Here is a 69,314-nt window from a genome sequence, read left to right on the forward strand (position 1 = left end):
TACAGATACAGATTATTGCTCCCTTCAGTCAGTTGTACCTTTTCTTCATCCCTTTATACAGTGTTTATAGAGTTTGTGGTAAGATAGCGCTAGCGGAAATAATTGGCGGATCGACCCACGTTTTCCGCGGCACTCCTAGCTCCCATCGTGAGGTCATACCGCATACTTTACTACAGCCGTAATGCAGTAATTACACCCAACAATCGTTCGGAAACAATGCCTCATCGTTCAACCCTAGCCCGCAGCCAGGAAACTTCAGGTGAAAGGGCTTTGTCGTGTCGTGGTACCTGTAAATTCTTCTGCGGGGAACGTTTGTGTGGGCTTCAAATAGCACCTACGACATATGCAGGTTACGTCTGGAGCGGTAGACCACATTCGTCGTATGTGTAGATCGTGGTACGCAGAATATCAGACTCTAACAGAACCAACAAGGGCCTAAGGCAGACTTTTTTCGTAACAAGGCAGCCGGATGTTGCATGCAGGTCACATGCTACTTTCCAAGCAGAGGTTTGGGTTTTGGGGGTATTTTTAGCGTGTTTTTAGGCTTTTTTATCGGGGTTTCTCTTTTGCACTGAATTTTTTTCCCCACCAAACCCAACGGTTTGGTGGGGAAAAATTTCAAAAATTCAAAAATTCAGTGCAAAAGAGAAACCCCGATAAAAAAGCCTAAAAACACGCTAAAAATACCCCCAAAACCCAAAACCTCTGCTTGGAGAGTAGTCACATGCATGGCTATCCCACGAACGTGTACTTTAGTTTGCAATCTTGCGACCATCGTACTGGGCCTTTATTCAGGTACAATTGTGGGTAAAATTACAGATGTTTCTGGTGTCTACCTGTCCTGCACTGGCCCAGGATAAAACCATCCTGTAACCGTAATTACTAATTATCAATTTTTGGTCCGTAGCGAACCAAAGTTACTCTGGGTTCTACAGAAAAGCAGCCGGTTATAGAGCAGATTACCAAAAAAAAAATACTACGAGAAACATATTCAGAACAGTGTTTAAAGAAATGAATGGGAAATAAAATGACTGGTGGGCGAAGAAATCGTTTGGTAAAAGCTATCTAATTTTATCCAGTGAAAGTACTCTATGCAGAAAAAAATCTATTTCGAGCCCTGGGCTGTCAAAGAGAGAAAACAGTGAAACATTTGTGTTGAGACAGCGGGATAACAAACAACAGAGTACGTCGTAACTCGCTCTCTGCACAACTTCGATGGCTGGTGCTGATAACACATTCTCTGTGTGACAGGGACAGGCGTCTGTGTTACGTTATGATTAAAGTGTATGCATAATCATACTGGCGATATTAAAACGCGCGTTTCGCTGTTATGTGAAATATAAAACATTAAGCCACAGGTACTACTTTTGCGCTATTTCACAATGGAATCATAATGCGTGTGTTTGCGTTATGCTTTGTTCTATTGTGTCTTTTTTACGACTATTTACACAGCGTTGTCAATGTTATCAAACCATATATCAGGATACACACGATGGTATTTAGATAGGCGATAAGATGTGTAGGACGAATGTAGTGGCTGTGGAAGAGAAAAACGCAAATGAAAAGCCTCACAAACACGCGGGTAAAACTGTAAGTCAAACCCTACATTTGCTTGGACATTACTAAGTAGTATATATAATAATTAGAGCTACTTTGTTCCATTACATTCGAAAGGGTGGAAATATGCGCATATACTATTTCATATTTACAATTCTTCTAAAAATGAAAATAGGGAGAGTCTAACTGTCGTACTTTCATCGAGTTTCTAATTCCATTCATCTGTCTACGAGGCAGCCATTTTCAATGTTCCTTTTGGACAACGTTTTCACAGATCTTTATCAGACAGTTCTAGTTTTGAACCACCTGGTTATATTGAAGATGCATCTGATAAGAACAGTGATACTTCCGTACCGATGACAATAAACAGGTGACAATAAACAGACCACACTATTCAACGAAACAAAAGATCTATTATTCGGTTCTAATTCAACGCACTGCCTATAGTTTTAATATCTTTTAATGTTACCATAAAACAAAAGCGGTGTTGTAAAAATCACATAACAACCAGTCATAATATCCTCATTTGAATAAACGTGAAGTTTTTATTATTTGTTTTTATCATTTTATTTAACTTTATTTACAGCATACACATCAAGTAACGACATGCTTGCAAATCTGCATTGGCTTGTGGGCCTACATACAAATATATACAAGAAAGGGCGCGTATAAGAATGTGTAGATCTTAATAGTTTTAACATCTAACAACGTCAATGCCATTACCGAGAATGTTAATACACTTAGTCATTCAAGAGGACCTAGGTAGGCGTGATGTTAATTAATTAGATTAACTGGCGTTAAATGCTACAACATACGCCTACACCACAGCGACTTTTCACCAAGTTCTTCAAAATGGCGGCTACACCAATTATGCAATTCAGGGCAAAGAAAAGAGTACAACATTCCGATGGAAAAATTACGCCAGTCGCTGGAACACGAAATACTTTTGTGTTCGTCAATTTCTATACGTCATATATTTGCTTTTGACTAACTTTGAAAGAATTCACAGCTACAGAGTTGAATGGTTTAACGAATTTTAACACACCGTTTCTGGCCACAACAAAAGCGTTAAAACTGCGTTTCGCTCGGCTGAATAATTGGTTTAACAAGCACAAACCTTATTGGATTTCTCTTGTCGAAAACCGGAACAAAAACCTTGTTAAGGTAAAACCCTAAAAGCAGATAGGACAATTGACGCAAATTCAATTTCGATCGTTCTACACGCCCAGTGTATGAGTACGTGCGGTTTAGCGGTCTTGATATTTTAACGGTTTTACCGAAATTTGAAGCGCAGCAGTTGTAACCAAGATTGATCAATTGGCCATAAATGATACAAATAATCTAAATCAGACATGCTGATCATATGATCATACTTTTAAATCAAAGTCCATGTATAAATCATAAAGGTGAAGGTCATACAAATTCAATTTTTGGTCCCTCAACGGTACCCTTCCAGTGTAAAGGGAGGCAACTAAAATGTAAACTGTGTTAACTTGTTGATCTTTACTGCGATTAGCACGATTTCTGGGTTCTTGTGTCCATTATACTTCACAGGTGTACCTGTCAATATTCATCCTGGAGAGATTAGCACAAATGAACCTAATTTCCTAACCTTCCCAAGGCCAACTTCAGAGCACATACTAGTAGCAAAAAACGTTAATGTTGTAAATACGGTCCCATAGGCGACGTCTGCATCATTGAATATACTACAATGACAAAGGCATATTGCGTCTTTGTAAATTAACGCTAATGCAGAAGATAACTTGTAGTGACTGTTTATCGACTTTTCATAAAGACACCAACAAATCTAATTTTCCATAAAAATGCCACCAAAATATAACTTCTTTTCGCTGTGAAATTAGTGGTGCGAAAATTAGTTTTTGAGAATATTTGTTGCTTATGGCTTTTCAAGTTCACGATATTTGTAATATTCAAGCAGATGTTAAGATCCGGATCAGTCTTAGTAGTTGATACGTGTTTTAACGGCAGTTTTAGCAGTGTTACTGTTGGAGTAGTAAGGCGCAGATTGATAAGAAAAGGTTCACCACTTTGGACGTACTAAAAGCAAAAGGCTGTTTTAGCTGTTTCTTTAGTGCCGATGGCTGTTTCTGTCTTGTACCGCATCAAAATTGTAGAACGGTCAACGACAAATGTGACCACGCCAGAAACGTGGAACTCTCTCTCTCTCTCTCTCTCCCTCTCTCTCATTCTCTCTCTCTCTTTTCTCTCTATCTATCTATCTCTTCTCTCTATCTCTTCTCTATCTCTTCTCTCTCTCTCTTCTCTCTCTCTCTCTCTTTGTCTGTCTGTCTCTATCTGTCTCTCTATGTCTCAGTCTCTCTCTCTCCCTCTCTCTGTCTCTGTCTGTCTCTCTGTCTGTCTGTCTGTCTCTTTGTCTCTCTCTCTCATCGTGACACACACACACGCGCGCGCGCGCACGCACGCACGCACACACACACACACACACACACACACACTCACACACACACACACACACACACACACACACACACACACACACACACACACTCGCAACATCTTCATGCATAAACCAACAAGCCCACCGTCCCTCTAAACCCACAACCATTCTGTTATTTCATTACAGGGATAAATACGGCCAACAATGACTAATTCTCCTGGATTTTCCTTCGCATTGACGAAGTTAGCCCGGCCTTCCTCTATTGTTTACCTGGATATTGCGCTTTTCTAAACAATCTCCCAACGGTTACCAACACAAACGGGAGGTGTTTTTAGTCTTTCCTTCTAAACTAGCGGGCTAAAAGTCAATCCTTTCTAAAATCCTGGATATGTCATCTCCTGGTCACTTTTTAACGTCCTAAAAGTCTTATCTATAAATATGATTAATCCAATATCAGTAAATGAAGAGTATTTTCGTGACATACCATCACGTTGTAGCGGTTTGTAATAGCGTGACTGGTACACCTGCGTTGTTTATCTGTACCGGTTCCCACCCACTCTATAAGATACACACCATTGAGGTACGATACAAAGGTAACTCGGGCGGTGTGAATGGAGAGATTACCGCCATCCCGACGTCAGGAACAAGGAAAATAAACAGTGTTCGTGCCGGTGTAGGGACAGGTGGGTGTGGTGGAACAGTAGCTAATATGAACCGTGTGAAAATATACACCATACCGACGGACTGTATGGAGAAGTTGTGAGGGGAGGGGGGCTGGATCAACACTAATGATGGTGGAAGTTGAAATTTAATGCAAAACAGGAAAAACCTCCGTCATGTATGCTTTCAAGCAAGGGGGTCTAATGATATTAGTTATAATATGGATCCTTGTTTAACCGAACGGGCAACTATTATAGTATCTAGAATGGTATACAGACAAAAACGATTATCTAAGTTATACAATAACACAATATTAACGTTACATCTACGTATACATAATGCGATATTTGTTATACAACTCAAACAACAAGAGGTTCTAAAAAAACAAAGACACAAGACATCTGAGGTAAAAGCAATATGAAGAACTGAAGACAAGACTGACGTGGCCTTGGTAACTACTCTCCAAGTAGAGGTTTGGGTTGGTGTAAAAAAGATATCAGTGCAAAACACAAAGCCCGATAAAAAGCTTCAAAACACGCCAAAATAGCCAAAACCTTGGTAACAGCCACACCTCATTTTAGCACTATTGTATTGTGTTGTTTATGTTTCAGCAGATATTCTTAGAACATGTGAGGAAGGGTCGTGGATTCATCCATTTTCTTCCTGTTTTTCGAGCGGTGTGTGAAAAAAACGAGACAACATATTTTCTTCCCAATATCTAATTTAGAAGTATCCAAAGCGAAAATGTAGAGACTAGAACTTTAGAAGAGCGATTGGAAGACCTAACAATTTTCGCGCCTTCTTGTGAAATAAAAAAGTGAAGTAACGTAAAAGTTACAAACGTGCGACATAATATAACACAAGCGCCTTTCACATAAAATGCTTTAGTTGCATAATTGATGAACAGACGTGAATCAATGAAAAGTATGGTAGAATTGTAGCAATAATAGATATTTCAGTCAACAATATTTCAATCCGTTACGCAAAGGCGCCAAGCAAAACTAGCCACCCAAATCCCGACATCCAAAGACCGTATTGAAGAAATGGGTTAATATGTCTGGTTTTTAGCTTCAGCATAAGGTTTTCCTGGTATCGGCTACTCTTTGACAAAATAAAAAGGAAATCGGCCTTTCATCTTTGTACACAGCTAATTCATACATGCAGACAGCACCGTATACTCAAAATACGGTCTTGCTGGCAGGTTTTCATGTGAAAATATATGGGCGGGACCAGCAAAGATCAAAGCCTCCAAACAGTGAGGGGTAGAAGAGAAATACCCCTGAGTTACTGTTGTTCTTTGTTTCAACGTATCACAACTACTGAGGTAGATACACAAAACAAGCAAGAAAATAAAACATACATAGTTTTGAAAAACAAAATGTATTCATTAAACTATATGCGGAAAACGTAATCTCTTGGAAGATATTAGGATTGTGGCAGTTTTCTGTTGTTTTTCAGGAGCATAAGTAGCCTGGTAGAGACTTACTAGGACCAAGGAGTAGAAACTCCTTGCTAGGACCATGCTAGCCTTCTATTTCTCCTTCCGATCTAACGGTGCAAAATTAATAAACCTCAGGTTCTGTCAGTCCGAAACTGTACAGTCCGACGACACTAACGTTCTACATATATTACTAGTAGGCCACGTGTGACCTTGTAACAAGTTCGAGCATGTGTCGGCAGCCTGACTCTCTTAACATTTTTCTCAATAAGAAGACACAAATCCCTCGAATTAAATAGTTCAGTAGCAGCTGTCACGAAGAGAAATAGCAGCAAAATCTATGCTTTTACCTAAAATCTGTCTGGATTTGAAAATATCGATGAATTTGAGTAACGCGGTGCGACATCTGCTAACTATGAAGATCCCGTTATGTTGATGATCCCCCCTAGGCCTCCCAAAAAACATGGCGGCATGCCATTTGATGTTTTGTATCAAACAACAACAAACAACAACAAACTTGCTGTAAACTTTGATGTGTTAGTCAATTTAGTACCTACCTTGCTACTTTTTGCCTTTAGTAGTCCCACCAACGCCAGTAACGTCTCAGTTGGTTTCTGTGAAACGAATTTTGAACGGGAGACAGAAAACTGACTTGTGAGTCCGAGAGACCGCGTGGTGAACTGAAGAAAGGCCAGCAGCGATGTTTATTGGGGGTTATTTCCGACTGCACGGCACATGCAAGGTGTGAAAAAATGCAAAACAAACGCATTCCTTTCTTTCAGAGTTCAACACTCTTATGTTGTTATGTTTTCCTTCTCTCTTCCAAGGAATCCACGATAATACATGTAGATCGACTATAGGAAAAACGTCTTCCAGGACAAATTCAGATTGACTCGATTCTTGTTATGACGACAGCGCGAAATGTCACCAATATAATACTGCATTTATCATCATCTACCGACCGTCAGACTTTTTCATCGAGCCCCTCATTCGGTTGACGTTGGTTTGTACCTCCCTTTGTCTGCATTGTCGACAGTTGTCATATACAATGTACTTTTATACTTCAAGTACAACTTTCAATACCAAGTACAACTTTCAATGACCCTTGCGTAAATCTACCAGTTAGTATAGTGTACGAGATTAATTTCAACACATACAAATAAAAACGAGGAAGCGTTAGTGCACTTATTGGGAAAACGGATGGCAATAAATACTCGTATAAAAACTCGTCACTTTTTTTTTAATTTGTCGACCAACTCTAGTCTTTGGGAGACTAGAAGTGACTTCACACTGCAACTTCCCCGTATCCTAGCTACAGCAAGGTCACATTAAAAGTGCACGGTCCGTCCGACTGCTTCTATGCCTCTTCCGACCCAAGCCCTGTGATGATCTCTGTCTCAAAAAGACATTTTTCTTCTCTCTGGGATAAAACTGAATACGGAGAAAAAAGTAAAGGATAACCGGGTAGTCCGAAACACGTGCCCGAAGGCTCTATATCCTGAAATCGATGGCGGCCATTCCACTACACGTTACCTTCTTTCTGTGACTTTGCGGGATCAAAGCAGGGTTTGAGGGCCTTGATCCGACAATGGCAGTACACGGAGTTCGGAACGACAAAAAGGTCACAGAACCACTTTTGCGTGTCCTTGGCCGGGAGCTAGCTTTCCGCCGGCCGGTTTATGGACTTACGCCGGGAGAGGGGCGAAGGGAACACGATCTATGATGAGAAGACACTGACCGGAGTCACTCGGACGGACTCAAGGTTATCAAAGTTGTGGTTTACGTTAAAAGTTGGTAAAGTTAGGAAACGCTTTCTTGTTGGAACAACAGAACAGGCCCGGGGGCAATGTCAATTGCAATGATTTATGACAGACAAGAGGAAAAATATATTTTTTTGTTGTGTGCAGAACTCCTCATATGGATAAGTCCGTTGTGAGAACTCTTACAAACTGTAAATACATCGTTTCAAATATAAAACTTTCAGTTGGCAAACCTTAAGTTGAGTACAGTTTACAGTATACGTAGCAAAAAGCATGTCAGTCTCTAGCATGATGCATACGTTGCATGGAAGCAAGAACACTGACCTGTGGAAGTTGCGATCTTTTGAAAGACTATCACATATGGGTATGTTGAGGGAAAGCGACCTCTAGTGGCCCTGGAGGAAAAGTGCACCTGTACCAGGATTACTGACAACGTCCAGGACTTACCCTTGCCTAACTGATCATCGGGTCTGATAGGGTAAAGAACAGTAAATGCCTAACCCGTGTGCCTAACCCATACCACCTTCTGTCAGTGCATACAACACATCTCTGTATGATCTGCTTCTACTGTACTGTGTGAAAAATACACACCGGGAACAAGCAAACTTACTGAGTCAATGATACTCGTAAGATATTCATTCATTGGAATAGTAGTAGCTAAATGTCTGTCGACTAAATACGAAACTAGGAATTACACATTGTCTTCAATATGTATATATGAAGAAATTGCACTTATTAGGAAACGTTAACAACCGCTTAACCACCGCACCAGATAGGTTGAATCGGCATTCCCTTGGTGTTCCTGATGTTATCTACATTTAGACTAGACTTGAGGTGGTGGTCAAAACAGGTCAGTCAGTCAGTCGGTCTCACGAGGACCTCTGGCGACTGAAAAGTGAGAAATGTGGGGATTTCTTGACTACATGTATATTCAATTCTTTGTTATTTTTGCCCTGATCATACATATACATGGCCTGTGTTCACAAACAATCAAACAAACAAACCAAAATCGTCACCTATGCTTAATTTTGATATGCATGGGCATCAATGACTTTTTAAAAGAAAGATTGTCAAAAACATCAGACGACTGCTTTCCATAACTTGGCCAAAACCTACCTAAGCGCAAAAAAGCACTACTCATATTTCTCATGCAAACAATCATACAATTTTCAGTTTCTTGGGGCTTTTATTATATCAGACCACCAAAGCTTATGTCACACTATGTCTCTTATACGTCAATAAACCCTCGCCTGAAATGTTGACTGGTGTTACTATGAGAGAAAGGGCTAACTTGGAGTCGAGTTTCCAATATTAGATATCCAATTATTGCATCCGTAAATATGATTCCATAGGGTTGGTGAATGATTGAGTATCGAAGTTCTTTATTCACAACCACTTGTTTACGAGAGCCATTTGTAAACAAGTGGTTGTACACTTAACAATTAGCACAGAATGGATACACATTGCCCTAAAAATTGCTTTAATGCGTGTCGAACTCAGAACAAACTAGCTGCTAGTATTTAACTAATCTCTAAGAGGATGTGGTGTTTTACGCCGGCTTTTGTGATACAACTTTTAGAGGTCCGTATTTTTCTCTTTCCCTCGCCTTACAGGGAAACAAAAGAAGACTATTATTGGAAAGAAGTCAAATTGGAAATTATTTTGACACCCTCTTTTATTTGTTTGTTTTTCTTTGTACAAATTTCACCCACCTGCTGTCCCATAATTCACCACGGTGGTCCCGAGCTAAAATGACGTCACGCACCGGCTTCAGCACATGCGCACTCCACGTCACTACTTAGGCCCCATTCAACCTTCTACCATCTAAATTCGGCCTTTTTTTCTGGTCTTCCTAGTGTGTGTATCAAAATATACAGCGATGCCAGAAAATATGATATCCTAGAGAATCGTCCCGTGTCTTTAAATCGTTCCAGTCTGGGATTTCCGGGCGGAAATTCGCGTTTAAAGATCCGATCGCCGGATTGAGTTAGCAAGTGGCGGCCATCTTGGATGGGGCACTAAGAGAGATCTTCCTCGGTTTTCGTCTTTGTGGACAGATATTCGAGGTAGTATATTCTTCTGAACACGGTTATGGCTTTGTGCGAATGTTTTGTTGCGTGTATGGCGTGTCTGGAGTGAGGATCACCGTCATATATTTGACAACGCGGTATTGTCGATGTGGCACTTGGGCCCAGCTAGCTACGTCATGTATGTGGTGGGATGGGGAGGGGGGCGGTGACCAACTGAAACATATCATATTATGTTTTCATACTGCTCTGACCATACAAACAATCTAATTTTATCTGATAAGTAATACCAAACGTATGGCTTTAGTACCTTATGAAGAAACGCATATTACGGTCCATATTTACCGAAATATGCATGAAATATTGATTGTCAACACTAGGTTATAAAAGTTGTTTATCAATCAAATCTAACATACATCGGATATCCATAAATTACAAACGATTTTGATGCCATGTGAGCCAATCTCTCTACTGAGCTATTCTGCTATTATATGATGTACTAAGTTTTCACTTGTGCATGCAGGAACAATGTAAATTATGATCCTCTATGGATTTTAGCTGGACTATGACCAGTTAAAGGGGCCAGCACAAAATATGTACAAAAAAACTGAGATTTCAGCTAGCCTTGTGCATTATACTGCATGTGTTACACTGGTGTGTTATTCCAAAGGGCAGTTACACTGGCTCGACAGATATGGTCATATGTATAGATCAGTCCTCTGCTTTACATGTGGTTTGAAGTTGCGGTTCCAGTACACTACAAATTCAAGAAACACTGTTCTTCATTCAAACATGATTTTACATGGACAGCCCTTGCTTCACTGTATTTGGTCACCAGCTGCTCAGAACTCACAACAGAATGGCCCTTTTTTGTCCAAACATAAACAGGACCTATGGTTGTTGTTAGGAACTGAATTGTTCAACTGTGGAAGGCTTTTATGTGTGTGAGAGCTGACACAGATGTGACATGTCTGTACAGTTCCTGCATCAAAGTGCCTGCATCAAATATGTAAATTACATAGAAAAATACTGCACAGAAGTGCATAACACCATGGAGGTAAAAGAGTCTACCTCCATGATAACACAAAGTTATGAATGGATCTTTGCAATTTTTGGTATGTCAGTATGTGCTTGCTATTATGTGAAGGGCAAGATTGCATATGTGCCCCCTAACAGCTTTCTATGGTACTGCTATAGAATATCTGGTTTTGATACCTCATGTTCTGGGCATGCTATAGTCATGTTGTAAGTGGAGTTGTCATCAAATGGTACAATTAGATGATGTTGTACAGTAGTGTCACCACTGTATGCTGTTCCAATTTGATTTTACCACTGTAATTTCATTACCTATTGTAGAACCCTAAGGGAGACCAATGAAGTGTTATTACTTACAAGATGAAATTGAATCTACTTGGTGATCTATACCAGCACACATATTAATGAGAAGTTACTTTTCAACAGGTATAATTATCCCTGACTTGCCAAGCTACATTCCAGTCTTTAGTTGAGCATCTTTACCCAGTGGATCTTTTCACAGAGCACATTGCATGCTGGGAGATTGTAGGCACTATGGGTAACTCTGCGAAAATAAAATCATGACAACATAGACAAGACACATTGTGCATGTTTCACATGTGTTGTCATGGTAATGAGTAAAAATGACAGGAGTGCTCTAAGCTACCCACAGTGCCTTGCATCTCCCAGCATGCAATGGGATATGCGAAATTCTCTGTCCTGTCAGGTTATAATGTTATCAATATAAGAGGGACAGGGTCATAGAGAATACATAAGTTCTGTAAAGCTGCTACATGTAATGACAAAGCTAATAGTATAATGATAATTATTATGTACTGTTCCTCTGTAGGTGTCTGACAACCATGCCAGTGCCAAGTAATGGTATTTACATCATCCAGGGGGAGATTTCAGTTCTTGTAACAGCCATCCGTAGGAACTCTAGATGGACTTCACATAGCCATCAGGTATGCTTTACCTCTCACAGTAACTTTTACATTAACCTTCTCACTGCTGGGAGAGCCTTTATTACTGAATTCGTATTGGTCACAGGGCAAGGCAGTAGGAAAAGGCTTAAACATCATCTCAACTGCACAATTCAATAACCTCTCACAGAAACTTTACATGTACTAAGTAACCTTCTCCCTGCAGAGGTAGCCTTATGCCAGTTATGGTACCAAGTTTTTATTAGTTACAGCACAAGGCAGCAGGGAAAAGGTTAAAAATAATGCCATTATTTGCATATCAGGCGTTTTGCTTGGAAGGTAGCATCTTCCAGAAGGACATCTTTTCATATATTAATGTATACAAAATAAATAAATAAACTTGTAACATATGCAGATCAATAGAACAAATTCAGAATCAAACCTCTACAAATGTTTTTTTTTTCTTCAGACAATTACTACAATGTATTTATCTAAACTTCTATTTAAGTCTTTGCTATTTGCAAATTGTAATTATGGTATAGTATTGTAGACCACAGACAGATTGACTGGTTTCAAATTTGTTACTGTCTCCTTCTATACTTTAAAGCTCATGGATTCATTTCAACAATCAAGCGTACACTTTAGAGTTCCTGACAGCTTGCAGGATGTAACATTGTCTCTGATTGGCCAATTTTGCCTAGTGACAGAAGACAATTGTGTATAGGTTGGAACCTTATACGAACAATATGACAGCTGAGAGTTGAACCGACGAACTGCCTCACAAAGAATGGCTTATTTACAGTAAACAGTTGTTCAAATATAGACTGGAACGTGAGCGTCTGTATTTTCACGGGTTCTTTGTTTTGCTTTTTGAGATGCAGTTAGCTCTTGAACTGCTAGGTGGTACAGTAAATTTACTTACAGTATCTGGTGCATCAATCCAAATAAAATTTGACAAGTTAGAATAGCAACAAAAGTAGAAGGATCTTATATGATAATCCAAAGACAAGAGTGTATATGTACAGGTCTGAAATATTTTTTTTCCTGCATACCTAATCTTATGCATGTAACATTGAGAACTACTTGACCAGACAAATTTTACCTGTGCCTCTCAAGATTTAGGACGTATTGATCATGTTATTCTTAAAAACTGCTAAAAAACCATTGCCATTATTTCTTCAAAATTTCCTAGGTGGTAACACTCAATGCAGCAAAGAAAAATCCATTTGTTTACAAACACAGTAGATGGACTGGTGCAGGTAGACATTAGAAATTTTAAGTGCACTAACCATATGCAGGTGGTATTTCAAGGCTGATGGATATATCAGTACATATTACATACCTTATGCAAATTAACCCTACATAACTGTTCTCAAATCAGCTTGTTGGCTAGTGTTCAATTTATAACCAAATCAATCAAAACATTAAAAGTTCTGTGACAGCTTTGTTGTTGTGTTGGTCCAGATAAGGATCTCAACTGCAAAATGACTAACTTGGCAGTCAGGAAAGACCATTAGATCCCAAATTATGTCCTGATTGAAAGATGGATGTGAAATTGATTGTGTTTATGTGCATAGCAAATGTCAATCAAAGTTTTGAAATGACTTGACCCTTAGCCCTTGGCATTGGTGGTTTGATGGAGCGATGCACATGCATGACTTTACACACTTAATAAGGTGATGAGTTTTTGATAAAGATAATAAGCTCATTTGTCAGAAAATTAGATTATAGTACAACTTGTAATACATTTACAATCACTACAAACCATTGATAGGGTATGAAATACTTTTTTTTCTATTATCTGAAATGTTGTAAGCATATATATGACCAGTGAAGTTCTGAAAACTTGTCCAGTCTGGTATAGCTAAATCTTTTCTACCCAGCAATATTTTGTTCCTGCAATCTGAAAAATATTTTTGGCAAAATGCTGATTTTGGGAGGGTATTTCCATCTCTGGATGAAAACTAACATACTAGGTTTCTGTTTATACCATCTTTCATGTTATTAATATGTATCAGCAACCTCTTGTATTAGTGTTTTTATGAACTAAAATAGCATATTATTTTCTTGTTTTCAGGATGAAGATCAGGATCCCCTTTTGAGCAATTTTTCTGGGCTGAAAGATGTTCTGAATAATGTTGCAGGTAAAGTATATATCTATCAATAAAAATTTGGTTAAAATTAAGGTATCAAGGTTTTGATTAAAGCTTTGCCCAGCAATGTCCCCATGTTAAAAGCGAAATCATGGAAAAGGCCTCATCTGTTTTGATGTTTACATTGTACTTAGACGGAGATTGTTGATTGTCCATTGTTCCACTACCATTCTTCCACCTGGTCCTAACAGTAAAGCTGTTTGCTTTTTTTTTACTTTTTATTTGATTAAGATTTACCATATTTGAGGAAGGATTGACATAAAAGGTGACTATCACCTCTTCAAAGATGTCAAACCTGAAACCAGACCGTAAGGTTTGAACAACTCACACTGGGAAGGTGCTCAAGGTGTGGCTCTCCCAAACACAGGACCTCTGGCTTATCGTCCTATCCGAGGGGGCATCCCTAGCCGAAGCTAGGTGCTCATTTACTCCTCAGTAAAGTGAGAAACGTCCTGTGAAGTGCCTTTCCCAGGGGCACAAGATCGATGACATGGCAGGATTCGAACCCGGGACATTTTGGTTCTGAGCCAAACATGCTACCATTATGCCGCACGACCCCACCACTACACCCTCACTACTAGTACTACACACTCACACTTGCATCATGATTCAAGTGCCTTCTTTCAAAGTTGTCTCAATATAATGTTGCCTGGTCATCAAAAGCATGAATTACAGTGACCAGTAAGCTGAAACGAAAACTGTGTGATTTTTTTTATACCCTGACCGAAGTGTTTTTATAGACTGTATGATGTACTTATAACACCCCAATACTTTTGGGCAGATCCCTCGCTTTCACAACTTTCAAGTAACCTTGCCCACTTCAAGTCATAGTACCTCATCTGGTCCTGTATGAAAGTTTGATTCCAGATATGAATATTTCAGATCGACATAATGTACCAAAGTGTTTGTGGTTTAGCAACCCTCTCCAGTACAAAATGTCAGCATGTATTTTTGATAAGGCAATCATCCCGACATAATTGGTGGGTAGTGGCATGACAGTTTTTTAGGAGGAAAGGGTAACACAGATACATGTTAGTGAAATCTTTTGAGGGCCATTAAGTCATTAGTGTACACCTGCTGGGCATAGAGATGCGCAAAGTGGTCCCGACGTGTTATCTCCATTGATTTGTCAATGTCAGTCCTCTCGGAGGGCTGCAAGGTGACAATCTTTCTGCTCATTTTTATGTCCCCACCACCCCATTCCGTATTGCTTCATCTATGAATCTGTGGCTGTGAATATAGATGGCGGGATTTACCCCTGCGCGAATACGGGGGAGCGGGAAGTTAAGAGATGCGTCGGCAGCGCGACTTCCGTCCGGGAACGGTCGCCAGCACGGAACAATGAAGATTAATTTGATGAAGTTAGGTCGGCAATTTTGGTAAGTTTGCAGCATTTAAGCAAGAGGGTGGATCAGAATGGATATCAATCAAATCTCTTCTCCCTACTTATGGTTAGGCATGACATGGTCCAGTTTGAACAGTCACATGGACTGCCAACCACACCAGCAACTAGAAAATTATTATTTAGATAACTCTGCCCATTACAACATCATGGTTATGATATGATATAAAAATATTATTAAAATACAATGTTGCTGATACTATTACACAGCAACAAACTTTAAATTTACAAATACCAAATTGACGTAAAATACATTTTTCTTCCAACAGTATGTAGTATTCAAAACTTATACAACTAGCTATACTACTGTGTGTATACCAAAGTACATTGTGCTTCTATTGAAGTTCTAAGTACATTTAAAAGCTTTTTAATCCTTCCAAAAAGCAACTGAGTATTCTCCAAAAGATGCTGCCTTAAGTAGAATTATCTGCCAATTAGACACTAAAAAAAAAGAAAAGCACAACATAAACTGTTGTTGCTTTTATGTATGAACAAACAAAGAATGACATAAAACTCCAAAACATACAAGATCAACTTGCATAATACTTAAAAAGAGCAGCTTTGACGTAAAGCCAGAAAATCCCAATTAAGAGTGGGATTGCTTTGAAAATGCATAATCTTTAATCCTACCTAATACCTTCAAAGTAAACAAACATTAAAATCTATCTACAAACCATAGTTGGCTGTGCAGAGAAATATATTGCTGGAGAACAATGTCGTAAAAAAGTCATAGTAACAATGCATTGATAGACTGGTGCACACGTGCCAATGTTATTGCATGTCCATCTTGCCTATGCAGTCATTTACAACAAGTATACCAGATAAGCATACTAAATAGTGGATAAGCATTAAAAAGTAGGAGATTATCTATGTGGATAAAGATGTACTTACCGGTTTGTGATGGCTGGATGTGGGGAGGATTTGATCGGTGATGTTGGTTGGTTGGCTTGGCTCTGTAGAGAGAACACAATCGGGTGTGTTGTCAACACAAGTGGTCTGTCAAACTGTGCCCAACTGTCTCCTCCACTCTTATACCCCTCCCATACAACACCCCTGATACCTACCTCATCATTTACTCATTAAATAATGTGGCCTAGATGAAATATTTATAAGGACCCATCCCTCCCCCCCTCCCAACCAACTTAGGCAGCTATCAAGGCAATTTGTGTTTGTTACTTAACAATCACTACGGACAGGGGGGTTAGTAAGCCGTTCCTGACTAATAATAGATGAAAATGGAGGATTTACTCCAAGATTGATACAGTATCCACCTTGTTAGCATATTGATGGAATAGGCAAGTATTGCATCAGTTAAGTTCAAGCCGCTCGTAAATCTGTTCCAACTTTCGGATACGTTAGCAAAAGGGATTTTTTTGGGTGGGGGGGGGGGGCGTACGGTATTGTAAGTGGCAGAAAGATGTTAGAGTACAGGGATGTAAAGAAGGGTCTCATGTGGTTGTCAGGCATGACAAAAGACTTGTAGTGGCTGGATGTAAATGACCTGATACCCCCCTGACAGGCCCACAGTAAACATCTGTACAAGTGATTTGTGGTTTTGGGTAGCAGGTTGGGACAGAAGGGCAGGTGAAATGATAATATATACTGCCCTTGAAAAGTTTGAAATATGGTCATACATTTTAAAGAAATGTAAAGGAAACTCAGGACGATATTTTGGACGGAGCAAATCGTAGTGACGACTTTCTTTGTTTTCAGTGGAAAAATTTTATTTCTATGGACTACATGTACCTGTTATAACAAATTATTTTATCTCATCAATTTACCTTTAAAACATGAAAAATATCTGAAAAATAAATATGGAAAAATAACCTTTTGCATATGCTGTATGATGTATGGCGGAAATTTTGTGCCTAGCCCAAGGGTTTTCTAGAAAACCAGAGCAGATAGAGACCACATTTAGATGACTGTATTCTCCTACTGTGTTGAAAATGTCTGATATGCCATGAATCGCCCTAGAAAAGTACAGCATGGCAAAAATGAACAGTGGTAAACAAAAACCAGAGTTACATGTATCCTACTGCTCTGAGTCTTGTTATACATGTACCTGTTGATATTTCAAACTTCTCAATCACTTTCATCAGTTGCAACACGCACTTTCTGACTTTGATCAATTCTATGATGGTCTGTATGGGGGAATTCTAGTACGGTCAGCAACAGTTCTTGTCATGCCAACCCTAACATTAACACTAAAGTTGTCCCATCAACAATCTAGTATACAACTGTACATGAATTTCAAATGAGCTTGTTTATCCTTATCCTAGCCACCAACTCAATTGTGAAGAATTGAGTGACATGCTTTTCTACCATTCTAAATACTGGTACATGTACTTGTTTTAATCCTATCAAAAACTTGTCATTCTTTGTACAACGTCAGAAGGCTGTATGGATCAATATTGGCAGGAATTGAACAATCATTGAAAAGGAAAAGTGTAATGTTATAATCTCTACTCACTTGATATAAAGTCCTGAAGTGTCAAGATGAATGAGTTACGGATCAGTGCCTGACATGTCAGCGTATATCCTGCTGCTAGGAGATCAAGAAAATCAACAAAGATCTGCGTGCAACTGTCCGGTCTTATGACTAATATGGCGGGATTTGTCCGCGCATTGCCCGCATGCTTGTCTGTCAGAAGATCGCGTATCCAACCTCATTCTCTGATATAATTAGCATCCTGTAGTCAGGAATTACGTAGATGCCGTGTCACTGATGATGATGCAAAATAAACAGCTACAATCATACCAACAGAAGCCACTGTGGTATCTAATATTTTGCTCAGAATGTTCCATATGAAAGGCTGAATTGATATGATTATTAATGGCACATACTGTAAATCGTAAAATGTCCGTTACGTTTTTTATGTTTGCTTTTTACGTCTGTGGTTTGCGAAATCAACAAACTACAGACACAACCCGTATCACATTGCATTACTATGGTTGTTTCAATTGCAAACTCGAAACACCTTCTTTTCCAGTCATCTCCAAAATCAAGTCCCCACAAACTTGAATCATTTTACAGTAATTGGTATGGACTAGAGGCTCCTTGAAATGGTTGAAGGACAGCTAGCAACTGGTGTACCCATAGGCTGAAACCCTATCCAGTCTGCCTGGTGTAGGACATACATATCTGACATACAGGGGGACTAGGGAGAGGTATCCAGTCACATCACTCAAAGGAAATCACCCTGACAGCTGCTGCCTACATGTATATGGTACCACCACGTCCGCATACTTACCACTGTCCCATACCAAAGTCAATCCCCTTAAAACCTTCGGCATTAGGGAGAGTTAGAGAAAATTCACTGTCTGTTGTCAAAGCCATAAATCAAGCTAGAGACACAGTAAAAATACAACTACATGTACTTGTTTTTTCATCAACATAACCAGTAATAGCAGTGTAGTTCATTGTAAACTGGGTATTACATGTACAACACATTCATGCTGGCCTCTGACCAAATTTTAAAAAAAACTTGTGTTTAGGAGGTATACGTTAAATTGTGAAAAATAGTTTTTGTTTCATGGTTTTTGGTCCATGCGCATTCCACACTCATCATTTCATGAACATATGCTCTGCCGTGCATTACATTAACTATGGTTCCAGTCGGGCTTAAAAACATCACGGCATCTCCTTTTCCCTACTGCTTGGAAATTAAATACACCTAAAACGATTTACAGTAGCTGGATGTTGTAATATATATGATAAAGTGTGGCCAGTTGCAAAGTCTTGTCAAAGACTTTGCCAATAAAGAAACATCAGTGACCCTGAAGGATTCTGATATGATTAGATAAGCATTATCAAGTGCTGACACAGACTGTGACACTAATATGTTCAGGAAAACCATATTGATCATACACATCCACGATGAAAAGTTTTAGTTTTCATGGCTACATTTGTGTTTGTACCACTTACTCCTTTTTGATGTGAGATCAATATGGCATTATTCATACAGACATCTGCTACTAGTGCTATGGAAAGGTGGGATTTACATAATGCTGGTTCCACTGAAGAGGATTTACTCTCGCCGTATCATAGCACGCTTAATGCAAATATTAATCAGTTTTGTAAAGTACCCTGTACTCTCCCATTAACCCTAGCGCGTCCCCCGTGGCTCCCGACGCCGCTGCGGCCATTTTGTGGATTTTACGAGGCTCGGTTTGCGGCCGAATGTGTGGAATATGACATTACGCTGTCCATCCATCACGGCGGTAACGCGGGCCGACAGAAGTGGCGCGGCGTGTCACACGCAATCAGAGACCATGAAAGTTGCATGAGTGTAATTTGTTGGGCACAAGAGGAGAGATCCTGCCCTAATTCTCTGTCAGTGGGGACCACCGGTATAATGCCCACTTGTGCTAAACAGTGTTTTACATGACAGGGGAAACAGTGGGTACTGCAAAGGCCAAACTTCCTAGTAACCCACTGTTAGATACCAGGGCAGGGATATAGGGACAATAACTAAGACTTTAGTTCAACATGTCACTAGAAGTAGTTTTGAGAAGCTTTCAGAACAGATCATTGAGTCAGGAAAAAAACCCTGAAAGAAAATCATATAATTTCTGTTGTCTGGAAAAACAAATGGCTATGAAATATCAAATGATAGGCCAAACTACATATATTTTCAAACATGCAATTTTTTTGTCATCAGTATCTTAAATACTTTTTGACTTTTTTGTCTTTTTTTGTACATTTTGAAAAATCACCACAAACACAAATAGAGCAAATAAATAGAAAAAAAAACATAGTAATATAATAAAATACAGGTAATAACTGTTACAAGACATTGTACAGTAGACACAGGATCAAAACAAAAGAAACTTTTTTTGAGAAAGAAACTTCAAGTGTTGTATTGTTGACGTATGTTTAACTTAGCATTCAAGGATTGCAGCCATTTAGGTGTAATGAAGCTATCCCAATGCAAACATTATCCTTGTACAATTCAATGGCTTTAGTGGTATATCATCCTAATTTTACAGATACCTGAACTCTAATCACCACAACCTTCTATGATTTATTCCATCTCTGTGTTATCTAGGGAAGGCTTAATGGCACATTATGCAGATTTATTCCGGCAACATGCTAGCAGATTAGGATAATCAAATAGAAGCACATCAAATTTGTATAGAATCACTTAAACTTTAATGGTCCATTTGTAGGTTCCACATGGGTAAGGGCTCAGTTGGTTAAGTTGCTACAGTCTGCCAGCTTTATTGTTTAATAGTATGTTTTAGTCTATTGTAATGTCCCACCAAGAATCATAACAGTAAAAGCAATCAATCTTTCTTCAATGAATGAGGGATACGCCACAAAAATACTATTCTAATTTCATGTTTGACACAAGTTTGAAACTGTTTTTTGGCAAGGAGAATTAAAAAGGCATAATTCAGATTTTTGCTGGTAAGCTATACTATTAGTTTATAGCTCTCTAAATCCTTAAATCAGATTATTAAAGCAATGCTTGCATTTGAGTCATAACAGACTGTGTACTTTTCACAATTATATCAACATAGAATGTGTGGATGAACATATTTCAGAGCGTGATATTCAAGCTTTGTTCTGTTGATAGAATGAAGGCAAGTATGAATAATGTACAGCTCTGTTTGATACTTTTGTTATGATTTTATAATGTATGTGTTTTCCCCTTTGTATCTGATACTGTTGGGTGTCCAAATTTCAAAGGGCCTGCTTATAGTTATCACCACGTGAAAATGGTCATCTGAGATGGAAGATATCTTACGCACAACAGACTTTTCAATGATTTCTGTCACCCAATCTTCTTTGTTTCACTACTTTGCAAGATCGATTTTTGTCTGTAGCATGATTGTAATATTGTGTAATAACATGATAATATAAAACAAGGAAACAAAGCTATTCTCCAAGCAGATGTAGGATGTGTTTGTTATGTATGTTTTAAAGCATTTTAGACACCTTTCTTGACAGTCTACATTTTTTATTCTTCCCTTATCAGTTGAAAAGTTATAAAAAAAACATATAAAACATTATTAAAGCCACAAATTACATTCTGCTTAGAGACCCAACATTTTGAAATTGCTTTTAAATGCAGGCTTTTTTCTGGTAAAAGAAATTATCACAAAAATTATTTTTATCGCTCTTGTATCATAAAAACCATACCGAGTTAACATTCTTCAATATCGATAATATAAATTATAGCCTGGTGTAGAATTTTTCCTTTCAGTCTACAAAGCACCGAAACAAACTTTACTGATTATGCCTGTGCATACGAAGGCATAGATCAGGGCCAGAAGATGGATGGATTATTTTATTTGCACAGTTAATTCCATTTTCATATTTGGTCCATAAGTTGTATGGTCCCACCAGGTGGATCCCCATAAACATGTGTGTACTCAACAGTAATGGTACAGTGAACACACCCCAGCACTGGAGCGGAGTACTGTTCAAATTTATGGCCCCCAGAAGTACGGATTGTAAAACGAAGCGTGCATGCACACATCATTTCCCCTTCCCCTTCTTCCTGACATAACCGGTTTTGTCACCGTGAAATTTTTGTTGCTCTCTGCGTCATCAATTATTCTGCCCCACAAAAATTGATTCCTACGTTTTTGACAACTTATGCGACACACACCTTTTTCTATACAAGTTATATAAAAAATGCAAACCATGAAATGACATGCTTTCTTTGCCTGTGATTTAGAAGAAAAAGGAATACCTATAAAGTATAAAACTATTCTGTACAATATTTTATAGCAAAAATTTCTGTACATGGACATATTAGATATGAAAAAAATGACTGCAGGTGCCCAAAACTAAATTCATTCTCTTCTGATAGATTAAAAGTTTTGTTTTTGTTCTGTAGGTTTTGTAGCAGAACAGTTACAAGAACCATTCTGTAACTTAACTAATCTAACCTATCTGTAATGCTCTTCTGATTAAAATACTTTAGTTGACATTAGGGACAGAAATCAACCCATCAAAAAGACATTCATGTACTGTTTTTTAAACCTCCAAGCACATATAGGCTGGCAAAGAGATAAAACACTTAACTACAAAGAGTCGTGGTGAAATTTTCCTCCCCAAAAACTCTTAGCAAAACCTTCCATCTGCTTGGAGATTACATGCCCCTTGTCTCTAGTGTAACATCTGTGGCTATTTTTTATTGCAGGAGTGAGCAGACCAGGGGGTAATGTTGTGTGTAGGTACTGCACTCAGGAGGGTTGGCTTATGAAATAATTATGTCACACACACCAGTGACTTCACCCTCCTGATATATCACCCCAAAGTGCTGTACCGCAAAATATAGAAATAATCCACTCTTTGATTACCATTCCAAAATCATCAATTTCTAACAATGTGGTTTGTAGAATATGGAACATACCATTAGAATGGATCTAGAGGGGAGGATGACAGTATTAAAAAGGAATGTTATCTGTATTATGTATTTTTTTTTGTTCCATCAATTATGTAATTGAAAAATAGTGATGGATGAAATTTTCTGTGGCTAACCAACCATTTTGTTTGTTTTCTACCATTAAATATGGTCAAATGCGTCACTGTCAACTTTTGGTGAAAAACTGTCTTTGTCCTTTAAATAAAGTTTAATCACCCATCCCAGATCAGATTAGGGGGTCCTGTCCTGGACACAAAATCTCCAAGTACAGTAGATGTTTGAATAGCAAAAGATTTCTGGAAATATCTTTATCCTTGGCTGTCAGAAAAACTGGGTAGCCAGAAAAAGTAATGTTTTTCATCCCAACGTCTGCTTGGAGGTAAGCTCAACGAGGAGAATCAAGTATCGAGTTTAAAAATACTGTAAATTCATTTATTTTTACGAGGATTTACTTTTACAGTCAGGCTTTATTTCACTCACTGTTGAAACAATTCTCGAGTACAATAGTAATGCCACAGTAATAAATCAAATCACTGCAAACATTGATTTTAAAATTTACTTAATATAAACTTCTTATCACATTGAACTAACATCATCACCCACCACCCAAATGTGATTTTCAAGATCAAGGTTGCCAATTTGGGAGATGACTTAATAAATGTGGGGCGTACTGTTAAACATGTTGTGTGTATTCCACATACATGCATCTCTGTAACGTTAATGAGCTTTTTAATGGGAAAAAAGTAATTAAGATCTGCAGGAAATAGATGTTACCTTGTGGAGATGGCAGGTAAAAGATGGGGCTGATAGTGACATTTTGTATATTAATGTTCTTGTGAGAGATAGTATGTTTCAACCTGGTTGATTTATCTGACTGCGCGATACTGTAAGTTCATTTAAGTTTGCTGCATTGAAATTTCGCGGTTACCAAGTCAAAGTGTTCAAAACCAGAATATATAGGCTTAACAGATGGATAAAAGTGAAAGTACATGTATGCTTGAGGCATCAGTTCAGAGAGAAAGTGGGTGGTGACATTCTTAGTTTTTAAGTGTGTCTTGAGTTCCCTGCAGATGTAATATAAGTTTCCCAGATTCTGCATCTTCAGACAGATTACGAGTCACTGGGGATAACATGTCTCACTCCTTCCATCTGTGTTGGTCATGCTAGGGAAAGTCTGCCAGCTAATACTGTAAATCTTTAAATATTCACAGCACATGTAATTTTATGTTCATCGTTTTCTCTTAGAGCGAAATTGCCATACCACAAACGTGCTGTTTAAACTGCAAACTCAAAGAAGTCTTGATTTTCATCAACCACAAAATGTTGCAAAGTTAAAATGAATTTACAGTAACGTTTCTCAAAGGGTCCTTGTGCAAATTTTTCTTCCAATGTCACTGATGTATTCAAGTACCAGTAACTTCTTGCTATAAAAGTTACAAGTAAAAAATTGTCTCCCACGAACTCGCAATAAGATACAACAAATTCCCTACCACTAAAAATCTTGTAAGGTTTTTTTGCACAAAGATTTGGCTGTAAAATATGAATAGGAGCAGATATATGTATGTTTGTTAATGATTGTCATAACCCTCCACTTTATTACACAGTACATCAATGACAAAATGATGGTAGGAACCAGCTAACTCTCTTGTCTATAAATGTAGAACTAGACATATCATTGTAGTTTTCATTAATAGATACAGCGAGAATCCTAACCTATTTAGTACAAACATTGGACAACATATACCCACAGTTATTAATAGAAATAGGATAACGGCTCAAACTTAAGCTAATACCACAGCTTTCCTTTCTAATAGCCACCAGTGACCTATGGCTGTAGATTTAAATCATTCTTGCTATCCTGAATGCCTAGCTGAGACCTTAATCCAGCAGAAGTCAGAGTCAGTAAACTGATCAAGATGGAGTGGGTAGATAATCCCCAGGACACATGTCGCCCTCCTCCCTAGGATTTGTCTTGTAACACCACCCCTTATTGGTTAAACACTTGGGCGGGCCCTTCTTACCTTAAAGTTTCTGTAGCTGGCGATCTCTGGAGTTGGAACCTGCGGTGGTGGTACGGGAAAGCCCAGCGCCAGATGGATTAAAGATGCAGTGGATTTGACAACAACTACTACACCGCTTCATACATGGAAAAAGATATGCACACGCCTGCCTGTAACTGATAGTTTCCCCCACACACTCCAGCTATTTGCATATTCTAGAGGGAGGGTCCCTGGCTGTGCATGTGTTGGGTTTAATTGACAACAGAGGGCATTGCCTGCTGACTAGAACAAATCCCAGATTAACCCCCTATCTTAACTCAGCTTCGGTCCCATCCCTCATTTCAACACCATCTCTCCCCCCTTACCACACAAGCCCTGAACTTCAGGACCAGACTGTAGGTTCAGAAGCGGGAGGGTAACTTGGGGTGATGGCATTTCAGTAGTTCCACCCAAGAACAGGTGGAGAGGTTGACATGGGGATCTGATTTCATTGATAGACAGGCAACAGCTCTGACACTGAAATTTCTGGCCTGCATATTATCCCAAAACATCAGAAATCATATCTGGATATATCAGAGTACAAGGGCTTACATGTGTGCCAAGGACTTCAGACCAGTAGTTACATGTACAACAGACTCAAAATGAAGCTTATTATATCCCATGTTAAGTATTTCATACCATATATGACGTAACTTATAGAGTGTATATACGTGTATCAACATCCCAATGAAATTATCGAGCAGTACATACATGTAAGAAACTTAGAAAGTGCTTGGACATGAAAAAATCTGTCAAAGATTACACAGTGTATATTTTAGCTCCAACCTGTAAAGTCCTGTGTAGAGTTAGATAGAGTTGTTCTATAAGTTACCATACAATTGTTTAAAATAATTATCTATAAGCAAAAGATTTGTCTTGTTGAATTGTTATTCAAAACTTTAAAAAAATTATTAAAAATGTTGCAGAAACATGTATGTAGGACAAAATTTTCAAACCCTTCCATAGATTCTTCTGGAATCTTTTATGTACTTCAGCACTTTAACTTAAGTTTGCCATTGACATTCACCTCCACAGAGAAGGAGCACCTACCTGCCATCAGTTACCTGACCTTTGAAAACTAATTAGGACAAGGTGATCACCAAGTAGTTTGTCTCCTTCATCTTTGGTATGAGAAGCTATTCATTATGAACTGACATGTTTTATCCTTTCCCTCACCCTCCAGACCTGGGAGAGATCGAGCCAAATGTGTTCCTGGGACCTTTTCTGGACGTCATACGATCGGAGGATACCACCGGGCCGATAACAGGACTGGCTCTCTCCTCCGTCAACAAGTTCCTTTCTTATGGACTCGTGGGTAAGGATATAGCCACTGGACATGGGGAGGGGGCATTCTGGTCATAACTCACGGAGCCACGGTGGTCCAAACACAGAGCTCGAGCCAGCACCAGTTTTTCTGTCAATTGCCTGCAGGAACTTTGTGGTGTGTGACGGAAATTTTTAAAAAACCAATCCGTCAAACTTGATGGACAAAATTGGCAAAATTGGTAAAAATATAAAAACATAAGAAGGACCACCAACAACTACTTTCACCCCGTGGTTTGCCTCTCAAAATGTGGAAAATTGAGTTTTTAAAGGCTTGAAAATACAAAATTTGGATCAGTGGCATCAGTTAATAGCAAAAATTATTGGGATGTTTTGAAGCAAAATTTTTATGTGTGTGAGAGCTTTGATTGGCTATAAGTCACATTTGTCATCTGTAGTGAAAGGGTCAAAACAGGTGCTAGTATTCCTAAGTTCTCAAATGAAGAGTTATTCCAAAGCAAAAGTACACTTTTTAAGCTGAACTACATGTATAATGTACATGCAACTCTGAGAGAACGTGTGTGTAATAAGTACAAGGTGCTGGACAGAAAATTACAGTTTGACCTCCTACTGAACTTTTATCTTCTACGTGAACCTTGAACAGCTTTTGAACTGAAGCACAGTCTTGATCAAGTCCATGTCCCTCTAACACATGAAGACTTGTGCTCGTAACTTTTCCTCAGATCCGACCAGCGAGAGCGCGTCGGCGGCCATTGAGAACATGGCGGACGCGGTGACCCATGCACGGTTCGTGGGCACCGATCCCGGCAGTGATGAGGTGGTGTTAATGAAGATTTTACAGGTGAGAGAGAAGCCGTAAGGTCCCTGTCTGTTTCTTAATCAATACTTAATGCATTAGACCTGGTATTGCTTTATACATGGTAAATAGGTAGGCAATTAAAATTACTACGGTACTTAGGGTCTAGTTTGAGAGTCATTTTGGTAAGAAATTGAATGAAATTTTACGTCAATATGGTTAATGACCTTGCTGCTTCATAATATGGATGAAATTCCATGGATCCAGAGAGCAAAGGCACCAACCCCGCTAGGGCATGGTGTGAGGAGTTATATTAGTCCTTTCAGATGGTGACATAAATCCAGCAGCACTGTGTATGAAGGAGCTTCAGGTGTAATCTTGGGAATCAAACCTCTGCACATGAAAGAACTAAATACATTTGGTGTGCTTGGCTGAATATGCAAGCAGTAGCAAACCCACATTGCACTACTCTGCTAGCTACAATGTAATTTTGAAAAAGCATCATACTTTACCTAAGTACCAGAGAATGACAGCTTTAACCTTGGAAGAAGTGTTGTTAGGGAATTGTTTTAGATGGTCAAGCACTATAACATACATGTATTACATACTGTAATATAGGTCTGTCACCAGGGCTACTAAAGACCTGTAGTCCAGTACTAGCCAGAAAAAAAAACATGGCATGTTTGTTTTTTGTTGTCCCTGCTGAACATGTTACATGGACAGATTCTGCTGAAGTTGCAAGTCGTCTGTTGACCTGCCCTGTTAGAATAGACTGATGCTGCCCTGACTCTGACACACATGGAACCTACCATCAGAATTGCCAGAGTATTCATTCATTGTTGAGGGGGAAACGTTGAATTTTTTTTGTAGTAAATGCCAAAGGTGCAAGATATCTAGGGGTCCTGGTATTTCGTACCCTCTGAAATGCTATTTTCAATACTACAAACATGTATTTGAGTATGCAAGTTGGGTATGTTTTCATAAATTTTGAGGTAACACCGGTGATCTCATAAAAATTGAGGCTCCTCAGGGCATCCACTAGAAAAAAACATCCAAAAAGGCCCAAACGTCCTTTTTGTGGGCACTCTGCCTACCATAGCCTGTACATGTACACATATGTGTATGTTTCTTGTCTTAGAAAAGCCACCTGTTGCCAAGCGCTATCTTCTGGAGGGCATAGGCCCCAGTTTCTCCAAACAAAGGGTTTGAATTATGGAACCCCAAAACCCAAATCTGCCACAGTGATAGACATGGGAGGACAAGGTCTGTGGCTGGACACCAAAACTAGTTCATACTCTAACTGAAACAGAAATTGTTTTATGTTAAAATTCTCATAAAATACAGTGTACCCAAAAACATACTGTAGGGCTGTGCCTATCTACTTTTATAGCCCTTGGGCCACACAGTTGTACAAACACTACAGCAGGGGACTAGTAAACTAGTACAATGAACTTGAAGGGTTTTAATTGAAAGATGAATGCAATCATAAGGAATATATGGTTCATTTCCCTTTCTTTGTACTTCCTTGCTTAGCTTCAAGCAATCTTTGCTGTATGTTGACATGAAGAAAAGTACAATGTTACAAAGTAGCAACTTTTTAACTTGCTTGATCACATAGGAAAGTGACCTTCAAATAATTGTAAATTTCGCAGGACCAGTGAATTGTAGGACAATTTTTTTGTAGAAGGAATTTTTTATTGAAGTATCAAATGAAATCATTTTTATCAGAGGGTTCCCTGAAATTTGGTACAATTTGGTACATGTGGTTTGCACTTTTACTGGTAAGTCATCCAGGGTTGGACAAGTCCCATTGCCCACTTGCCCAGGGCAAGTAAAAGTACTGTTCGGGCAAGTGAATATCCCCCTGTACTTGCCCGATTGGGCAAGTAAATCTTTTGAATGCAATGTATAGCCCCTGCAGTATTTCGACCAAGTTTCAAACAATGTTGATAAATAAAGCGTCCAACATTGGAAACTGTATTATAATGAAATAATTTCCTTTCTGCTAGGAAAATGCATAGAAATGCCTCATATTTTGGGCAAGTGAAAAGTTGGTTCGGGCAAGTGAAAATGACCAGGTACTTGCTCGATACGGCAAGTGGATTTTTGAAAACTTGTCCAACCCTGTCATCTGAGTACTGTATTGATTTGACCTTGGACTTGAAAACCTGAACATCCCCTTTCCCTTCCCACCATGAGATACAGTACTACCAACAGCTGTGACACTCATAAATCTGTCATATCATGTCTATATAGTTGTGAACCTTCCCATGTCCTTGAGCCAGGTGTCATGTTTGTTTTGTTAGAGATTGAACTATGTGTCCAACAGTGGTCAAGAAAACTGTCATACACATTGTTAGATGCTACAGACACATAGATATACATGACATTGACATTGTACGTTTAGGGGGGGTCCGCATGCCCTTTTCCGTAGAGCGTAATCGGCCGTTTTAATTCTCTTAGACCGTAGACGGACCACTCTAATTCAACGTAGAACATAATTGGCACATTTTGCATAGAGTGTAAACTGCTGTGTTGATTCTACGTAATGCATCGTAGCTACCCAGAATTTATCGTAAAACATAGCGGGGGAGGCTTCTTGACTTCAGCGATGATAAGTAGCCTGCTCTCACACAAATTTAGGGTAGAACATTGTCGGGACCCCCCATGCAGGCCCTCGTTTAGTACTTTGTTAGGACTCCCCTATAAAGTAAACCAGAAGTGAGCACTACATACCATAGGTCACGGTTAGTGTCAACAGCTAATCCACTCCTAAGCTCTTCCTAATCCTTTCAACACCAAGAAGTGCTTCTCACATGGTTGCCAAGTATGTGTGAAGTGTGCTGATGAAGGATTGGCAGACAAGTGGTGCTGTCATGCCCTATCTGCCCAGACCTCCTCACCCCAGGACAAGTATGTAAACACAGGCTTTATCCTAATCCCCTGTAATCTGCTAAGGATCAACACACTAATCCACACTCTGTGATCTCCAGGAAGACCTACAAATTGAGATCTTACCTTTGTCAGATGCTGAGCACACTGAAAGCACACATGCAGGGGGAAATGGCAGAGAGCACGTGTGTGTTTAGAACTGACTCCTTGACTCTGACACTAGTGACTGTGCCATGTGGGCTCCTCCAGATAAAAGATTAATTTGGGGGGAGAAACTATGTAGGGTCATTTCCTCCCCCATGGGACAACAGTGAGCTCATGTAGCTTACTTTCTCCTCAGGAAGTTTTAGAAATTATGACAAAGATGATTGAAGACAATATGCAGAATGTAAGACTTTGAAATTGGAAGTGTAACTTCAGAGATGGTATCACTTTTATTTTGTCTGAAGAGGTCCTGGACTTAGTGCACTTTGGAAGGGGTCAGTGCCAAGCCCCTCCCCCTGATTTTGTGGTAACTCTATCCCCCCAGCTGGCTCATTCCATAGAACCATTTATCACTCTTCTCTGTCTCCTACAAGACTAGCCTGTAGTGTTCCAGGGAACATCAGATAGAGTGTAAGGTCCTGGTTTCAGTCCTGGTCTCTGCACTTCTTTTAGGTTGTAAGTTCCCACTCCTCAGTTTTAGGAGACTAGTACATAATATATGCCATTATTTTAATGCACCTTGAAAATTGTGTGATTCCTCTAATCTGAAACCATGCCAAAATTGAATAGGCATGATTTTGTTTTGGTGATTCTTGAACATGCTTGGAAAAACACAACAGACACACAAACCCACAATTCAGCCACCCAAAACAATACTCCCGTACCCATAAGTAAACATATTTAATAGCAAAGGTAATGTGTAAGTACATGTACTACATTGTGCTTTACCAGAAATAAAAGTTCACAAGGCCGCGTAACCTCCATAACTCGCAACATTTTGGCGCATCAGAAAATGTCAGGTTGTCAGACTGTATTTCCGATTGATGCCTTCTTTTTGCCAGGTTGCCCCCTATTCTATGATAATCTTGAATGAGCTGTTTTCCTTCCCTGGGTCTTGCCAAAGTGGCACCACATGTTTTCCCCATCTCAGCCCACTTTATGAGCCATTAGGAGAAAGGTATTGATTTCATCTGACAAGGGAGAGCCATTCATTTCCTCCCCCCACTGTTTTTGCAATCTCAGGCCCCTCCATCAAATCTATCCAGTGTTTGTTCTTGTTGTGTTCTCACAGGGTTTGGCTACCATTTGTCTTTCCCAGGGAATATCACTACTCACAGGGACAGGGATCGTTTTGGTCATGGAAAATTAGGCAAAACACAATTTTGAGTCCAAGAACTAAAATGCTATTAACCTTTTAGCACACTGAGTAGCCATTTAACTATAGCGATTTTCTATTTGTTACGAGTGAGGCAGCAGGGAGAAGGTTGATATTAGAAAATGTGTTACCAGGGTAAAAGAGCCCAAATTAAAAAAATCTGAAATGAAATTTTTCAGTTTTCAATTGTCATTCAAATTTTATCAGATGCTGTAAATTTCTTTTTACCCACGTTTTTTCACAAGTCTTCCATAGATTATCTTGTTTTTCATGATTTGTGAGGTTGGTCCCTTTGCACTTCATAAAACTAAGCCATTTAGATAAGAAGTCGCCCCACAAAGACCACAGGAGTGCCAGGAGTCGACCTTGTTTGTTCAGATTGATGGAAGTGACCTGGACTGAAGGTGAGATGGCCCAGATGGCCATGTTCAAGGTTAACACTTAACATTAGGACGACCTGCAATGCTTGTGATTCTAAGTTGATGAGCATATTCCTAAGCAGCTACATGTACATTCAGGTGTCTAAAGAAGCAAAAGTACAATTAAAAAGACAACATACATGCAAGGACATTCAACACAAACGTCCTTGATACATGTAACACAAAATGTTTCAATCATTCAAATCTTTTGTCGCTCAGTCTTGTGGGGGCCGGTGTACGTTAAATTGTAGTGTACTCTGCTGTATGTTTTTTCTGAGCTTCTCTTTTTGATCGTTTGTTCTTAGTATTCTCCAAATCCAACAAAGTTCAGTCTTCCTTAGCAGTACAATGTGTACCACTGTTTATATACCTACATCCTACAGAGACCTTCTAAAAATAAGCCTACCCTTCCTGCTATTACAGAAGACTATTTCCTCTGTTGGGCAGCCCACAAGCCAGAAATTAGCCCTGGTCAGGAATGCTATCACTCATGGGTTTTGTCAGTGTGGGAATGTTGACTACACATGTTTGCCTTTGGTAGGATTTGCTAGGGTTGTTTCCTATTGGGGGTCAAGTGGTTGTTAGGAAAACACAGCCAGCATGTGTGTGCAGGGTGGGAGGGCAGGTCTGTCTGGTCAGGGGAGTGAACATGTAACAGGTAGTGCCCATGGGGCTTTGTCTTGAACAGTCAGCCCCAAATTACTGTAAATGTTGAAATGTTAGCAGTGGTGTTATTTTCATTGCTGCAAAATTGTAATACTGTGAATATGGTTGTTATTGTATTGCTAATAATTAACATAATTTGAAATAATAAACATAATTCTACATATAATGGGAAATTATGTTTTAGTAAAAATAAATGGATTTACAGTTTTAGCCAGGCCCAAAACACCTCATAAAAGGTCATTCACCTCAGACTCTTATGATAGTTAGTAGTGAAGTGTGACTGATGTGTCTAATGTTTTCAGGCAGGCCTCTGGGTCATCCCTACTCTTAAAAGTGTGTTGGGTTCTATAAGACTAGTGTTTTGGGTTCTTTTATGTGCCTTTGGCTTTTTGTCACCATCCTAAAGGAAGAATGCAATCCCTCACACCATGATGTCCAAGCGAGGCACAAACTAAGAAAAGTCACTGTATTTTGTGTAAAGCTTATACATGTAACAATCATGAAACTTGTGCTATTTATAATACATTGAATGTAAATATCTAATCTGATAGATTAGACTGGAAACGGAATTTTAAGGTGCTGACGTAGTTATCTTGTTCTGTTCAGGTACTGAGAACTCTCCTCCTCACACCTGTGGGAGCCTACATGACCAATGAGTCGGTGTGTGAGATCATGCAGTCATGTTTCCGCATCTGCTTTGAGATGAGGCTAAGTGGTAAGTTAACAGTGTAGAGTATATATATGTACCTCATGTATTACCATTGTAAAATCAGTTAAGTTTTGCTTGTACTCCTGTGACAATCATTCCAATTACCTGTTCCAATTTTCTCTTACAGAACTTTTGCGGAAATCTGCTGAGCACACTTTGGTGGACATGGTACAGCTACTGTTCTCAAGGTAATTCACTCACTCACTCACTCACTCACTATTAACTGCTTGCAAACATATCCTTGAGATGTAATGTTGAGATATTTGTAGCATAAGTCTAAGTTCTCTTGCTCACATCAATATATTGTCCAAGTACAAGTTTCAGGTTATTCTATATCAACAGCTTATTTCCACAGACTGCAAAATTATGGAAGTAATCTTTCCTAGCCCTGTAAAGTGTTTTCTTGTATTGAACTACACAGGACAATGTAGTAGGAAAAATGTAATTCTTTTTTTTTTTCTCTTTGCTTCAGGTTACCACAGTTTAAAGATGACGCCAAGGCAGGAATTCTGGCCAACATGAAGAAGGTATGTATGTTTTTCTGTGATTCATTGTGAAGCATTACTTCTGTTTTTTAAAGCACAAACTTAAAACATTGTGAATGCCTCCTTTCCCCTTCTATCACAAAAATTAGATTCCTGTACACAACTAACTTACAGTGCTTCCATGTTTTATAGTGATATGTTGACTGAAAAACGAGATGTAGGAAATGGGTGTAAAAAGCCTGCAAAACAACCCAGTAAGCTGTTTTAGCCTTTCAAGAATTTTTTGCTCTTTGGACAATAATCAAGAATTTGCTCACGGTCACAGAAAAGAAATTTATGAATCATAATTTTGTGTCTGAATCACGTCCCAGAACGAGAATTAACTCTTAAAGGAACAGGTGATTGCCTGGAGGAAGATTCCAGAACCTTAATCACAGGCTCTTGTCCTGTCTTGTTTTACATCAGTGAAATTTTCATCAGTTAAGTGTGCTCGTGGGGCTGTCTGCAGCTGTTGAGAGAGATCATACCGTGCCAGTGATTTAGAGTAGTGTAGAGTAGATTTAGATCTAACATGTTATTCTGCACCTGTGAAGTATTACTGAGAATAACCTGGTGCCTTCCTGCGGCCTTGCTTTGGAAGAGTGGATAGTTTTAATTGGAAGGGCCGAAATTTTTCATATTGATAGCAGGTGAATTGTGATTAACTGTTTTTTTCACATCTCTACTGTGAATTCATGACACTGAGAATGTGTTTCCCATATATTATTATGTGCTACAGAATTGTTTGAACCATAGAATTAAAACACCCAAAAATCTCCTTTCCCCATCTACCACAAAATTAGGTCCTTACAATAAAAAAAGAAATGAATTGTACCTACGTCTTGGTGATATATGTTGTGTAATTGGGTTTATTTTGCTTTGTAGTTGAAAATGAGGGCTGGTGGAGTAGGTGACATCCGAGGAAAACGTGCCAAGCGCTCCCCGCGGCCACGCCAGAAGAAACCAGTGGCAGAGAAACCTGCCGTGGAGAAGCCCACACCCGTCCCCGAGCTCCCTGCCAGCGAGGAACCCACGCCAACCCCCAGCCCCACACACTCCTCCACCACCCCCACCAACTCTGCAGCCACCACCCCCGGGGATGTCACCCCCACCCCCTCAGTACCGGACAGCGGGGTGGATCTGTCGGTCAGGGAGTCTGGCTCGGACGGAGAGCAGGAGGTACGAGAAAACAGCGAGGGAACGGAGGAAAAAACGGAGGAGACAGGAGTGGAAGAGAGATTGAACGAGAGTACAGAAAGCACTGGTGAAATGAAAGTTAGTGTTTACCTTATATGTATTTGTGCTTTTTTGGATACATGTACAATGTATGTCATTGTTACATAATAACAGTATTACAATGGAAATAATACAAACTATCTCATAAAAAAAGCTATCAATTTACCAAAAGATGTTTGCAACACATCCCTGTGAACTAAGCAGAATTTCCAGCAAATTCCTGCAATTCTTGCAGCTGGACATGATATGTATTACTAGGCTTGCCCCTGATCCATTGCCAAAAAAAAAAAAAGCATTAGAAGACATGTACATGTGTTTTTTTAAACCTTAACCATTGTTGTATATGTATTTTGCACTTATAGAAAGCTGGTAGTGAACTTGATTTGGGCACAGACTCGGAGAAGACTGAGTCGTTGCCAGAGAACGCTGAAGACGCAGACTCGGTGAACGAGCAGTCGGACACGGCGTCCATCCAGGACGTACAGGACTCAGAGTACGTCAATCCACGGGGGGTCCGCTTTACTCCACAACAGACACAGAAAGATGGTAAGCCACACTTCTGTACTGTGTCTCACATTTTTCTCTGTTAACCATTGTAAACCATAGTTAGAGTTCAAGCTTTGTTCCAACACAAGAAGGAAACTCACCATAAAGTTTTGGTTGATCTCGTCAACCTTGGTCAGGATATATTTGATGCACTCACTGACTCTCTGGAAGTTGGAAACGTGATGACGTCAGAAGTGCATCAAAAGTGGCGGGAAGACTAAGCCTGAACTATATAACTATGGATTCTACCAACGCAGATGAGCTTTCATTTGAACATTGTAATAATATCTATTATTTTCTGCAAAGCTGTTGGATGTTTACATTCCATATCTTCATTTTTTTCACAGGTTCTGGTCCGCCCGTCCCCTATGGACTACCGTGTGTTCGGGAGCTGTTTAGATTTCTCATCTCACTTACTAACCCTTATGACAGGTAAGAACAGTAAACTGCTTGTTGAGCAATAAACACTATATTAGTATATATATTTTAACAGAATAAACCAGAATGTAATAGCCAAGCAAAAGTTGTTCTATACATGTAGACGGTCTGACCTCAATGAAAATTGCCCCAAAAATGTAACCTTTTCTTACTATATTTAATTATATTAATATGATAGTATTATAAGTTAATCAATGTACACAAATTTGTCTTGCCCTATATCCTTTTGTTAATAGTTTCTGCTGTTGTTTTTTTCCCCAGACACAACACTGATGTGATGATCCACATGGGTCTGTCTCTCCTGACTGTGGCCCTGGAGAGTGGAGCAGAACACATCCCACGTTACAACTCCCTCCTCAGTCTCATCAAGGACGACATGTGCAAAAACCTCTTCTCAGTAAGTTTTATGTACAACAATTAAGAAAACTTAACAGCTCACTGCTTACTTTTGAACATCATGGAGGACGGAGCTAGCTATATAGCTAGCTATAATGCTGCAGGTTAGTGGACAGGGATGTGAATCAGCATATGTCTGCTCAGTTGTGTATCTGTACAATTTCCACAATGTCCCAAGGGTTTCCAGGAATTTCACGTAGTAGGAATGTAGGCATATATGAGTGTCAGCAAAATTCCACATTCCTGTGGATAAAAATTCCTGTACAATTCCTAGAATTCTTGCAGACTGCACACAATACTGTACCATTAGGCTCCTCCCTAAGGCATCGCCAAAAAATCTTGTACCAGAATCAAACTTAAAAAATGCCCTTTTCTCTGGACTCAACATTAACATATATGAGAAATACAAATGAGAGTTGACCACACCACACACAACCACCTACATGTAGTGCTTTTGCATATTACTGTATGGCCCAAGGTATATAGATACAGATATAGGTGCTACTTTATACACTGAGAGATACGCAAAGCGTGAAGTAACTTTTGACTTTTGTACTGTTCCAGCTGCTCCATTCTGAACGGCTGAGCCTGTTCTCTGCCTCCTTACGGGTGTGTTTCCTTCTGTTTGAGTCCATGAGGAGACAACTCAAGTTCCAGCTGGAGGTAAGATGTCAACACAACTCTTCTCTTTTTAAAACAATGCTGATGTACAAATACATGTATAAAAGAAGCTCTTAAGTATGTTGACCTGAATTTCTATTCTAATTGGTGATTGGTTGGGCTGAGTCTTTCTATGATTGGTCAGGATTGGTCAGCTGGTAGCTTCCAATTTGGACAGAGTATGCCATATTGAAATGTCATATTTGATGATATTTACCTTTTCATGCAAGATTTTTAATAGTTCCTTTGTGTTTTTTCCAGATGTATTTGACCAAGCTGATGGACATCATAGTGTCAGAGTCACCAAAGATTCCGTATGAAATGAGGGAACTTTCCCTAGAAGCTATAGTACAGGTACTATTTACCTTTTGAGTTGTTTTGGAAAATATGAATATCGAGTCAGTTGTCATACATTTGTATATCATTAATTCATGACTATTGTATGATGATGATGACTATTGTACCATGAAAGACCACAGAAGACCATGTACAAATGTACAGTGCTTTTATTTGTTTTGGAAGAGATGTTGTAAAGATTTTAATAATCTTACAGAAATAATGGACAGTTTTCTATTCCTAATGATAGTCTACAATGTAAGACAATGTACCCAATGTGCTATGGGGTGCTTGTTTTTCTCCAGTTGTGGAGAATCCCTGGGCTGGTGACAGAGCTATACTTGAACTACGACTGTGACCTCTTCTGTAGTAACCTGTTTGAGGACCTCACCAAGCTGCTCTCAAAGGTAGGAATCAACAGTTACTGTTGTTTATCCAATCAAGTAATTAATAGACCAATTGTAAAAATCTTAACCCTTGTCCTGCTGGCATTTTTTACACAATATTTTCAAATGTTTTGATGTCTTAATCATGTCATAGACCCCTAATTTTTTTTTGCCCTGCAGTGGCATACATGTAGTTACTTCTGCATTCATTATGTCTCACTGCAGTGTGATGCATTGCACAAGAAATACTCCCTAAATTGTACATATACAGGGTGCTGTATAGATGGTACTGTACAGTGTATGTGCAACCCATATATGTAATTATGGGCTAAGCAGGACAAGGCTTTTAACTCTGAATGACTTAATGTTGACAAATATTGCTGTTCGTTCCCAGAATGCCTTCCCTGTACATGGCCTGTACTCCACCCACCTGTTGTCGCTGGACGCTCTCCTGACCGTGATCGATGCCATCGCAACGTACTGCGGAGGGAACCGGGTCGTACCGGTCTCCAAGCAGCCTGGCGGGGAGGCTGGGGAAGGGAAAGCCGCAGACAGTACGTATATACATGTATACTGTACATCCAGTTTAGAACATTCCAGAAACGATAAATTATGTCATACCCGGGCCGTGATAACCTTCCATAACAGTGTTCCAGACCGGGCTGTACTTTACGTTACGGCCAGAGTTTCCATGGCTTACATATAACGGTTACTAATTCGAACGCGTGTCACTCTAACAGCATATGTCGCTTTCGAAAATTCAAATGCAGGATTCGGAAGTTGGAATTGATGTTGTTGAATTTTTGGTATAGGGACACCAAATTTATGCTCATTTCACAATGAAAGGCGCATTTGCTTGGGTGGGTACAACATGGTGTATTCTATGCTCAAGACTTTTCTGAAAACAGTTGATAACACCATTTTATTCTGTGTTATGTAGCTGTGTTTTAGGGTTCATGGTGGAATTTTTGGAGTTTGCAATTTACACAATTGACATACATGTACTATATGATTATCCTCATCTGTAGCAACAGAGAAGGATAGCACACAGGTTTCTGAAGGCCAGGATGTGAAGAAGAGTACAGAGACAGTGGCCACCATCCCCAGCACCCTCCCAACAACAGGCTACGCCATGGCAGGCAAGATGGAGGCAGGCAGACAGGATAGGGAAGACAAGGGGGGTGACAACGGTAGGTTTGTCATGACTGTCCCAGGAACTACATGTATAAGAATGACAATATGTGTGAGCAAATGCAACATATTTCACTCCCTCCCCAATGCAAAAAGGGATTGTTACACAATCACTCCAATGCTAAGATGGATGATTTTGAATTATGTTGCTCAAAAATGGACTTTTCCAAACTCACCCCAGTTCAAATTAGCCTTTCCATTTTGACCCCATGCAAGAATGGCACCTTCCAAAGACACTCCCACACTAAATAGACTATTCCAAAATTATCTCTGCCAAAAATGTACTTTTCAAACATCACCCAAGTTCAAAAGTTCAAAATTGAATTTTTCCAGACACACCCCCTTGTGCAACAATGAACTCTACCAAACCCATATGTAACTTTTGGCAATGTTTTGTCATGTAATCATGTGTAATGGATGTGTGTCATGTAATGTGTGTGTGGTTGTTTTACAGGAGCCAGTAAGGTAACCAATGGAGCGGCCGGCGTTCCACCTCAGCTGAAGTACACAGACACAAGTTCACTGCCAACACCTCAGCAACTACAGGAAGTCAAGCAGAAGAAAAGGGTAAAAAAATCTTCTTCACTAAAACAAGTAACAAGAAAACATTGCAACAACCTAGCAGGTGTAATGCTTGCTTTGCATTCAAGAGTTCTGGGTTTCTACATGTATGTTAAGCACTCACCACTCAGCAATTATGAGAAAGAAGAACGTGCTAGTTGAACATGCTCCATTACTAAGTGCTTGCACAACTGTGTGGCCCAAGGGCTATAGAAACAAGTGGGCACTGTCCTTTACACCAAAAGTTTGAAGGATTTTAGCTACATGTAACTTTCTTTAATGAATATTGAACAAGACTAGATACATCAAATCTAGTGTCTATTATCATGATACTACCAACAACAGAAGTAAACTTTTTTCTTTTCTTTGCAGCTGTTAGAAACAGGTACAGAGCAGTTCAACCAGAAGCCAAAGAATGGAATCGCCTACCTTCAGAAAAACGGCCTGATGTCCACCCCCCTGGATCCAGTGGAAGTGGCCACCTTCCTGCGTGAGAATCCCAGACTAGACAAGAAGATGATCGCAGACTACATCTCAGATAGGAGAAATAAGACCGTCATGGAGACTTATGTAAAGTAAGTCACACACAATGTGGTAGTAACTAAGCTAGACTGGTATAATAGCCAATTGGGTAGAGTATTCATTTTGCATCTGGAGTCCAGATTATACCAAAGACTTAAAAAAAACTTTTCCTGCTTAGCACTGGAATTTTGAGAAAGAGAATGGTAGTTGAAACACACACCAAAATGAGTTGACTACAGTGCTTGCACATCTGTGTGGCCCATGGGCTATATGATAGAAATGGAGATGGGCACTGCCCTATATAGCATTGTAAGAAGGATTTTAACTGACATGCAAGAAGTAATGAGCAAGGTGACAGATTTTCAGTGCCTCTGAGAACCTATACCATACATGTATGTACATGTGTTTTGATTCCTTGCAGGTCGTTTGACTTTGAGCACACCAGAATAGACGAGGCCCTGCGTATGTACCTGGAGGCCTTCCGGCTGCCAGGAGAGGCACCCGTCATCTCCATGTTACTGGAGGAGTTCTCAGAACACTGGCATGTGAGTAGCAGGTTGATATTGTTTAGGTTACAGGAACATTGTTCATCAACATTCTAAAGTATGTAGTAGTTGGAGTATCAGAGATGAGGGTCTATAATAGATATCCTTTCTTGTGAGACTGAGACAGGTTTGTTTCTCCACAGAACTGCAACAACAAGCCCTTTGCCAATGCGGATGCAGCGTTCACCCTGGCCTATGCTGTAATCATGCTGAACGTTGACCAGCACAACCACAATGTGAAGAAACAAAACATCCCTATGACTGTAGAGGTGAGTGAAAATTTTTCTGTAAAATACTCTAATTTTGCAATGTGTGTATTGGTTGGTTAGCCTTTCAACATTCAGGAATTGTTACTGTGACAAATAAGGTAACACAATGTCATGTTTTTGTAATGTTTTTGTGGATATATATTACAGTAAGGCTGTGGCTAACAGACTTCTGTGTCTTTTCCACATAGGAATTCAAGAAAAACCTGCACAATGTTAACGGCCAGAGGGACTTTGATTCTGACATGTTGGACGAGGTCTACACAGCTATTAAGTGAGATTTAATGTTTAAACCATCTTTGAATACATCTTTTTTTCTGTATCTGTCTGCTTCTGTGTTTCTGCAGTGTTGTTTCTGTGTATTCTGACAGAGGGCGTTTGCCATCAGGGCAATGGAGTCTTGCCATCTCTGATTGCCTTGTGTATCTTTTTACACAGAAATGATGAGATTGTGATGCCAGATGAACAGAAAGGACAGGTGAGAGAGAACTACCTGTGGAAGATGCTACTGAGGAGAGGGGGACGACAGGAGGGAAAATTCACACACGCACAGGGTAGGCCAACTGTCAACTACTGTTGTAATACTGAGTGCTGCACAGAGAATCAGTTGGTATAGCATTGGTGGCTGTCCTTGGTGCTGAACTAACAACCCTGATTTTCATAGAGGTAACAAGTAAGCACACCTCTTTTTGAGGTAACAAGTAAGCACACCTCTTTTTTTTTAAAGGCTAAACAAACTAATTTTGTTATTTGTGAAGTTTCAAAGTGCCAAACTTTTTTTTATTCACACGCTCTCATCAGTTTTGGGGCTCCCAGAGGATGTCATCTACATAATCAAATCAACATGGTCTAAGTAACATAACGACTTAACAACTTGATGTTGTTTTGTATGACACTTGATTTGTGCCCTTGCCCCTGGCAGGTGGTGTGTTTGATCTTGACCTGTTCCTGCTGAGTTGGGGTCCCAGTGTTGCTGCTCTGTCCTATGTGTTTGACAAGAGTCTGGATGACAGTATCATACAGAAGGCCATCTCTGGCTTCAGGTAAGGCCTTCTCTCTTCATCAAACCACACTTAAAGGCATCCAAAATACACATCCAGAAGTTTACAATTTGGTCATTTCTTTACACGAGTCAAGTTAATTGAATCTGCCTACATGTAAACACATTGCCTGGTGATATTCAGAGAGTACAAAATGTAAGTGATGTTGTGTCGTCAAAGACCAAATATATTTTCGTATGCAACTGTTTCATTTTGTTAATTTGTCTTGAACAAAAGTTTACCTCAGAATATGATGCCAAATGTTACTTTTTATGATAACGCATTGAAGGTATCATTCAATCGACAATTTAAACAGATGGAAAGATTACCGTTATATATATCATTAGTTGAAGTGAATCCCATGTGTTCCCTACAGAAAATGTGCAATGATAGCTGCCTACTACCAGCTGAGTGATGTGTTTGACAACCTGGTCATCTCACTCTGCAAGTTCACCACACTCATCAGTACTTCTGAGGTGAGCCCTGCCATGACTTGGAAAGGTTGCAAATTTACCCTTCTCCCCAAACTCCCCAGACTATACATGTTGTACATAATACTTCTTACTTTTAAACAAAGAAATCTCCCTAAACACATGACAAACATTGAGAATAATCCTAATATTATATAGTAATGTGGGATATTTTGTAAAGTGAACTCCCATGTTCCCACCTCCAGAGCCCAGAGAACCTACCCGTGGTGTTTGGGAGTAACATCAAGTCACAAATGGCGGCCAAGACGGTGTTCGCTCTGGCCCACCGGCACGGTGACATCCTGCGGGAGGGCTGGAAGAACATTCTGGACTGTATGCTACAACTGTACAGGGCCAAACTCATGCCTAAAGCAATGATAGAGGTTTGTGACTTTCTTCTTCAAGAGGACCATTCTCTTTCCTTTATAACTGCAATTTTGTATAATTCACCAGCCTATATTATGAGAGGAATATGTTTGTGAAATTTGTTGTTTTCCCCATTGTGTCCAGGTTGAAGATTTTGTGGATCCCTCTGGAAGGATATCATTGATAAGGGAGGAACTCCCATCTGCAAGGTATGTCAAACAAGAAAGCTGTATTGCAGTTCAGCCTTATGTTGCTAGGTGGTGTTGATGAGTGGTATACACAAATGTTACACCAGCTTTATTCTTTCTCTCCTGGGATGTACATGTATGTATACAGAAATGATGCCAATGCTCATTTAAGTACTCAAAAACTCTTCATTTTGCAGTGAGCCATAGTAATGTCATGGGCATACATGACTAAGCTTCTATCTCCCTCCTGACAGTTGTTGTTTGTCCTATGTGTTCCCACAGAACAGACAACTCTATCTTCAGCTCCCTGTATCAGATCATCATCCTGAACCCTGAACCTCCTGCACAGAGAGCAGCCACAGCTGAGGACCAACAGGCAACACAACAGGCTCACAACTGTATAAAGGTACAGCTTCTTTCACTGTCTATGTGCATGTACATCCTTAAAGTTTGTACTTGTAAACTTTAGGTACAGGTCTGATCCTGAACACTTGGTATACCTGTACCTGTACACGAATAAGTTGACACAATTTCTTAGATGGGCTGTAATGTGTTCATGTATTTGTATAGAAATACAGAGCAGAGCAACATTTACTGAATATTCCCTTCTCCCCAGGAATGTCAGGTGGAACAGCTGGTGCAAGAAAGCAAGTTTCTCAGGATGGAGTCTTTACAGGAGTTGCTCAAGGTGAGTTTCTATGTTCTTTCTCTACTCAATCTTTTTTTTTTTTGACTGGTTTATTGATGTCAATGTAAAACAGTTTTGCAGAACCCAGGGGTTCTGAATTGCACTGTTGCTCACGATTACAAAGATTAAGACTAAAGACGTAGCCCATCCCATTAAAAGCTTTAAAATCAAACAACATCTATTACAACATATACACATATAAAATCTATTAAAGTAGAGTTTATAAGCGTTAATAAGTTTGCATTGCTGAATAAAATACTTATTAATCTTGTCTGAATCTTGGTGAAAATGTACATGTATGTAATCTACTAATACCATTGAACAGAAGTTTATTAGACAGTTGATGTGCAAAAATGTCCCATCTTGCCCCCCTCCCCAGGCCCTGACCTATGCCTCCCACGGCCCGGAGACTGCAGCCTCCTTAGGAAGCCAGTTTGATGAGGAGGCAGCTGTGTTCAACCTGGAGCTGCTGCTGAGAATTGTCCTTCAGAACAAGTAGGTTCCAGGCTAGCAGACCATCCAAAATAATGGTTTCCCAACTGTCCATTATTAGATATGAAACATCTATCTTGATTCTCTACTTTTCAGTGTAATGTCAACTTTCACAGATCTCATACATGTAATTCTGCCAGGTACTCTAAGACTAGCACACTAAAAACAACAGACTCAGTGTTATTGATACCTTCTGTAGAATATTTTAAACACCTGTATATCTGAAGTGTGCACTTCAGGGAACATTGATAGGTACACTTTTTAAAAGTGTCTTTGTCTGAGGGTACCTGGCTGCAATACCAGTTGTTATCAAAGAATGCAGAGCACTTTTACCCAAACATCATTCACCTCCAACTTGTTAAACCTCCCCCCCCCCCAGGGACCGTATCAGCGCCCTGTGGCAGCCTGTACGTGACCACCTGTACAGTCTGATCGCCAACAGTGGAGAGTTCAGTGTGCTGGTGGAGCGTGCCGTGGTCGGGCTGCTGCGTCTGGCCATCCGGCTGCTCAGGAGGGAGGAGATCTCAGACCAGGTGAACAGAACATTAGTCCATTGACAAAGACATGTCTAACATGTAGAAATAACTACTAACAGGAACACAAGTTAGCTCACAAACAGACACACGGAACAGGCATGAGTAGTGCTGTGTACTGGTTCGCTGGAACTATTTGTTCCGGACTTGTAAAAATGTTTAGGTTCAAGTAAAAAAAAACTGAACGTCATGTCATGTCACATTCCCCTTTTTGTTCTAAACCACTTGAAATCTTCAATTAGTCAAAAATTGTGCTGCAAAATTAAGAAAACATTGTCATTGGGTATCATCAAGTGTCGGCCTCCATAAACTATGTGGCCACAGTTTTGCCCAGACGTGCCCAGCAAACATCATATCTTGCTTCTAAACTCTGGTAGTGCAGTGCTCGCTACTTAATTTTGTGGTAAAGATGCCCCATTTTCCATTGGGAAATGTTATCTGTAAAGTCCCTTCCCTATTTTGTACTGTATGTGCCCTGGGTTTAGGTCCAGACTGACAAGTCTAGACCTGAGCCTAAACCTCTGGACTTGAATCCAGACTTGGACCTGATTGTGGGTTTAGGTACACAGCACTAGGCATGAGGAAACCTTCACAAACACTGCTTTCCTCCTCCCCAGGTGCTATCCTCTCTCCGTGTCCTGCTGACCATGAAGCCGTCAGTCCTGTACAAGGTGTGCCGACAGTTGTCGTACGGCCTGCACGAGCTGCTGAAGACTAACGCAGCCAACATCCACCTAGCCAGGGACTGGGACACACTCTTCACCCTGCTGGAGTGTGTGGGAGCTGGGGCCACTCCTCCTCCAGTGGTACAGTCTGATGTGCCCGGGGAAACCAACAATGTGATAGTAGAGGAGAGCACTGTGGACTCAGGTAAGGGGTTTGTTGTTGTTGTTGTAGCTGAATGATGAAAGGAGCTTTTTGGCCTTTATAGATCTGACCTAAGAAAAGATGTAGTTGAAATTTCCACTTCTGTAAATACATGTACATTTGTACCACTCCTCACATGTGCCTTTCAGGATACGAAGCAGCCCTAAAATTTTATTGCCAACAGTTGAAGAAAGTTGTGTTTTAACTTGCTTGAGTTTTTCATTCATCAATGCTTTGATAGATGAATATTCATCTGTTTGAAACATTCTATATCAATATGTTAACTTTGCAGCTTCTGTGGTAGCATTTTGGTCTATCAGGGTTTTTTTCTTCTGCTTACCTGCTGAGATTTGATTGGCTTGGTGTAAAGTGCTGATTCTGCCCCACAGGTGCCCAGTCAGACAGTGAGGTGGCAGTAGAGCACGTCCACTCCAGTCTGTCATCTGATCGTGGCTACACGTCTGACAGTGAGCTCTACGAACCCGCCACTAAACACCACAAGAACAGCACTGAGGGGGAGGGCATGAAACAGTCCACCAGTACAGGATGGCTGCTGGTCGGTACACTCTCATTGTTGCTGTTACATTGTAAGAGGCAATAGCTTTGATGTTCTTATATTATGTATTATAGTATTGTACCTTGTAACCAGTTAACATGTTATCTTTATTTCAGGTCTTGTATTTATAGTAGATTTCTTATTTCATGTTTGTCTGCACGTCTGTACATGTGGGTTATCTAATACCAGTTAACACTGCCTTGATAACCTGTGTCTTGACCTGTTGTCATTGCCAATAAAGAAAGAAAGAATAGCTTGTGTGCTAGTTTAAATAGGTACACTTTAGCATGGGAGAAGCTTCTGAAATGAATTAGCAAGGTTCTCTGTGTGTTTCTTTTACCATGAATAGTGTATTACTGGAGATTAAAAAAAAACATAGGAATTTCATCAATATCAGTTGGAGGTTTGGAAATGTTAGTAGTATTGTTGTTTCACAGGGATTCTCTTTTTTTACCTTTCGTAAGGAGTTGTTACTGCACAGCTCCCTCTGGCAGAACTTACAGAAACTACAGCTAATCCAAAGCATTCCTACATGTCTGTCTCCCTAGGTTGGTAAAGATGATGTTGACAGTAACGGCCAGAAGCCTGCTGTCCCTCCTGTAAACCAGTACGTACTGACGATAGCAGAAGAGCTGCGTAACCACGACCCCAAGTCGCTGGCCAAGTGCTGTGAGACCCTGTCCTTCCTGGTGCGAGACGCCGCGCACGTTACTCCGGAGAATTTCGAGTCCTGCGTGCACTGTCTCAGGGTGTTTGTGGAGGCAAGCGTCAGCGGAGGTAGTCAATTTCGTTTGATTTTTATGTTTTCCGATGTTGTCTTCTTCTTCAAACTCATTGATTTTTTTTCAAAGCTCCAAAATGGTTAATCTTGGTAAGGAAAAATAATGGAGTAGTAGAATAGAACAAGGCCATTAGAGAGGCAATGAAAGCAGGCTCCAGACCCTCTAGCAGAACATGCAGGAACTGCAGTTTGGACGCACACACAAGCCAAAAGTATTACTAGAGGTGAAGCAACAAATAATAAAAAAAATATTGTACAAATCATGAAAACATCTGGAAGATTTCTTTAACCTCAATGATTTTGAACATGATCAGAAGAATTATTATTGAACTAACAAATATGTATTGTGTAGCCAAACCTAAGGAAGAGAAGAAACCAAAGCCCCCGCAGAAGGAAGGAAAGAAGTTCCGTAAGAAGAAAGACCACGGGATGAAGAAGTCCAAGTCTACACCTGCACACCTGTCTCACCTGTCTGATGATGAGCAGGACAACGAGGGTCCACCTGGGGGGTACCATGAAGTGTGTCTGAAGGTGAGACAGTCACACACCTGGGGTTTCAGCTCACTGAGTCTTGCTTGGAATAACATTGTATTTTATGTTATCAGACATTCAGTATTGCAGTACTTTCTGTGTGCAAAGATTGCTGTATGAAAGTATGCCATCCAAGGTATAGCTTTATAATGTAAGAAAATGGCCTCTTTTAGTCATAAATAGTAGTAGAATTCACGGTATAACTGGCCAAAAAACTGACATACATGTACCACAATATTGCATGTATCAATTTGATTTGCTATCATTTTTTACAATTAGAATAGAACAAATGTATATTGTTTCACATGTATTTGTTGTTTTACTAGTATTTTATTTATCTTTTCTAATATGTTCGATCTTCCCCCCCTAGCTGTTGGACCTGATGCACACGCTCCACACGCGTGCAGCCGCCATCTTTAGTGCGTGGGCGGAGGAGGAGAAGGCCCGTCGGCAGAAGGGAGGGAAGGACGTGAACGGTGTGGAGATCGACGCAGGCACCAGCTCTCTCTGGAACAAATGCTGGTGCCCGCTTCTGCAAGGTGGGTGCAGTTTGCTCCTATCCTGCTAGGTGGCAATGTGAAATATAATTATAAATCTTGACATTTCTGATGTTATCTTCTTATAAAATTTGTAGTTTTCATGATCCTGCTCCACTATAAAGTCATGGCAACACTATGAATATGACACATTGTGCTTTTGTGCCACACTATTGTTTTGACTGTGACTGTAAGACATCGCAAAAAATACTGTTTCCGCTTCTACCATGAAATTCAATCCCTTCAAAGTCTAAAATTAGTCATTGGTCTAAGAAAAGCCATTAAAACCTTGTCCATATCATGCTACCAGTAGTCTTATTTTGAGAAATGATTGTTAGATATCAGTCCTGACCTTGTGTTGTTGTGTTGTTTACTGCAGGTATTGCCAGGTTGTGTTGTGACTCCAGACGACAGGTGCGGACATCGGCCATCACCTACCTACAGAGAGCCCTGCTGGTGCACGATCTACAGACTCTGTCTGCTGTGGAGTGGGAATCCTGCTTCAACAAGGTACTCACACAGATACACAGACACACTAGTCTCCACCAGACTAACAACTGGGGTAAAAAAAAAGAAGTAAAATTTAGCCAATAGGGATAATAATTTACTGTAGGTGTTAAGCCGGCATAGAGTTCATTTACCCACAGAAAGGGAAATCAACCCTAGGCCTCTTCCGGACTGACTTCCTGGCCAACTATTTTCCCCTTTTTTACCGATTTCTAGGATCCGTACCCCATAGGAAGACCTGGTAGAGACTGCATACTCACATTAAACTGTCAGCTTTGTATGGTACTGGATAGAGCAGAATGGAACACATACACAAGCTAGGTTGTCTCTTTCTGGTACACAAGTATTGTTTGGGGTAGCTGAGTTGTTTGTTGGTTTGTGTGATTAGATTGACAGCACAGGGGATGGGGAGATTGACAGAATGATTCAGACATGGGAAACGGGGTGAATGCGAATGTCTCAAATTAAAACCCCAAATACTTCTCAGAAGTCTGAAGTCTCTGATTTCTAGTGTAAGATGTTCTCATAAACCCCATGACCACCCTTGTGTAAAATGTTCTCATAAACCCCTTGTGTGCCCGCAGGTTCTCTTCCCCCTCCTGACTAAACTGTTGGAGAACATCAGCCCTGAGGACACAGTAGGGATGGAGGAGACACGCATGCGTGTGTCGGCCCTGCTGTGTAAGGTGTTCCTACAGCACCTCGGGCCCCTGCTCTCCCTCTCCACCTTCACAGCACTCTGGCTCACCATCCTGGACTTCATGGACAAGTACATGCATGTGGACAACAGCGACCTCTTGGTGAGAGGCTTAGAACTGCAGTTTTGTCAGATCATTCCAGCATTTTATACTAGTCGGCAGGTGTCTAGATCAGTTTGATATTTAAAGAGATGATGTATAATTATTTAGAGAGAGCATTCCCAAAGTCATCTCAAATGGACACCAACATGGAGGCAGACACAGCTATTTGCATTTCAGTGGATCATAGCTCTAGTGTTTTCAAGCATCTAGAGATCTTCTGACACTCAAATAACCTTTTTTTGTGTGCGTAGCTCGCAGAAGAGAATTCCCAATAAAACACATGAACACTTGCCAGTAGAATTTGTAAATGTGTACGGCTGAGCTACGTTCCATTGAAATGAAAATGAAGGACACCAACATAGTGGTCAGAACATAGTACTTAGCCCGCTTCATTGGTATGAGTGTAATGCATGTCTTAGATCTCTCTTCACTTGTAACAGATTGTCTGATGTTCTAAATGTTTCCATCTGTGTCTAGTTTGAGGCCATCCCTGAGTCGTTGAAGAACATGTTACTGGTGATGGACACAGCCAGTATCTTCAGGGAGGACTCCACCCCGTCAGGATACACCCAGCTGTGGTGTATCACCTGGGAGAGGATTGAGTGTTTCCTCCCCACACTCAGGCACGACGTGTTCAAGGAGCATCATAAGGAGCAGAACACAGGTACACACAAACTTCTTCTTCTTGGATACCCTCTCACCACCCCTAACTGGGTGACAGTGGTATGTCGCTATGGCAGGGTGGCTGCCAGCCCGGCCTTAAAAGCCTTAACTGTCCTGGCCTGCACAGCTTGGCCCGGCAGTTGATTCCACTCATGTATTGTTTATGGGAAAAAAAAGAAAACCTGAAGCAATCTTTACATGCAGTGATAAGCTGATATTTGTATTCTCTGGTTCTCCTTTGGGTGTGCTTGAGGTACTTGTAACTACGAAAGTTTATGATTCCATTTACAATCATGTACAATGTAATTAAGAGGGCGTGTGGGTACTGTAGAGTTAGAAATGTTTGTGGTGGTTATATTTATGCAGTAACCTCTTCACAATAAAATTAGGATGTTAGATATACATGTATGTCTTTCTATTGAACTTAAAACAAAAACCTCCTCCCCCCTCCTACCACAAACTCTTCACTGTGTATCTGCACATCCCATCTTTGCATGTTTACCTGTGCGACATTTTACGTCTACAGTAACTGAGTCTTGTCTCCCACAGAGAGAAGAGTGGCGTCCCCCTCACCTCCACCCCCCTCACCCCCCACAGTAGTGGAACAGCCCCAACCCAGCAGCAGTCCAGAGAAACCCCGGTCAGAGACCCCAGTGCAACCTGCAGCCAGCCCTGAACCTACGGCCAAACCTACACAAACACCCAGTAAAGGTGAGTTCTTTTGGTCGTATTGTGCACTAGGGAGCATGGTACATGTGGTGTTATGACTCTGCTTGGAGCTGTTTTTTTTTTTTTGCTTTTTTGCCACACATAAGGACAGGAGATTGCTGTGTATTATTATATTTGGTTTGTTGTGAATATTATAAATCCTGCCTTGAAGGAAAAAGCACATTTTACTCATCACACATTCACTTAACAAAATGGGCATGCTTTGGTTACCATGTGAGCCTATTAGATCCGAGAAACGTTAAACATTGATTCTTGAAACTTTGGTCATTTTGTGTATTTTTTCTCACTAGTTATTCCAGCCCAGGACGTTATGATGCACTTGCCTTCACCATTTGCTCTATGAAATGTTGCGCATGCAGGGGGGAAATGTAGGGTGAGTGCAGTTCCTACCACTTCTGTATGGTGGAGCTGTTTTGAAAGGTCTGATAGATTCACATGGTATCAAGGGTTTACATAAAACATGGTGATGGTGTCATGAGGGGTTAGATCTGTGTTAGAAAACAAATACTTCTCATTGAAAGTTGAAAAAAGGACAATCTTGTGTTGATTTTCAGAGTCTCCACAAGCAGACACTCCACCTGCCCAAGACGAAAACCCCCCACCCCTCCCCACGTTCATCCTACAACCCCCTCTCCCTGCCGTGTACTCCCCGGGGAAGCCCAACCCCACAGACGGCCAGCCGCCCGCTGTGCCCATCGTACTCAACCCTGAGGTCATTCAGGGAACACCTATCCCCATGCTGGCTGCTCAAGAGGCACCACCCTCCGTCACAACAACTTCAAACTAACCTGCTGCACCCTCTACCAGCTTTGTACAGAACTACAGGGCCCCTCAAGAGGCACCACCCTCCGTCACAACAACTTCAAACTAACCTGCTGTAGCACCCTCTACCAGCTTTGTAAAGAACTACAGGTATTCTCAAGAGGCACCACCGTCCGTCACAACTAACTAAACCTGCTACATCACCCCCTGCCAGCTTTGTAAAGAACTGCAGGGCCCCTCAAGAGGCACTATCTTCTGTCACAACAACTTCAAACTAAACCTGCAACAGCACCCCCTACCAGCTTTGTACAGAGCTGCAGGTTATTTCAAAGTAGTAATACCAGTAAGTCTTGCGCAGGCAAAGGTGCTTGTAGTGTATGGCTGTGCTAAAGAGAAATTCTGTATGGTTACCCTGGGGATGTACAGCCTGAATAACTACTGACTAGTAGTCTTGAACTTATGCACACATTGCAGTATCTCTTATTTAGTATCTACGTAGGAATAAGTCCCCAAATAATTACTATCTCTTTCTGTATGCATATTTCTTCTTTTGGACGCTAACATTACGTGATGTATAAACCTTTCTCGATGTTTAAAATTTTGGGATGTCGTGTCAGTATTGTTTGATCTCTGGCTATTGTTTTGATGTATTATTATTGTCAGGAAGGATACAATGTCTCTGGCAGTAGACATTAGTACAGTTTGTTCTGGTGTTGTTACACTTGTGCCTGACAGGGTTTTCTAACCAGTATTTAAGGTGCAATTTCCTCTGTATTTTTAAAAGGTTTTGTAGGATGTCAAACAAAGTGTGTGTAGATGGATCCTTTAGTTGCTGTTTTACTGAGTTTAGCATTTATGAATGGGTGTACATGATGATGAATTATTCAGCATGTGAGTAAAGATTACAAAGACTGGCCTTGGCCACTTGTGCAATGAGATAATATATATAAAACGTTTTTGGCAGCACCACGAGGGAGGAGCCGTTTAAGCATTTCCCCCAACCTCCATTTACAGATGTGGAAAGAAAATGCACTACAGTCTGAAATAAAGTGCACAAGTTTATACTTTTTTGCTTGATAAAGTGGAGGTTTTCACCTTCTTCAAGTATACATGTATATGATCAGATATGGGAATGTATTATGATGTAACAGATGCTGCTTGTCCAACTGTATTGTAACAACAGCTGTACATTACACATCAGTAGTTAGGATGTACACAAGGGACAGTATTTGTACTGTTGTTTAATTTGAGTGTTATTAAAGACCAGTCAGAAATTTTCAAAGAAGATGTACATACGTGTACAGAATATTTATGATTTTTGAAGAGATGCATTTTTTTGTCTCGCAACACGATGACAGTATGTATCCAGGAGCCTCCATGAGTTAAAAGTTGAACTATCCTGTCACTGCATGGAAACTGTTGTATAGGTGTCATCAGTGTAATGTTACTACCATGGAAATAAAGAAATGAAACAGAATCGATCAAGATGGACTTTTTTGTGTCTTCTCCTATAACTGTGAGGAAAGAATTGGAAATGTTGTAATGTGTCAGATTTTCCCACTTCCACTATGACAACGATCACCTCTGTCAAGAAAGTTATGTTGTAAATTTTAGGACGTTATTATTGAAATTTTGGTGATAGTCGCTATGAAAAGTATTGGTAAAAAAATAATTGATTACGGGATCAAAGGTAACGTTTGGTACTGCAGGAGCAATGACATTACATGGTACTTGTATCTTTAGTCTTTATTGAAATCAACATGGCATTGTACATGCATGAATGGCATTGATTTTCACATGTTACACTGACTGATACTAACATCAGTTATAAATGATTGAACACACACCACACCACATTACTGATACTACATTGTAATTCCAGTTATAAAACATTAAAAAGAACAACCACACTGACAGTTATGAATCAGTAAAAAAGTCACATCATACAGTGACTGATACTAATATCAGTAATAAATGATTGAACACACCACATTACTGATACTAATTCCAGTTATAAAACATTAAAAAGACAAACCACACTGACAGTTATGAATCAGCGAAGAAAGTCACATCATACTGTGACTGATACTAATATCAGTAATAAATGAAAACACACCACATTATTGATACTAATTCCAGTTATAAAACATAACAAGACAAACCACACTGACAGTTATGAATCAGTAAAGTCGCATCATACTGTGACTGATACTAATATCAGTAATATCAGTAATAAATGATTGAACACACCACATTATTGATACTAATTCCAGTTATAAAACATTAAAAAGACAAACCACACTGACAGTTATGAATCAGTAAAAAGTCACATCATACTGTGACTGATACTAATATCAGTAATAAATGAAAACACACCACATTATTGATACTAATTCCAGTTATAAAACATAACAAGACAAACCACACTGACAGTTATGAATCAGTAAAGTCGCATTATACTGTGACTGATACTAATATCAGTTATAAATGATTGAAAACACACAACACCACATTACTGATACTTATTCCATTTAAAACATTAAAAAGACACACCACACTGACAGATAGTTAGGCCATGTTGATTTGATTATATGGATGACATCCGCGCGCGCACGAATTTTCGGCCGTTTACCAAAAAAAAAGTTTTCAACCATACTGTAAATCGTACAAAACAGTTGCAAAATGAGCAAAAATATACCATAAGTTACAAAAAAAAATTAATAAAAGCTATACCAATGTCGTAGAATGCCAAAATCAAACGAAAAAAGACGAAATTGTAAAGAAATGAATTTGAAGACTAGATTATTCGCCAAACCATATTCTGTGCCATTTGCTCAACCCTCATGACCACGTAGATTTCATAATGAAAACAACTTTTTTTTTTTGCAAAACTTTTTTTTTTATTCGCACGCTCGCATCAGTTTTGGGGCTCCCGGAGGATGTCATCCATATAATCAAATCAACATGGCCTTATGAATCATTAAAAAAAGACACATCATACTGTGTCTGATACTAATGTCAGCTATAAAACATTTAAAAAACGACACCATATTGACTGATACGTTAGTTAATTAAAATGTAAAACAATACACATCACCCTGTGACTGATACTAATGTCACTTATAAAACACAAAAAGGCACACTAATTTCTAGACAATTATAGTGGCTACTAGTAGTACTACATATATTTACGTGAAGCTCTTTCTCTTTATCAGCAATCCTTGTTTGTAGATTTCTAGGTCTGCACATTTTTTTCTGTTTGCTTAAAGCTTGTTTTGTATTTGGTTGGTTATCTGGTAAGTGCTTCTCACCATTGGAGTTGTTCTGGTGCAATGCTGGTCATATGTTCAGGAAACGTGCATTTTTAAATACTAGTACCTACATTCCCAGGATGTTTTCGCGTTTTATGACCCTTTAGAATCCAGTCTTCTGCTGCTTTAAAGTCACACTGGTCACATTTGTACTTTTTCTCCGTGTGTTCTCGTTGCATGTGTTTGTCGAGAGCCTTCTTGGAGCGTGGTTTGTGGCTACATCCTTCCACCTGACAGGGGAAGTAAATGGGAGTGTTGGCACCTGATCTCGCAGCAATAGTCATTACCGTAGGATCGCTTGACCCTGGACCAGTACTAGCCCAAGGTGCTTCTCCTGAACCGGTCGTATTTTCATAAGTCGGACGTGACTCTTGCTTGACAGGATTCCCCGTTGTAGCCAAATTCGACATGGTTGTTTCTTCACCTGTGTTGCTTCTCTTAGACATGCTCGCTCCGATGTTGGGATCTTGAGTTTGTTTCCTCTTCACGGTTACACTGGGGCTTGGACTCTGATCAACAAACACTACTTCTGGCGTGCCCTGGCCCAATGATGTATCTGATGGTTTCTGCATCTGTCCGTCATCACGTGTTTCCTTTACACCAATATAACTTGTCCCCTGTGCTTCAGTGGGTTCCTTCTCATCTGTTTCCTCTTCTTCAGCATCAGTTGTTCCCTTTGCTCCAAAGGGTGTCTCCTTCGCTGGTCTAGCCTCGCTTGTTTCCTCTGTTCCAGGTTCTTCATGCATTAGTGTGTTTCTTATGTTGTTTCCTAAATTCACTGAACTTGCCTGCCGGCTAAAGTACTCCTTCCCCATCTCCTCCCAGAGCTGTGCTATCAGACTTTCTTTGGTGGATTCCCCAGCGGGAGTTACGTTCCTCCGGAGCAGCTCGTACCGTAGATCGTCTGGGTCCAGCCTGGGTAGCACAGCCAGGGACACCTCTCCAGACAGACTAGACGCCGTCACTCTGCCCTGTCTAAAGAATAGCATTATCAGGCGTTGTTCCATATAGGAACACATATAAAGTAACACACATATGATGACGTTAGCTTGTGTTATACGTTACTGTACGTTACGCCATTGTATGTTATGTTATGTTTTTTAAAACATTGCCCATTCTCTTACCCCTGTCTGCTCGCGATGTGCCCATCTATTTCACGCCGGAGCTGGATGATCATGTCTTGATTGCTGGCCCCTTCAGCAGGAGGAATGCCTCTCCTTTGTAGCTCAAGGATGAGCTCCTCCTTGATTAACTTTGATCGCACCACGGCTGACGTCACACTTGGGGACAGACCGCATGTCACATTTGTCGCCTGTCTGCAGTAGATGGAGGGGAAGGAATTATCACGTGTAACCATGTGTCAGCTGCAGGTGCTTTCATACCTAAGGCCACAGTTGTGGTGCCTAATGGGCACTATGGACAGTGATGGGAATCGGCAGTACCAATAGGAAATCAGGATTCTTGGTCATTGTGAAAATCAACCCAATAAGAGCTCAGTATTCTTGATCACTGGAAATCAGCCCAGTAGTAAAGCCCTATCACACATTCACAAATATGACTTCCCTTACACTGCCCCCAATTATGGTTAGGAGTAGGTCGGAACGCTACTATTCGGCTGCTCCAGCAGAATGTTTCAAAATGTTAAAAACGTTCGGGGGTTGGTCGGGAACTTCTGGAAGTTTGGCTATGGTTGCATTGGCTTGTGTTCGGCTGTAGGTCAGCAAAACATCAGCCAAACATTCAGGAGTAAGTTAGCAGTGTTCGGGGCGCGTGTTTGGGGGTCAAATTTGACTCTTACCATGTAACAGCACGGTGATAACAGACAGTTCTCAATCTAGCATCTATTTGGTCATGTTAGCACATGTATAAATTAACAGGATAGAAAGCTCTTCGATTTTCTTCTAATGACTTAGAGGTGTTGGCCATATTTCTAGGAGCCTATGAAATGACTACTACAAGTAGTTATGGTAGGAAAATATCTGCCACAAAGAGATCACAACAGAGTTTCTCCTTGACCTAACTTTGGATCTTGAAAAATTCTTCAAAAACTTACCTCGCCTCCTTTCTTGTTGAGGACTGTACGCCATCCGTAGAACAATCAGGGACATCCATGATACGTCGTTCCTCGGTTTTCCTAGGGCAAGTGTGAGGTAGATTGTCTACTTATTTATTTAAATTTGACCTACGTAAGCAAATTTCATACCATGGCTTTTGTATTTTCACGATGGATAGATTGAATTGAAGGTAAAAAAGAACAGAAAAATTTCGACAATCATCAAAGTAGTAGGTCAAGCTTAAGGTGCACGTCATATGCCACTCATATCTTTTTGCTACCAAGTTGGTTTTGACATGTTTTGATCTTAATGCTCTAATGTCAGCTGTTTGGGACAAACGTGCTTCAAGGATCACTAAAACTATGAACATGCATACAGGGTATCAACATTTCAAAGATAGAATCATTGTAACTTTGCTAATGTTGGTGTTCGACTAGATTTCCTTTGCATTGTACCTGGTCCTGATCCGGGATGGCAAGGAGACTGGATTTGGACTGATCCGGGATGGCGAGGAGACTGGATTGTGAGTGATCTTGGATGGCGAGGAGACTGGATTTGACCTGATCCTGGATGGCGAGGAGACTGGATTTGGACTGATCCGGGATGGCGAGGAGACTGAATTTGGACTGATCTTGGATGGCGAGGAGACTGGATTGGGAGTGATCTTGGATGGCGAGGAGACTGGATTGGGGGTGATCTTGGATGGCGAGGAGACTGGATTGTGAGTGATCTTGGATGGCGAGGAGACTGGATTTGACCTGATCCTGGAAGGCGAGGAGAAAGGGTTGGGACGGCCAAGATCTAGCACAGCAAAGACTGGCCTGTGATCAATGATCTGGTCAGATGGAATCTTACACGTCTCTGCTTTTGGCCCTGTCTCTGTCCAGTGTTGTATACACGCTTCCAACGTCATCACCCAAGGACAGATGTTGGGCATGAAGGATATTAATCAAATCAGACGTGAATATGAAGTAGTCGATTGTTTCCCATCCATACGATGTTGGGATTGTCAGTCCAGGGTAACTGTCATCGATGTTACCACATGCCTTGTCAAGTCTCAAGTTGAAATCCCCACCGATGACAAGAGCTTGGCCATCATTTGTAACTGTCTGTGTTTTCAAAAAGGCAAGAAGATCTCGGAATATGCGCTGTTTTTCTGCTTCAGAGCATTTGTGTGGTCCGTGCCAGGAGATGGCAATAAAGTTTGACACATTTGGTGCCTCCTCCTCTGCGATGTCGCTACTTGCTGTAAGCTCGGTAGGCTTGATTGACATTTCAGATATGCATACCCGTGCGCGATGTTGGATTAGATTTGGGTACTTGTCTCCAATTAGCTTGTAGGAGTCTAACCGTTTCAGTTCAAACAGTTCGCTATTCCAGATTATCCCAGCTTCGTTGATTACTCCTGTGTAGCAAAACGTTTCACCTAGCTGAAGCTGTTCAACTGGATCACGCCAAGGACACTCTTGCACAAAAAGGATTGATACACGTGTCTGTCCTTGAAGCTGACCGAGCAGAAGTTTACGTAAAGCTGCATTACCAGTGCCTCTTGTGTCTCCCTTAAAGTTGACGGAAGCAATGCCGTACCTGTAGGGATGTCGCCCTTGTTCCGTGATGGCAGTTCGCATCAAAGCCTCGTTCAACTCTTCAGCATCATCCTCACTACTCTCACTTGATCGTTTCTTTCTGCCTTGCGAGACAGCTTGTAATGTACCGGGGGAGATTTGCTCAGGCTGGTAGACTGGATTTGGTTGCAGTGCCATTTTCAATTACAGAAATGATGGCGGACAGAGGTATAGTGTTCAACAACCTTGTCCCTGGATAAACAGATCGGTTCCCATGGTTGCACTGCTAAACTCTGATCCACAAGACACTGGTGTAGTCTTCTGAAGACGGCCTGCAACGTTTTGAAAGAATTGGAGTATATCTACGATCTTTTCTGTCACGACCAGTGGAGGGATAGCTCTTTCGTGAGCTAAACTGGTTCGAGATCACTTTCACTTTCAACCTATATAGGCTAATTAGCTAATTAAGCAGAGACAGTGCCTGTACTTACTATACTAGTATACTATATGCAAGTTACCACTGACTGAGAGGTGACATTCAACCATGTCACTGTTGTATTCTAACGCCAATTTTGTTGGCAAGAAAGAAGAATTAAAGCTCACCTTTCGCAAAATAATGGCGACGCTGACAACACCAGCAAAACGAAGCTTAGCGTTGGTCTCGATGCCTTCCGGGGTACACACCCCGATTCTTCCGCGTCACTGAGGTCCAAAAAGTAGTGCGTGGTAAATCTGAAGTGAATAATTTGCTGGGCTATTGTTTGGGGCTATCGCTTGAGATGTAAAAATTATCTGATGTATCTATGGGCATTCAAATGTTTTATTTTGGGTACAAATTGAGTTGAGAAGGCGAACTTCAATTCCGTCAGGTATCCTTGCGCCTTCAACTGCGCTCAGCAGCAGCAGATTGACCTCGAATTTGCTATGCTTCGTGAAGCACACAACAGTGTCTCCATTACAGAAAGTTATTCAGCACCCGTCTACATGTACACATGAGAATGGTCACAAGGTGTTTTCACAACTGACAGGAATGCTTTGTCAGACTGTTGCTTTACCACTCACTCAACCAAGCTAACACCTGTTCACAAATTCAGCCTTCCTGTTCACAAAGTCAGCTTTCCAGTCCTTCCTGTCAACAAGCCTTCTTATACACTATCAACATTATGTGCTGTCAGTGGCAATTGCCGATTTTCTTTGCATAGTATCCAACACCAAGACACTGTTTGTAACACAATTTGATACTCCAAGTACGCTGCTCGGTTGTTTACCAAACGCTACGGTCGGTGACAATGAACACCTGGCTCAGAAATTGACGGTAAGATTAAACTTCGTGTCTTAAGGATTTTTCGATCTATAGCTAAAATATTTCTACGGCCGAAATAAGGTGTAAAAATCATTTTTCCACACCCAAAGACGTGTAATTTAAAATTGTCACCAACTTATAGAAAACCCTTAGGCGAAAAGTCTACAGATATCAGTTGCTGATAATTTAAGCCCCTAGGTAAATAATTATAACGCTTTTGTGGGAGTTCTAAACTGCATGTTTGAACGCATGGCATGGCACATGGCACATGGAATAGTAACTGATATCGATGTTAACATATCTTTCAATATCTAATGTCACTAAACATGACGCCAATCGTTACATGTTTCATTTTCCAAACAAAAGACCAGCTTTGAGTCAAAGCAGTGTTAAAAGACAACTCAGAGGCAAGACAACTAATAGGGTGTACTACTAGAATATCAGTGATCTTTACTTGAACTCTAGTTATTGGTATTTTGGTGGTCGCTATGATTAGTGTTGACGAAAAATACACCTTTGCTTGCGGGACCCCAGCCTGACTTTATTTGGTACTGCAGCAGAAATGACATTACATGGTACTTGTATCTTCAAACTTTATTGAAATCAACAGAACAACCATGTACATGGCATTGTACATGCCCGAATGGCGCTGAATTTCACAGGTTACACTATGACTGATACTAATATGAGTTATAAATGAATGAAAACACATCGCATTGAAATGAAACCACACCACATTACTGATACTAATTTCAGTTTTATAAACATTAAAAAGACACACCACACTGACAGATATTGTCAGTTATGAATCATTAAAAAACGTCACATTATGTGTCAGATACTAATGTCAGCCATAAAACATTAAAGAAACGACACCACACTGACTGATACTTACGCTAGTTATAAAATGTTAAAAATACACATCACCCTGTGACTGATGCAAAATGTCACTTATGAAACATAAAAAAGGCATACCAATTTCTAGACAATTCGAGTGCACGTGGCTACCAGTAGTACTACATGCATTCATGTCATGTGAAGCTCTGTCTCCTTTCAACAATTCTTAATTTATAGATTTCTAGGTATGCTCACTTGTTGTTGTTTTTTTCAGTTTTTTGTTTGTTTTGGTGCAACTCACAATTGGCGTGGTTCTGGTGCAATTTTATTTATCTATTTATTTTATTCATTCATTTGCATTAGGCCCATGGCCCATATCAACAAACATAGTACATACAATTAAAAACAAATCTAAAACTATCTGGAGAAGACTAGGTCCAAATAATGCCACCAGAACGTACTGTGGTGGAAGGCATCGGAATGCACAAGGAGATGGATAATCTCATTGACGACAACAGACGGGAAACGAATGAGTGGGTAACCTTACGGCGTTTAGCGTCAAACGTGTCTGTCCGGTTCTTAGCAAACAGATAACTTGTACTTGCATACCTGCCAGCACAAAACAACAACTTAAAAGCACTGTGGTATGCCACCCGTAGTTTGGATATTGCTCCCACACTGTACATAGACAACAATTGTGCGCAGTACACTGGCGAACTGAACGCCGAGAACAGGAACCTTTTAACCTCTGCTGAGCTGTAGCGAAATCGTCTAAGTAGCGAATTAGCTCGGGCATAAAAACCCCTGACATGTGCTTGGTAATTGGATGGCCGAATCGTCACAGAGATCCGGAGTGATTGAATATCCAAGGTAAGTGGCGGACGAAACATACTTAAGGTCGGACCCGTACAGCGTCAGCGTCGGAGGTATAATGTTCATACGGCGACATGGAAAAAGCATACATAAGGTTTTTGTTTCGTTAAATATCATATCGATGTCATGATGTAGTCATGCTAGTCATGCACAATTTGCTAGTCATGTAGTACAGCAAACGTGCATTTTAAATCCCTCAATTTGCGGGATGTTTTCTCGTTCTATGACGCTTTAGACCCGACTGGTGTGCTGTTTTAAAGTCACACTTGTCACATTCGTACTTTTTCTCGGTGTGTTCCCGTCGCATATGAGTTTCCAGAGCCCCCTTGGAGCGTGCCTTGTAGTTACACCCTTCCTCCTGATAGGGGAAGGAACTGCTGGCACCTGTTCTCTCAGCACTAATGCCCGGAGGAACGCTTCTTACTGGACCAGCACCAGTTCCAGGTGCTCTTCCTGACTCATGCCTGACAGGATTCCTTGTCACGGTAGAAAAAAAATCAGTTATCTTTGTTTGTCTTCCTGTGTTGGTTCTCTTGATACTCGGTCCAGTGTTGGAATCTTCGGCTTGTTTCCTCTTCTCAGTTACACCGGGGCTTGGACTAGCACTCGTGTCCAACGATTTATCTGACGGTTCCTGCACCTGCCCGTCATCCTTTACACCAATGTTAACATTATGTGTCCCCTTTGCTTCGGTGGGTTCCTTCTCATCTGTTTCCCCTTCCTCAGCAGCAGCTGCCCCCTTTGCTCCATCGGGTGCCTCCTTCGCCGGCCTAGCCTCGCCTGTTTCCTCTGTTTCAGTAGGTGCTTCTTGTATTTGTGTATTTCTTGTGTTGTTCTGTAAACTCGTTGAACCGCGTGTCATATTTGTCGCCTGCCTGCAGTAGATGGAGGGGGAAAAAGTACCGGGTAACCATATGTCAGGTGCTTCATACCTAAGACCACAGTAGTGGTGCCTAATGGGCACTATGGACAGTGATGGGGATTAGAAGAACCAATAGGAGCTCAGTATTCTTGATCACTGGAAATCAGTCCAGTAGTAAAGCCCTGTCACACATTCACAAATATGACCTCCAGAACACAGCGAACCATGGTTAGTAGTAGGTCAGAGCAAAGTGGGTTTGGATACTGTTCGGATGCTCCAGTAATTTTTTTCAAAATGTTTAAAACATTCGGGGGTTGGTTTGTCCATGGTTGGCTGGTGTTCGGGAGTAAGTCAGCAGTCTGTGGGTCAAATTTGACCCTTAACGTAGGATTCTCTGCCACTATGGGACCCAGTCATCACATCCTACAACACCATGGTAACAGACAGTTCTCAAACTAACAACTATTTGGTCCATGTTAGCACATGTATGAATCAACAGGATACGGAGCTCTTCGATTATCCTATATATCACTTAAAGGTGTTGGCCAGTTTCTAGGAGCCTGACCAGTGAAAGGATCAATAAAAGTGTGATATAATTAGGTTAGGAAATATCTGCCTCAAAGAGATCACAACAGAGTTACAGCAACCTAACTTTGGATCTTGAAAAACCCTTGAAGAAGTTACCTCGCCTCCTTCCTTGTTGAAGATTGTAGGCTAGACCTGTCGCTGCCATCGGTAGAACAGCCAGGGACATCCGTACGCGTGATACGTCGTTCCGTGGTTTCCCTAGGGCAAGAGTGAGGTAAATCGACTACTTATTGATTTGAACTTGGACCTACGTAAGCAAATATCACACCATGGCCATTGCATTTTCATGATGGATAAATATTAAATGAAGGGAAAAAGTACTCATGAAACTTTTGACTAAAATGAAAGTGAACTAATCTGACAATCAAAATAGAAGGTCTAGTTGCATACAATACATCACTGTTATCTTTTTGCTACCATCTTGCTTTTGAAATGTTCTGTATCTGTATCTGTATCTGTATAGCCGGTATAACCGCCTTTAACCGTTGTATACATTATGCTAACGCCCTAATTATAATGTTACCTGTTTTGGGCCTGCTGTCTTCAGGGATCACTAAATCTACGGGCAGTGCTTGCTCGTTTGTTTTGGTGCTATTTTGAAATGCAAGATCAGTAATGTTTAATGTCAATATCAGTAATGTTTTAAGGATAGCATCATTATAACCCTAAATTGTTCTTGCCCATCATAGGAGACCTATTCTATGACTCTTTCCAGGAATCCTTAAAGGGAAAATGTCTGTATCATAAAGACGTGCACAGTACTAAGGCTAATACACAAGAAAAATGAACGCCACAACCTAGACAACTGGAGGCCAATCAGCCTTGTTAACACTGAATATAAAATCTTTGCCTTTGTTTTCGCCAACAGACTAAAGGAAGTTCTACACAAATTAATCGACAATGACCAAACTGTCTATATCAAGGGTAGATTCATTGGACAAATGTAAGACTTACTAATGATGTTATTGGGTATGCTATAACCCAAAACATACCAGGAGCTGTGATCTTCCTGGACTTAACCAAAGCCTTTGACACCTTGAATAGAACTTTTATGTGGAAAGGTTTGAAAAAAAAAATCAATTTTGGCCCCTTTTTTTATTCACGCCATGCAATGCATGTATAATGACATAAGCAGCACCATCTGTAATAGAGGATGGTTGTCTGATTTCTTCCCCCTAAAGAAAGGTATACGGCAAGGTTATCCCATGTCTGCTCTTCTCGTTATCCTTACAGTAGAAATCATGGCTGTTAAGATAAGAAGCTCTCAGGACATGGAGGGAATTAAAGTCGACGTCAGAACAGACCCAGATAATGAGGCAGAAATCAAAATATTACAAGTAGCTGATGACACTACCCTATTAGTCTCTGACGACACATCTATGGAAAATACTTTTAGACATATACAGGATTTTTGTAACGTACCAAGCCTAAAACTGAATATTATAAGTAAATGCGAAGGTTTATGGATTGGAATATACATAGATAGACAAGACAAGCCCCTATGTATCTCTTGAACAAAAACCCCTATCAAGTCCCTTGATATTTACTTTTCCAACAGAAACCTACACCATGAATGTGAACTGCTGAACTGGGAAAAAAAGATAGAACGACTGAAATTAAAAATACACTACATGTCTGGAAAGATAGCGACCTAGCTCTCTATGGAAAAGTCACAGTACTAAAATTCCTTGCTCTCTCCCAAGTAATCTACAACATGTCAATGATTGTTACCCCATCGTGGGTTATAGAAACTGTAAGGAAAGAAATGTTTATTTTTTTGTGGAAAGGAAAGGAAAAGAAGACAGGATTAAAAGAGGTGTCATTTGTCAACCAATTGAACTTGGTGGCCTAGGCCTGACAAATTTAGAACATCAGAAACTACTTGCATCACTACTTGCATATTGGGTACAAAGACTAGTATTACGTTAAAAAAACAATAAATTAAAACCTGGCTTCAGTGCACATTGGGCCGGTGGCGCCGGTTTTCAGTGCACAGTGAATCAGTCATATCAATTAAAAAAGGTAAATATCTTAAATTACATTTTATTTACTTGTAAAAAACTTAAAAATCAGTATTTTGTCTAAACTACAGGTTTAGACAGCATAGAGATATAATATACTCTGGTCATTTATTGTGTTTTACTTAAAAACGTGTCAAATAGTAAACTTTACCTTAAAACAGATGGAGAGGAGAAAGGGTTGGGACTGCCGAGATCTAGCACAGCGAAGACTGGCCTGTGATCAATGACCTGGTCAGATGGAGTCTTACACGCCTCTGCTTTGGCCCTGTCTTTGTCCTGTGTTGTATACACGCTTCCAACGTCATCACCCAAGGACAGGTGTTGGGCATGAAGGATATTAATCAAATCAGACGTGAATATGAAGTAGTCGATTGTTTCCCATCCATACGACGTGGGGATTGCCAGTCCAGGGTAACGGTCGATGTTGTCGCATGCCTTGTCAAGTCTGAAGTTGAAATCCCCACCGATGACAAGAGCTTGCGCTTTTTGGCCGTCATTTGTAACTGTCTGTGTTTTCAAAAAGGCAAGAAGATCTTGGAATATGCGCTGTTTTTCTGCTTCAGAACATTTGTGTGGTCCGTGCCAGGAGATGGCAATAAAGTTTGACACATTTGATGCCTCCTCCTCTGCGATGTCTCTAGTTACTGGAAGCTCGGTAGGTTGGTGCTTGATTGACATTTCAGATATGCATACCCGTCCGCGATGTTGGATTAGATTTGGGTACTTGTCTCCAATCAGCTTGTACGAGTCTAAACGTTTTAGTTCAAACAGTTCGCTATTCCAGATTATCCCAGCTTCGTTGATTACTCCTGTGTAGCAAAACGTTTCACCTAGCTGAAGGTGTTCTACTGGATCACGCCAAGGACACTCTTGCACAAAAATGACTGATAAACGTGCCTGTTCTTGAAGTTGTTTGAGTAGAAGTTTGCGTTTAGCTGCATTACCAGTGCCTGTTGTGTCTCCCTTAAAGTTGACGGAAGCAATGCCGTACCTGTAGGGATGTCGCCCATGTTCCGTGATGGCATTTCGCATCAAAGCCTCGATCAACTCTTGATAATCATCCTCACTACTCTCACTTGCTCGTTTCTTTCTACGTTGCGAGACAGCCTGTAATGTATCGCGGGAGATTTGCTCAGGCTGGTAGACTGGATTTAGTTGCAGTGCCATTTTTAATTACAGAAAGTGTGGCGGACAGAGATATAGTGTTCAACAACCTTGTCACTGGATAAACAGATCGGGTCCCATGGTTGTACTGCTAAACTCTGATCCACAAGACACTGGTGTAGTCTTCTGAAGACGGCCTGCAACGTTTTGAAAGAATTGGAGTATATCTACGATCTTTTCTGTCACGACCAGTGGAGGGATAGCTCTTTCGTGAGCTAAACTGGTTCGGGATCACTTTCGCTTTCAACCTATATAGGCTAATTAGCTAATTAAGCAGAGGCAGTGCCTGTACTTAATATACTAGTATACTACATGCAAATTTTCACTGACTGAGAGGTGACATTCAACCATGTCATTGTTGTAGTCTAACGCCAATTTTGTTGGCAAGAAAGAAGAATTAAAGCTCACCTGTCGCAAAAAAATGGCGACGCTGACAACACCAGCAAAACGAAGCTTAGCGTTGGTTTCGATGCCTTCCGGGGTACACACCCCGATTCTTCCGCGTCACTGAGGTCCAAAAAGTAGTGCGTGGTAAATCTGAAGTGAATAATTTGCTGGGCTATTGTTTGGGGCTATCGCTTGAGATGTAAAAATTATCTGATGTATCTATGGGCATTCAAATGTTTTATTTTGGGTACAAATTGAGTTGAGAAGGCGAACTTCAATTCCGTCAGGTATCCTTGCGCCTTCAACTGCGCTCAGCAGCAGCAGATTGACCTCGAATTTGCTATGCTTCGTGAAGCACACAACAGTGTCTCCATTACAGAAAGTTATTAATAATTCAGCACCCGTCTACATGTACACAAAAGAATGGTCACAAGGTGTTTTCACAACTGACAGGAATGCTTTGTCAGACTGTTGCTTTACCACTCACTCAACCAAGCTAACACCTGTTCACAAATTCAGCCTTCCTGTTCACAAAGTCAGCTTTCCAGTCCTTCCTGTCAACAAGCCTTCTTATGCACTATCAACATTATGTGCTGTCAGTAGCTATTGCCGATTTTCTTTGCATAGTATCCAACACCAAGACACTGTTTGTAACACAATTTGATGCTCCAAGTACGCTGCTCGGTTGTTTACAAAGGCTACGGTCGGTGGCAATGAATACCTGGCTCAGAAATTGACGGTAAAATTAAACTTCGTGTCTTAAGGATTTTTCGATCTATATCTAAAAATATTTCTACGGCCGAAATAAGGTGTAAAAATCATTTTTCCACTCTCAAAGACCTGTAATTTAAAATTGTCACCAACTTATAGAATACCCTAAGGCGAAAAGTCTACAGATATCAGTTGCTGATAATTTAAGCCCCCAGGTAGATAATTATAACGCTTTGTGGGAGTTCTAAACTGTATGTTTGAACACATGGCATGGCACATGGCACATGGAATAGTAACTGATATCGATGTTAACATATCTTTCAATATAATGGCACTAAACATGACGCCAATCATTACATGTTACATTTCCCAAACAAAAGACCAGCTTTGAGTCAAAGCAGTGTCAAAAGCAAAGACAACTCGGCAAGACAACCAATGGGGTGTAACTTTAATACTAGTACATGAATATCAGTGATCTTTACTTGAACTCTAGTTATTGATATTTTGGTGATGGTCGCTATGATTAGTGTTTGCGAAAAATACACCTTTGCTTGCGGAACCCCAGCCTGACTTTATTTAGTACTGCAGCAGAAATGACATTACATGGTACTTGTATCTTCAAACTTTATTGAAATCAACAGAACAACCATGTACATGGCATTGTATATGCCCGAATGGGGCTGAATTTCACAGGTTACACTATGACTGATACTAATATGAGTTATAAATGAGTGAAAACACATCGCATTGAAATGAAACCACACCACATTACTGATACTAATTTCAGTTTTATAAACATTAAAAAGACACGCCACACTGACAGATATTGTCAGTTATGAATCATTAAAAAACGTCACATCATGTGTCAGATACTAATGTCAGCCATAAAACATTAAAGAAACGACACCATACTGACTGATACTTACGTTACATGTAGTTATAAATTGTTAAGAATACACATCACCCTGTGACTGATACTAACGTCACTTATAAAACACAAAAAGGCACACTAATTTCTAGACAATTATAGTGGCTACAAGTAGTACTACATGTATTCATGTGAAGCTCTTTTGATTCGGCTTTGACCTTTTCTTTATCAACAATCCTTGATTTGTAGATTTCGAGGTCTGCTCACTTGTTTTTTGTCTATTTTCTGTTTCTTTTGGTGGTCATCTGGCAAGTGCCTCCCACAATTGGGGTTGTTCTGTTGCGCTTTGACGGTCCTGCTGTTCAGCAAATGTGGATTTTTACATGCCTTCTTTAGAGGGGATATTTCTTATTTATCTATGAGTATTTCTATGATTCTTTAGAGATCCCTTCCAAGCTGTCCTAAAGCCACACACATCACATACGTACGATTTCTCTTCAGCGTGCCTCCCTATAATGTGTTGATGAAGATTACCTCTGGAGCGTCCCGTGTAGCCACACCCTTCCACGGGACAGGGGAAGTAATTGGGACTGTTGGCACGTGATATCTCAGTGATACTATACTGAATGATGGGGTGCTCACGGTCCAAATTAGACATTCCCGTAGGATCCGGAGCGCTTGACCCTGCACCAAGACCAGTTCCAGGCTCTTGATCTTGCTCGACAGTATTCTCTGCTGCCTCTTCACCTCTGTTGCTTCTCTTGGAACTCGGTTCAATGCTTTTATCTTGAGCTTGTTTCCTCTTCTGCTTTGCTTCAGTGGGTTCTGCATTATCCGTTTCCTCTTCTTCAGCAGCAGCTGTTGCCATTGCTCCAGATGGTTTCTCCTGTACTGGCGCGGCCTGGCTTGTTTCCTCTGCTCCGGTAGGTACTTCCTGCGTTGGGGTATTTCTTGTGTTGTTTCCTACATTCAGTGAACTTTCTTCCCGGCTAAAGTACTCCTTCCCTACCTCATCACAGAGACGTTTCATGAGACCTACTCGGCTGTCCCCTGGAGCGGGAGTTATGCCCCTCCGGTCCAGCTCGTAAAGTAGTTCGCCCGTGTTCAGCCTAGGCAGCACAGCTAAGGACACCTCTCGAGACAGAACCGACTCAGTCACTGTACTCTGCCTACAAGGGAGCATAATCAGTTATTACCTTCGCCAAGAAGGTTGTTACCTCCGTGAAAAATGGAGGTATTGTTTTTGGTCGGTGTGTGTCCGTGCGTGTGTGTGTGTGTGTGTGTGTGCATCTGTCTCTCTGTGCCCGTGTGTGTGAATGTATGTGGTTTAGCACAATAACTCAAGAAACTTTGAATGGATTGTCATGAAACTTGGTAGGTGGGTAGGCCTTGATGAGACCTAGCAATGTTTGGGTCCCCCAGCGGCTTGTTGTGGTAATGTAGCGTATCTTTTGTTTTTGATATCTCGTGGTATGATAGGGCCACGAATTTTATATGTTATGTAATGCCCTGCTTCTTCCCCAGTGTTCCAGCTCATAAACGTTTTTGAAAATGCATTTTATTTTTCAAGCTAGCTATCTAATTCGTATCAATTTTACAGTTTCACTACACATAATTTGGGTTGGTGTTTTCCCAGTAAAATGCATCCCTAAACGTATAAGGTATCACGTATTTTTTACTTTGCTTTCTGCATTTCCTGTATTCTCTAGTCTTACCCTATTTTATCCAAGAGCAGCCTCATCATTTCTGTTGAACTG

General features: G+C 40.4%; 2 protein-coding genes and 1 long non-coding RNA gene across 3 annotated transcripts in view; 1 reads left to right on the top strand and 2 right to left on the bottom strand.

Annotated features, from left to right (window-relative positions):
* The first annotated feature begins 9,600 nt into the window (after nt 1-9,600).
* LOC109478214 (Golgi-specific brefeldin A-resistance guanine nucleotide exchange factor 1-like) lies at nt 9,601-52,490 on the top strand. Its single transcript, XM_019779671.1, has 41 exons — nt 9,601-9,900; nt 11,726-11,840; nt 13,876-13,942; nt 25,955-26,086; nt 26,778-26,896; nt 32,795-32,903; nt 33,025-33,085; nt 33,370-33,424; nt 34,307-34,696; nt 35,020-35,203; nt 35,551-35,635; nt 35,903-36,038; nt 36,602-36,700; nt 36,959-37,051; nt 37,339-37,440; nt 37,814-37,973; nt 38,448-38,609; nt 39,065-39,177; nt 39,544-39,746; nt 40,115-40,238; nt 40,382-40,507; nt 40,696-40,778; nt 40,943-41,058; nt 41,427-41,547; nt 41,921-42,020; nt 42,221-42,397; nt 42,525-42,589; nt 42,851-42,974; nt 43,185-43,256; nt 43,636-43,751; nt 44,128-44,281; nt 44,899-45,151; nt 45,538-45,704; nt 46,253-46,481; nt 46,838-47,016; nt 47,387-47,555; nt 47,932-48,062; nt 48,644-48,859; nt 49,337-49,523; nt 50,072-50,233; nt 50,806-52,490. The coding sequence occupies exons 2-41, from the start codon at nt 11,739-11,741 to the stop codon at nt 51,036-51,038; spliced, it is 5,676 nt and encodes a 1,891-aa protein (XP_019635230.1). The 5' UTR covers nt 9,601-9,900; nt 11,726-11,738; the 3' UTR covers nt 51,039-52,490.
* Nucleotides 52,491-53,989: 1,499 nt separating this feature from the next.
* On the bottom strand, nt 53,990-56,436 carry LOC109478215. Its single transcript, XM_019779672.1, has 3 exons — nt 56,378-56,436; nt 55,449-55,640; nt 53,990-55,299 (listed from the first exon to the last, which is right to left on the bottom strand). The coding sequence occupies exons 1-3, from the start codon at nt 56,434-56,436 to the stop codon at nt 54,378-54,380; spliced, it is 1,173 nt and encodes a 390-aa protein (XP_019635231.1). The 3' UTR covers nt 53,990-54,377.
* Nucleotides 56,437-67,658: 11,222 nt separating this feature from the next.
* The window catches only part of LOC109478245, a 3,715-nt gene continuing 2,059 nt past the window's right edge, over nt 67,659-69,314 (bottom strand). Inside the window, exon 4 of the long non-coding RNA XR_002140718.1 lies at nt 67,659-68,726. This is a non-coding gene — a long non-coding RNA (uncharacterized LOC109478245). The remainder of the gene's footprint in view (nt 68,727-69,314) is intronic.

This window comes from Branchiostoma belcheri, unplaced genomic scaffold (genome assembly GCF_001625305.1).
Source record: "Branchiostoma belcheri isolate BF01 breed outbred unplaced genomic scaffold, Haploidv18h27 scaffold43, whole genome shotgun sequence".
In the NCBI taxonomy this organism is placed as follows: Eukaryota; Metazoa; Chordata; class Leptocardii; order Amphioxiformes; family Branchiostomatidae; genus Branchiostoma; species Branchiostoma belcheri.

Coding starts and splice junctions, on each gene's coding strand:
- LOC109478214 (XM_019779671.1), top strand. CDS start 11,739: ATGCCAGTGCCAAGTAATGGTATTTACATCATCCAGGGGGAGATTTCA. Junction 11,841..13,875: donor GGACTTCACATAGCCATCAG/GTATGCTTTACC, acceptor TCTTGTTTTCAG/GATGAAGATCAGGATCCCCT. Junction 35,636..35,902: donor CTTACTAACCCTTATGACAG/GTAAGAACAGTA, acceptor TTTTTTCCCCAG/ACACAACACTGATGTGATGA.
- LOC109478215 (XM_019779672.1), bottom strand. CDS start 56,436: ATGGATGTCCCTGATTGTTCTACGGATGGCGTACAGTCCTCAACAAGA. Junction 55,641..56,377: donor TCAACAAGAAAGGAGGCGAG/GTAAGTTTTTGA, acceptor CATCTACTGCAG/ACAGGCGACAAATGTGACAT. Junction 55,300..55,448: donor CACATCGCGAGCAGACAGGG/GTAAGAGAATGG, acceptor GCTATTCTTTAG/ACAGGGCAGAGTGACGGCGT.